Here is a 72,089-nt window from a genome sequence, read left to right on the forward strand (position 1 = left end):
GAGGGACGGGGATGGAAATAACAAAAGAATAAAAGAGCACTTACCCTTTCACTGCTGACTGCCGGACGCCATCACGTCTTCCTCCATCCTCCTGTCTGCACTCGGCAGGAAGCACACAGCCTCCCAGAATCCCCAGACCAATCCCAGTGTGCATGATGCTTTGGCCAGCCCAAGACGGCCGGCCAAAGCATAATGCGCACTTCCGGTGCTCCCACCACTCCTCCCCCTTTCCCCGCAGAAAGCCCATCGCCCACCTGGCTTCAGCTGCAAGCTGAATGCAAAAAAACAAATGATAATAACAAACATTATTAACATTTATTTTTGGCATTCAACTTGCAGTTGAAGTATTGGAATGACACTCTTCCACCTTAGCGGAGGAGTTACCACTGTAGAGAAACCTCACACTCATTGTGCCTGTGTTGTGAGTGTTCATGTCTGGAGGCAACTCCAGAGGTGCCTGCTATTAGAGGCATGACTCTACACAAAGGCTGCATCTGGAGAGAATCATCAGAACAACACTTGAACAGAGAAACATCCCAAACCTATTCTGAAGATTGAGACAGGGGAGCCACATCCCATGTCTAGAAGTATTCTTTAAATATGGGAACCAAACCACTCACTTTGTTCAAGTTCCAAGCCCTTCATGACCATGAAATGCAGTGCTCTGTAGAATATTTAAATAATTGATGGTCAACCATGGCTGGTGTCCACAGGACTAAGCTGGGCATCTGGGTATGCATGGAGATCGAGACGTGACCTGCACTTGGCCTATGTGGTGGCGTGGACGGATGTATGACGTTATAACGCATACTATTACTCCGCATACCATTACAACGCGACTTTTACTCCACATACTGTTACAACGCATAGCGCCTTGGGGCGCTGGATAGTGGTAAGTTTAATTTTCTATTCCAACACCAGTCCCCGTGGACACTAGGGAAGGTGTTGGATAGAAAATTAAACTTATTCCCTATCCTACAGCGCCCCCCAGCGCAATGCGTTGTAATGGTATGCGGAGTAAAAGTCGCGTTGTAATGGTAGTGCGGAGTAAAAAATGCGTTGTAACAGGTGTATACCGGCGTGGACTATATTTGCTCATGGCTCCCCTGTGTGTAGGGACCACACAAATCATTCTGAAGGAGCAAGGAAAAGACTATTGACTACCCTCTAATCCATCAATGGGATGTTAGAAATTGCGTTGTTGGTGGACTGTGGTGTGAGCTCTTTTCAAGCAGCAACTGAAATCATTGTCAGGCTAAGGCACAAGTAAACACCAAATTAACATGTGCTCAACAGTCTGGTAGCTTGGCACAGAGCAGTCAGACTTGACTTCGAACCAATGTGTAAAGTATTTGTGCATCACTTCAAACAATAATAAAGTGGAAACACCACAAAAAAACAAATTTCACACCAAGTTAGAACATTAGAACTTCCCTTAATAAGTAAAGCAAGGCCAAAATGAATACATTTCAAGTAGTAGGAATCAGAGATATTCAATGTTAAAGGTTTAGGTGAAAATAGTACCAAAAAGGCCTAAATCCCTGCCCCTTTACATACACGACCCCGACCCCCCGCCTCCCTGTTCTGTCCCTTAAACTACCCCAACCCCTTCCACTGCCAAAAAACATATCCCAAGCCAGCACCCAAAAAACTACCCCAGCTACCCATTTCCCTCCTACTGCCCTAAGGCCTAAAACCTTGCCTTTTATGTACACAACCCTGACCCCCCACGCTGTCCCTTAAACTACCCCAACCCCTTCCACCACCATCACACCTACACCTTCCCCGACCACCCCACCCACACTAAAATCTAACCTAAATACCCATTCCCCTCCCACTGCCCTATGGCCTAAAAAACCCTGCCCTTTTAGTTACACAACCCCATCCACTCTACATTGTCCCTTAAACTATCCCAACCCCTTCCACTGCCCTAAAACCCACCCTGACCCTCCAGCCCTAAAAACTACCCTTCAAGCCCTACTTAACTCGCAGCAGCATCTTCGTACTTCCATCTTCCTGCAGCTAGACTATGCAGTGCCTTAACCAAACATGTGCATGGTTATGTCATATGCGTGGTTATTTTAAGCAAAGTCAAAACAAGCGTGGTTCAGACCACGGTGTTCTGACTGTTTCCCTCATCAGATAGAGGTAATGATTTTCACCATGAACACCTCGCCATGGGAGTACCCCTGGTTGCTTGCTCACCCTGGACCCAGATGCACCTCTAGCACCCATGTAAGGAACCTCAGGATAATCAACATCAAAGTTCAAATGACCTCATAATTCAACGCTGTCACTGTAATCTGCTTCCACGCCCTGAAGATTCTAAGGAAATTTTTCAAATGGCTACCAAACAGCACCAGAAAAACCATCACCCCACCCTTCTCACTGACAAGCTCGATTACGGGAACATCCTCTAAGCCAGTGTTAGACCTGGCATCATTGGCATGAGTCTCTCCTCCATTTTTTCTGTTTGCCTCCTCTGTTTACGATGTTTTTGCTGGTATATTGCTTTGGGCTCTGGGCCACTGCTGATCAGTGCCACAGTGCAAGTGCTCCCTATGTGAAATTGCTATATTGATTGAATTCCATGTTTGGCTTATTTGGTTTACTGTCAGTCCCTAGTAGCGTGCACCAGGAGTGCCAGGGCTTGTAAATACAAATGCTGCTAGTGGGCTTGCAGCACCTGTTGTGCCACCCACAGAAGCGGCCTAGTAAAAGTATGTCTACAGGTCTGCCATTGCTAGACCACGTGCAGTCTGACTGTCAGGAGGACTGCGCAAGTACACCTACTTGCCAGTCCCTAAACCTTCCCTTAACTTCATGTTAGTCACCCCTATGGTAGGCCCAAGGGCAGGGTGCATTGTAAGCATAAGGTAGGACAAGCCTAACAAGGTTGGCATGTCCTAATAGTGAATTACAGCCATATTCGTTTTTCACTATTGTAGGGTTACCTGCTCTCCATCAGTTAGAATGGGCTGCCAGGATTATTAATGCTATAATCCTAGCGGGCTCGGGGAGCATGGTGCAATGTCGAGTTTGGTATCCCTGAACTCAGGGTTTAATAACGCATCCTTTTGTGTGGATGGTTTTTGGACTCTGTGTTTGAAAATAGCACTTTTAGAAAGTAGCTATTTTCTTGTCTAACTGTCTACCGGTCTCTGCTGGTTCTGGTGTGCGTGTGACAGGAGCTGGGTGGCTCCAGAGGTCTGAATGAGTCAGTGTGGGGTGAGTGGGGCATTTGCATTGAGAGTAGGGGAAGAGTAGCTCCTGATAGCCTGCCCTGCCTGATACAATGATGGCTCCGCCCCCCTGCCAGGCGACTGATGACTCTGTGCCTGCCTGGGACTTTCCTGGCCCACCTCCTGCCGGGCAACTGATGGCCCTGCCCCTGCCAGTGACAATGCTGGCTCCGCTCCTGCTGGGCGGCTGAAGACTCTGCCCTACACAGTGAATAGGCCAGGTGCTTCGGCCTGGCAACACCCACAACAAACCCAAGATGGGGGGAAATTCCCCTGCATGGACAAAGGGATCAAAGCCAAAAAGGGGTATAAGAGAAGGACCCCTGAACCAAGAATTTAGATCACTTCTGACAATGAAACCTGAACCAAGGACAAGAAGCCTGCTGATCTAAGGACTGCCTACCCCTTCTGCCAGAGTGCTGTTTGTTGGGGGAATCCTGCATTGCTTCTTTATTTTTGCCAAGGAACCAGGAGAGAGGAACTGTGTGTGTACTCTCAATCTTTGCTAAGAAAATCTCCAAGGGCTGGAAGAGTGCCCGTCTCCTGTTGAAGTCACAGGGCCAAAGGACTTCATCTGCTTAAAGTGCTGTTTGCTGGAACTTGTGAATCCAGCACCTCTGAAAGAATCCAGCAATCTCGACGCCGACGGACGCCGCCGAATCCAGCTCGACATCGTGAGTAACGGCTCCAGTGTCCCGCTTCCTCGACGCCGGCCGCCGGGCCCGATCGACGCCAGTAGCGTCGCCAGTGTGTAGCGAGTTCGGCTCCAGCTCCAAGTGACCCTGTGTCGACGCCGCTGCTGATCGCATCAACATCGAGCCCTCTCGACGCCGTGAGCGCTGCTCACTCTTGCAACATCGACATCGACGATGCCGTATCCTGCTTCACCTCGTGAGCGCTGCTCCTGCCTGACTTCGGTCGACGCCGCTGCAGATCGCCCCGACTCCGAGGCCCGATCGACGCCGAAGACGTGACGCCGGACATCTCGACGCCGCTGATTATCGAGTGCTTCACTTTTCCAAGGTACTGTGTTGTGGGGGTCTGTGCGACTCCGGGCTCGACGTAGCGCTCCTCGCGGTCGACGCCGAACCTTTGGATTAACTTTGCCTCGACGTCGTGTGACTCCCGTGTGGGTTATATTGTTGCGAAGAACTGTGTTTTAGAGAAGAAGAGTTGCTTTTGATACTAAAGACTTTGTGCTAAGAAGAAACTACGCTTGAACTATTATTTTTCCTTTCAAGAGTATTTATTAGGATTGTGGTATATTTTTGTCGTTATTTGGTCTTGTGCTAAGCCTTATATAAAAATCCTTATTTTTATAATACTACTGTGTTGTGTCCATTTGTAGTGTATTCACTTTATTACTGTATGTGGTCATCAATGCTTAACGCACTGCCTCTGAGATAAGCCTGTCTGCTTTGCCAAGCTACCAAGGGGGTGAGCAGGGGTTATCTAAGTGTGTGATCCCCTTGCCCTGACTAGAAAAGGTGTGTCCCTATTTGTCAGAAGTGTATACCTCTGCCAACTAGAGACAGCCGCTTCTAACAGCCAGAAAGACCAAGGAACTCACCAGAAGACCACAAACCACCCAGAACTCTGCAAACAAACTCCCCCTGAACCTCCTACACAGACCAAACATAAAACCACACCTCAGGGAACTTCACTGGCACCTCATACACAAACGTCCACAGTTCCAGCTCCTCACTCGAACATTTAATGCCCTACATAACATGGTTCCCACCTATCTGAACAATTGCATCTCTTTCCACTAATCCCTAGACATCTCCGCTCTGTGGGACTCCTATCGGTACACATCCCACGAATACCCAGAACCAGATCTGGAGGCAGGGCCTTTCCACACATCGCTCATAAAGTGTGGAACCACCACCCACCAACCAGAGCACTTCCACCATCCAAATGCAGGGAACTGCTTTGAATCTAATCAGGCCAACTTTGGGAGAAAAGGAAGCCGACAACCTGAAAATACCGTAGTAGAGAGGCAGCAGGTGGATGCATCCACTAGAGTTCAGTTTCAACCCAAAGTAACTTCTAACCTGCGTTCAGTCTTAAGTTTACAGCGAGCGCCAACTGAGTCGCTATCAGTGATCCACTACTGGATGACAACATTGAACCCCTCATTGTACACAGGTGCTGACATTAATCAGGAGAAGACCTTGTCATGCACAGGTTATTAATTCTTGTCTTTTCATCAACAGAGTTCTAACTTTAGTCACCCAGCCTGACTCAACTGTGTGAGCCTGGGCAAATCACTGTGAAGCAGACATCTTAACTGTCAAGGGCCAAAGGGTTTAGAATCAACACATCCACCTATTGAAGAGCTAAGTGGAAAACTGAACCCTTTAGAAGTTCCAATGTACAGATCTGTGCGTAACTTTTATTACACAAACATAATTTTTCATAGATCCCAATTTAGGGAATACTAAAGCCGGGCTTTTCTCAGACAGCGCCCCAGGAGAAATTAGATTTATCACCCCTCTTGATCTATCTCCCCCTCCCTTTCCCCATCTTCTTCCTCCCATTGGTGATCCGAGTGTGGGCCCAATTGTGCTCCTGCCATCAACCCATGGCTGAATACCTCAGACTAGTGACCAGCCTGTTAACACACATCTGCCACCTGATGCCTCACTTTAATCACCTATTCCTTTGATAAACTGGGAGTGAGAACCCATGGGAGGGGGGAAAATAATCCCTTTGTAATTAGTCACCAGGAATTTACAAACATTCTTGTATGATCCATTTGTAACTATTCAACTGGAATTTACAGTAGATACTTCTCCTATTCCCAATCCTGGCGCGCTGTTGGACACTGTGTAACGTATCTCCCATTCAGATGGCTCATTGGTGTTTCCAGATGCCTAGGGCTCCTCTTTGGTTACAAATCGACAATGCAATACAATACAATACTATACAATACCATGTAATACAATGCAATGCAATGCAATATCATGTAATGCAATACAATGCAATTAATACAATGCAATGCAATACTATGCATTACAATACAATATTATACAATGCACTGCAGTATATAATACAATGCAAATCAATACAATACAAAACAGCAATACCATGCAAAGCAATGCAATACAATACAATACAATGCAATAAGATGCAATACAATGCAAAGCAATATAAATCAATCGAATCCAATGCAATGTAATTTAATTTAGTGCAATGCAATTCAGTACAGTGCAGTCACAGTGCATTACAATACAAAGCAAGGCAATGCTATACAAGAAAATGCAATGCAACACAATCCACGAGCTCCACTGTGCAAGCAATGTCTACTCACTTTACAATCTCTGGCTGTTTAAAGGGAAACAAGCAACTGATTTTGGCCCTGAAAGGACTTTCCGATCGTGAAAAAGATGCAATCTGGGCTGCCTTGTCAGGCCTGATAACCAACGCTCCGTGATGTCTCTGATAACACAGAAAGCCTCCACCCAATCCTGTGAGCAGGAGCTGCTTGGCGGGGCCTTAAAAGGCGCTCTCAGTTGCAAATGTACAGTGAAGTCTGCAAAGAAGGCACGCAGGAGACTGGGCTTCCTACAGAGAAAGGTATGTACAGCATTATCCACGTCAGGCGGCTACATTATATTTCTGTGCACAATAACTTTCTTTGTTGCGCTGTCCTTTTGTCGTTATTTCCTTGAATATGTCGTTTTTTCCTTTCTTTTTTCTCTTCGTTTACTTTCTGTTTAATTTTCTCTATTACGTATCCATTGCCTCCATTCTATTACTTAACAGTTTTCTTTGTATTATTCACGTTTCCTTTCTGTAAGCCTTTAAATGCAAAGACACAAAATGTTGTAGGAGAAAGCTTGCAAACAGCCTAGATCACTGGACATTCAACCGGGAAGGAATCTGACCCATTAATGGTCATACATCTTTCTCTAGAATGGCACAGTGGATGAAAAATGATGGATTGGAATGATACCCTGAGAAATTGCTAGTGGTTTGCGCTGTTTGGAAACATTTATGCAATCGCCTTTTGTCAGATCTGCCCAGATGCATAATGTAAATTAACTCATATCAGACACGTCCACTGACGTGCTTTCTGCTCAGAATGGAGAACTGAAGGTGATGGCGACAATGCTCGAATTAGCTCTAGTCAGTTACTCAGGCCACCTTCAGCCTATCATATTCAGGAGCACATGGCCTGGCAGCTCAGGCTGGACTCTTCCCATTGGAGCAGGGTCAAGTCTGATCTGCATATGGCTGGGTCCAAACTGAGGTGGCCTAGTGGGCGAAAGAGCAATGGGTTGGGATGGAACCTCAAGCTATTGCCAGAAGTTAGACTTATTGAAAGTATTCCTCCCATCAACTTTTGTGTGTTTGATGCTCTTGATTCAAACATACACTATCCCGAGCAATGACGTCAGAATACAAATGAAAAGAAAAATCAAAGTGAAGCGAATGCTGATGAAACAGGGGTAAGATCAGTAAGACGGAGTTTGGGGCAGGGATAAAACAGCCTAGAATTGCAGAAACAAGCACTTCTCACGACAACCTTAAGCCACTTTTAAAAACTGCACGCCATCTTTGTTTTCTCCAGTAAAGACTTTGGGGCAGATTTATGAAGGCCTTGCGCCGCCGGTGCGTCATTTTTAACATGGGAAAAAGTGACGCACCGGCGGCGCAAGGCCTTCATAAATCTGCCCCTTTCTTTCCTCCAAAGCACAGCATTCCAGAGTTCTTTCTGAGCCTAAATCGGTAGCAGACAAATGGGGTGTAAAAGACATATTTAAAATGGTGAATTGTTTTAAATGTATTAGCACCAGCGAAGCACTATGCTGCCCGCCCTGCTCTTTATTCATGTTTCACTCTCTTGTGTTTCACAGGATGCACACACAGAGGCTTGTAGTGCTGCTGGCTTCACTGCTCTCCTGTGCTTTGGCTGCTGAATTCCTGGAAGCAGAATGGCAAAGCTGGAAGGCCCGACACGGTACAACTCTTATTTTACAATAATTGCGCGCTGTGCAGAAGCGTGGTACCTGGAACTGCCCCCCCTCACCTCCCACACACACATACACACAGACTAACGGGTGTTAACCCACCCCAAGTTATGAGTTGTTTTCTAAAAGGTGGTATGGTTGGAGCATGCATGTATCAAGTGTACACTGTATCAGGTGAGTATTGAATTGTTTTGTGACAGCAGATAGGCTGGGTCATACATGTTACATGTGAGTATTGAGGTTTTTTTAAGCAGATACGCTGGGTCATACATGTTACATGTGAGTATTGAGTTGTTATTTGGAAGCAGATGGGCTTGGTCATACATGTTACAGGTGAGTATTGAGTTGTTTTCCGAAAGCAGGTAGGCTAATTCCTGTATGTAGCAAGTGAGCATTGCGTTGTTTTCTGGAAGTAGGTAGGCTGGCTCATGTATGTAACTGGTGAGCATTGACGTGAGTATTTATTTATTTTCTGAACACAGGTAGTCTGGATCATACATGGTATAGGTGAGCACTGGGTTGATTCTGAATGCAGATAGGCTGGATCATACATGTTACAGATGAGCATTGAGTTTTTGTCCAGAAAAAAGATAGGCTGGGTCATACACGTTACATGTGAGTATTGACTTGTTTTGTGGAAGCAGATAGGCTTGGTCATACATGTTACAGGTGAGTATTGAGTTCTTTTTTTGGAAGCTGATTGGCATGGTCATACATGTTACAGGTGAGCATTGGCTTGTTTTCTTAATGCAGATAGGCTAGATCATACATGTTACTTATGTGCATTGAGTTTCTTCTGGAAGCAGATTTGCTGGGGCATACGTGTTACATGTGAGTATTGAGTTGTTGCTTGTCGTCAGGACAAGGTGTTATGTCCACAACGGATATTTCCAAGGGGTCTGTTACGCATTGTTATGACAAGGTGTTATATCCACCATGTATATTTGAATACTTTTCATGTTGGTTTTATTTCTGCTCTGTTGTGCTATAGTTTTGCCCTGAATGGCAGCATAATTACGCAACATGGCATGATGACATTATTTTGGGAATTTTGCATAAGTGTGACGTGAAATTACAGGAATTTCACCAAAGTTTTTCAAATTTCATCCAAGCCTATTCAGATCTTTTGGACTGTTAGAAATTGGATTTCTGGTTGGCTAGGACTTGCGCCTAAGCCAGACAGAAACCACCACTTTAGTCAGGGCAAGGGAGTTACACACTGAAGATAACCCCTGCTCACCCCCTTGGTAGCTTGGCACGAGCAGTCAGGCGTATCTCAGAGGCAATATGTAAAGGGTTTGCGCAACACACACAGCAGCAGCAACCAACTAGGCACACCTCAAAAGGAACTCCACACAAGGTTATATATGAAAATAGCCTTTGTATTATTCAAAACACATTAGAATAGTAATCACACAATATACACTGTGCCAACTGGCATTAGGCAATATTTACAGGGAATTATATACACATGACAGGGCCAATTGGGCCAATTGTCGGAACCATCACAAAGCACAAATAGTAAATGTAGAACACAACCAGTAATTACTGGTAAAACACGGTACTCCGCATTATCCTGCAACATAAATCATATTATGCAATCAGCATCACATTAGACGTAAAACTCATTCTGCGCCAACCTCATAAGCATAAACACATTATGAAATAAACCTCACCAGCATAAACACATTATGACATAACTTCGTAACCATAAGTATATTATGCAATAAACCTCATAAGCAGAAATCACATTAGGCAATAACCTCATATACCAAACCTCAGATTAGGGAATAACCTCCTAAACATAATCACATTAGGCACTAACCTCATGAGCATAAATCACATTAGAGGCATAAATCAGGATGCATAAATCACATTTCCTGGGCACCACATAAATCACATTGGAGCCTGGCACACTACCAACCTCACACTGACCCCCTGGCCAACTGGCCTTCTCAGAGGGATCAAATGCCTTATATCCAAAATGTCAGGGCGCGTTGCCAATGCAGCAGAATCCAAAAGTGCGCAATTGCACTGGCATAAACGTTGCAGCTGCCACTAATTGCTGTACAGCTGTGAAGATCGCTGTGGGCACAAATTGAAAAAGGAGGCACTGTCACCTCTGTGCCCTCTGGACCCCCACTGGGGCCCTGAAAACAGTGTGACCCTAAACGTTGCAGCTGCCTGCACTCTCGCAAGGCAGCTGGGACCAGCAGTAAAAACACAGGCCTCTGGACCCCCCCTGGGGCTAACTAAACAAATATGCCAATCGTTGCAGCTGCCCGCTCTGGTGTGGAGCAGCCAGGGAAAACCAAAGAGGCACGTGCACCACTGTGCCCTTTGGGCCCCCACTGGGGCCCTAGAAGCAAATATGGCAAAACTTTGCAGCTGCCCGCGCTTGGTGCAGTGCAGCTGTGAAGCAAATGGGCAGCGGCGCTCTGGGGCCCCTCTCTGGGGCTCTCTCACTAAAATTGCCCCCAACGTTGGAGCAGGCCGCTATCCTGCGGGACCGCTCAGGCACCAACAAGGTGCAACACCGAGCCCCCACTCACCGGGCTCTCTGGGGAAGCTTGCCTCTCTTCGCTCCCCCGGGCTCCGTTGGGTCTCGTTGGTGGGCGCAGTAACACCGGGGCTCTCTCTGCTCATGAGAGCCCCGCCTACCTTCAGCTTCGTCTTTGGCAGTGGGGCTCCCAACAGCTCATGAGAGCCCCACTCGGGCCGGCCACACTGCCGCCTTACTTCCGGCCATATGTGGCAGGCCCCGCCCACAGTCAGGCGGATGCGCCTGACTTCCAATTTGTAATCAGGGCTGCGGTGGTGATTCCTGTTCAGCACCATAGTGCGGGGTGGGCATCTGTCTTGAAGTAAACACATAAGCGGGGTAGGCACCCGCCAACATCAGAAGAAGTGCGGGGATCCCCACATCGGGATCCCCTCCCAATGCCATTGCAGCCCAGTGCTGTCAAGTTAAGCAAAAGAAAGAAATGCTGCTCTTCTCCTGGAATTTAAAAGTAAAGCGCTCCCATGGCCCATGAGTCCTTCAGGGTGGAAGGGGGCATAGCTGGGCCCAGGGAGGCCAGCACACAGGGCCCTCCAGCCGGGAGTCAAGACCCTGTGGTGGCTCCTCCTGGGCCCCCAGCAGCAGCAATCCCCCAGCAAGTCTAGAAACAGCACACATTATCGGGTCACAGCCCCTATATTTATATTGCTTTTTCCTTTGTCTGCATTACAGGGCTTGGGGAACCAGCAAAAACTGGTTCAGGGGGCAATTGGAGCACTCTGTTTACCAGACTCCTCTTCTCCTTTGTCAGGTGGGGGCTCGGTGATCAGACACAGAACAGGGGGCGGAGCCAGCATTGTACAGGGCAGGCACAATGCTATTCAGGGTCAGGGGACTACTCCTCCCACTACTCCAAATGTAGATGTCCTATTCAGCCTAGTGCTGACTCACCTTGCCCCTCCTGGAGCCACACAAACCTCCAAGCCCCTGTCACTCAATATCCAGACATGCAATTCACATCAGGCAGGCAGACACATAGCACACAGAAATGCCAACTTCTAAAAGTGGCATTTCTAAAATAGTTATAATAAATCTGTGCACACTATTGTGCTGCATTTATTATTACCATTCCAAATATACTAAACTTGACCACGCTGCTCCCCTCATATAAGGAATTACCACTGAAACACTTATCAGGGAATCCCCAATGCATTCCTATGGGAGGGCAGCCCCACAGTAGTGAGAACCCAAAATGGCTGTTTGTCACTACCAGGACATGTCACACACTTAAGGCACATGTCTTATCTTTTACCTACAATGCACCCTGCCCATAGGGCTAGCTAGGGCCTACCTTAGGGGTGACTGACATGCAGTAAAAGGGGGGTCACAGATATGGCAAACACTTTAGGTGTCACGTCACAGCGGAAGTAACACTGCGAGAACAGATCCAGCAAGGGCAAAGGCCTGAGATAGGTTTGCAAGGCTACTTTGGTGGGTGGCGCAATCAGCGCTGCAAGCCCACCAGTAGCATTTAATTCACAAGCCCTAGGTATATGAAATACCACTTTACAAGGGACTGACTGGTAAATTAAATAGGCCTAACAGGTTTAGACCAATCGTACCATATGTAACACAGAGAGCACACACACTTTACACTGCAGCAGTGCCAACGTGCCCAGAGGCCTAAAACCACCAATACCATGTCAGAGAAAAGGCTAGGAGAAAGGCAAAAAGTTTAGGGATGACCCTGCAAAAAGGGCCAAGTCTAAAATGGACCCTAAACTAAAGGCCGAATTGCTGAAAGAATGCATAATTGTATTTTAGGATTCTGCATAAATTTGCATATTGTGAGGAAAAACTGATGTTGCCCACCCTTGTTATCAACCATAGACCGCATCCTTCGACAAGGGATATTTCTATCGATTGTCCAGTTTGTCCACATAGGCAGCCACCTCTGGTGCCGCCAATGGAAATGCCATGCATAGCCCTTTGAACAGGAGCAAATAAAGCTACAAAAATGCCAAATGGGAATAAAGTGCAGAAAAAGCAGCACACCTAAATGCCCTTTCATAGCCCTATCTATAGAGGAGTTGGCCTAACGGCTAAGGTGCTGGACCTCGGACCTGGGGATCTGGGTTCGAGTCTCGGTAACGACGCCGAAACCTCCTGTGATCTGGGCAAATCACTTAATCTCCCCGTGCCTAAAAATGAAAGTGTGTGTCCTCATGTAAAAACGTAACTTGTGCTATGTGAAGCACTCTGATACCTGATTCGGTTCGGGTCTAGTTCGCGCTATATAAAACTCTACTACAAAAATATATATATATACACTATGCATTTAGCCTTCAGCGAAAGTTTACATATTCATTCTTCCCTGGTACCCACATTTGCCACTATCAATGACACTCGGATGTCCCTCAGCAGCTGGAAGAACCAGTTCTCAGCAGCATCAACTGGCCCAAACTCACTACTCTGGAATGAAATGAAGGAAGGAGCCCATCATTATGACTAGTGATCTTGGAGTGAAGGACCCATGGAATAATTTCCAGATAACCCAGAACTTATTAACTTCAATTCACTGCATTTGTGTCCTACCAGCTGAATGCCAACTTGCTGTTCCTTATTGCATGTTATGTGATAGTAATTCCCTTCTATCTACTGATTCTTTCTGTTCCCTACATTGTTCTTATATTTTTAATGTACTTTACACTCCTCTGCATCCTCAATGCTGTCTGCATTTTTCTCTGTATCTGTTGTACCTTCCATTCCTCCCTGTTTCCAATGTCCTCCCATCCTGCCCTTTTATCTCACATAGCTCTCCAGGGCCATCTGTACTGAGTGGTATCTTCAGCCCCATGCTGCCTTCTGTATATTCTCTTTACCTCTAGCCTTTGATGCTATGCCTGCTCCTGTGTTAAAGTACTCAGGTGCCACTGTGTCCTGAAATGTGTCCTCACATTCTCTGTGCTCCTGACATGCCAGCCGTGTCCCTCTATACTCTGAAGTACTCTCTGCATAAAACCTTCATTGCACCTGATACCATAATAGAGTTGCACCTAAGATCTTCCCAGCATTAGGTACTTATCCCTAGAAGGCCACCATACTTGGGAAATCTCTACCAGCTGATACTAAATCAACTTATAACTGCCTCTTCTTCAGAAGTTATTACACGACCAAGGGGCATATGTAGGAAGGCGTTTGCGATTTTCAAACGCCGGAATTCGCAGAGTTCCGGCGTTTGCAAATTGCAAATGGCCTTTTGGTATGTAGGTGCCACATATCAAAATAAGGAATTGCACAAATTGTGATTCCTTATTTTGCTCAAGCATTTAAAGAATCGCAATTTTGCGATTCCTTAAATGCTATGTAGGAGTGCCTTTGACATTGCGAATATGTCTTAAGGAATCGCAAAATACCACCTACTCCAAGTAGATGGTATTTTGCGATTTCCTTTCGAAATGATTTTTTTTTTAATTCAAAGTGCCATGTGGCGCACAGACATGCCCTTAGGGCATGTATGTGCGCCACATGTACTTACAGGCACATTCCAGGGGTGCAACAGGTGTCCTTTGGACACCCTGGCACCCTTGGAATTGCGATTCTCAAATTGCGATTTTCTCATAGAAAATCGCAATTTGAGAATGTATACCCATTCATTCCTATTCGCCTCTTGGCCCATAGGAATGAATGGGACACTCATTCCTTAATTGCGATTTGCAATTTGCTAATCGCAATTAAGGAATTCTAGAGATTCGCAAAATAATTGCGATTTTTTACCTACATTCCATTTTGCAATTCTCAAATAGCGATTCCTTAAAAATTGGTATTTGAGAATCGCAAATTATGAATTACCTACATATGCCCTCAAGGCTTTTTTGCTGCACTACCTGGTATCAAAGGAAGAGAGATAAAAGGTGCCATACCTACTATGATATTGCAATGTTTTCCCCTCCCCTATTGCTGGTGCACTTTTGTCTGCCATGCGCCAACACACACACCTATGCAATGCGTGCAAAAATATGGGAATTCTCCAAAGCATAGGTTTTGTACTGAAACTCAACCCTCCCAGCACAAAAATGATCCCTACAAACGTTTCCCACTGTGTACAGTTGTACAGTTGTACAATGCACCACACATGCAATGTTGGGGCAATAAGAAGAAATTAAAACATTTCTCTGCATTATGCCTACCTCAAGGAGGCGTAAGGTCTTATTGCAAATCTCTGTCCACAAATGTTAGAAGGGACTGATTTGCATTAAACCCATGGGTGGTTGCAGGTGATCGTCTACGTACCACCCATGAAACTATTCCTAGATGTAAAGTACTGCAAAGTACAAGTTTGCGTTACTCTGGGCAACTTTCCAAGGCAAATCCTGGTTTACATTGCATAGTAGCTACCACCAGCGTTAGTAAATGTGGGCTCTAGTCACTTGTGCTATATCTCCTCTTCCTGCAGCTATATATTTGATCAAATGCCCTCAAATGCCATCCGTTAGCATCGGTACAATGGAAATAAAATATATCCACAAAACATATAAGTGGTGACAATACATCAGAATACATTTTTAAGGCTGCAGCTGGGTTTCAAATAAGAAAGCAATTTGCTTTGATCTATAGTAAGCTCAGTTCAGCTGGCATGCTCAGAAGGCAACTACACCTGTAAGTGCTTTCTCATTGGCGATAGGGTTTTGAAGAACCAATATATAAATGGCTTCCTGTTTCACAGCAAGTGCTTAGTTGATTCCTTGTTGTAAAGCACTCTTTCACCATTTGTGGTTTAGAGATACTATATCATCAAATGTCTTTATTTCGATTCAATAAATCATAAAAGAATATTGATCATTAAATAAAAACATATTTTAGTTAAGTCAAGATGGAGTCACTTGTAACTGTGGAACACCGGATTCCTGGGCAAAACATCGCCTGCTTGAGCCTATCTGCCTTTATCACCACCAGGAGAGAATGAGAAAGCTCAATCACACTTGAAAGTGAGTAGAAGGACCATGCAGAGCTATCAGACAGAGGTTTAAAGAGACCACATTTGGAATTAACATAAGAATATTGGTGACTACAAGGGAATGGCAAATGTGAGTGATGATGGACGAATGTCCAGAGGGTGAAAATGGTCGGCTTATGCCATATAGATGTTTTATGTGACTGTTAGAACTGGGGGTCTCTAGTTGGCAATCGTATTCACCTTTGTCCAAATAGGGTCCATTGCTTCTAAGTGAGGATAAGGGGATTACCCTCCTAGATAACCCCTGCCCATCCCCTTGGTAGCTTGGCACGAGCAGACAGGTTTATCTCAGAGGCAGTGTGTTAAGCATTTGGGAATATACACAGTGAAACACTACAGATGGACACAACACAGGTTTTAAAAAAATAAGTATGTTTTATATAGACTTAACACAAGACCACAAACGACAAAAATCCACACTACGGTATTTAAGATTGACTTAAAGATGGTAAAAGTTACTTAGTTCAAGTTGGTGATAAATGCGACAAAGTTCTCAACAAAGTACCTAGATGCGTAACGTAAAATGAACAAAAGGCTCGTAAAAGGGGAGATGCGACGGTTCCGTGATCCGGGGGAGACGATGCGTCGCACCTCAATGCTTGCGCGGAGTAGGGGATGCGTCGTGATCCTTACCAGTCCGGGGTTGATGCATAGATTCTCGGCTTGCGGTCCGGTTGCGATGCGCAGGATGGCGCCTTGATGCGATGCAACAATCCTGATGCGATGCAAGAAGATGGCGCCCTTGAAGCGACGATGCGATGACGATGCGAAGACGCCCTGGCACCCTTGCGACGACTCTGCTCTTTGAAGCCGCCTCAGGCCTTGCGACATGCTTCTCCGGTGATGCGATGGCGACTCTCTCGATGGCGTCACGCTTCTCGGGTGATGCAACAGCAGACAGCTTCAACAAAGACACGCTTTCTGGGAGATGCGATGGCGGCACGCTTCTCCGGCGATGCGACGATTTCAGCTGCGGCGGAAACACACTTCTTCTTGTTGCGTTGCGCTTCCAGCTCCCAGCGACACGCAGGCTTCTGCAGTTAGAATTCCCAACAAGGAAATTCAGGGGCTAGCTGGAGATGAAGTCTTTTGTCCCTAAGACTTCAGCAGGAGGCAAGCACAAATTCAAGAATTTTCGGTAAATGATGAAAGGTCTTAAAAACTTCCTTCTCCTTTCCCTTGGCAGTGAAGAAACCACTGCAGGCCAACCCAGAAAACAGCACACTGGCAGAGGGGCAGTCCAAACTCCTGCAGCTTCCTTGGTTCCTTTCCTTGGCAAAGGGTGTCTTGTTCCCAGAAGTCCAGAAGTGATCTAAAGTTCTCGGGTCTGAGTCCCAATATTTATACTGCTTTTCTCTTTGTTCTCTGAAGGCAGAGAGGCCTCTGCCTAGTCCAAACCAGTTCTTGAGCACTTTGTTTACAGGACTCCTTCTTTCCTTTCACTGTGCAGGGCAGAAACATCAGATGCCCCACAGGAGGTGGAGCCAGCATTGTGGAGGGAAGTTCCAGCCCTATTCAGGTCCCAGGTGCAACTCCTCCCTCCCATCTAGATGCAGATCTCCCTATTCACCACTAGGCTGACTCATTCTGTCTCTTGAAATCACCCAGCCCTGTCACTCAAACTCCAGATAAGGAATACACAACCTAGCAGAGCAGGCCTGGACAGTTAGGCAAGAAAATACGTACTTCCTAAAAGTGGCATTTTCAAACACAGAATGTAAAAAAACAACTTTACTAAAATATGTATTTTATCATTCTGAGTTCAGGCATATTAAATTCGAATTTCTACCAAGTTCCCTGAGTCAGTTAGGATTATAAAATGTAATAAAATAACTGCCTATTCTGGCCTACAAAGAACAGATAGCTTTGCAATAGTGAAAAACAAAAATGGCTCTAATTCACAATTAGGACATGCTACACACACCAGGGCATGTCCTTCCTTATACTTACAATGCACCCTGCCCTTGGGCCTACCATAGGGGTGTCTGATATGAAGAAAAGGGAAGGTTTAGGTACTGGCAAGTGGGTGCACTTGTCAAGTTGACATGGCAGTCACAGACTGCACACAGGCCTTGCAATGGCAAGCCTGAGACGCACTTTACAAGCTGCTTCTGTGGGTGGCAAAACAAGTGCTGCAAGCCCACTAGCAGCATTTGATTTACAAGCCCTGGGCACACATGGTGCACTGTACTAGGGTCTGACAAGTAAATCAAATAACCCAATCGTGGAATCACTAATTAGTACATCAATTTAACATAGGGAGCACTTGCACTGAGGTACTAAATAGTAGTGGCACATTGCCCAAAGCATATAACCAGCAAAACATATCAAAAACAGAGGAGGCAATCCGTAAGTATTAAAGGGAGACTCACGCCATAGATGCCAGGTCTAACAGTGACTTTTAATTATTTCTGTCTTTTGTGATAATATTTTATATATTTAAAATGTTAACTGATAATCCAACATCTTCATGTGTATGTATCCATTATAAATGTTATTAATACAAAATGTCGACACAAAATGGTCGACTGTGAAAACAATGGGAAAAATTCAAAGCAATTTACTGTTCTTGCATTTGTATAAATAGATTGTTTTCTCCGCAATCTGCATCAATTCTTTAAATGGGCAGAACTTTGGAAATTAGATGAAAAACCTGAAAAAACCCTTTTGACTCTAAAAAATATTCCTGATCTTTGTCATCACTGAGAACATACTTTTTTTTTTATTTTCAGTTATTTTGTTACATCAAGACCTTATTACTCTTGATGACTCTAGTACCTGTGAAATGGATAGCTTTTAGGGAAACCCCTTGGTAAACATGCCTGTCCGGAGAATTAGACAGCAGCCATTGCAGCCAATGGTGGCTAACGAGTGTCTGTTGAAGCTGAGAGTTGGCTTGTTGTTCGGGAGGCGTTGACTGTGTGTGGTGATGGCCGGTGTCTATCACAAATCCATGCATGTTTATGGCTGTGTATGGCTGTCTGTGGCTCCATATTTGATATAATACAGTCTCATCTTACCCAACAATCTGCAGTCCTAGTGCTCTGGAAAGGGCGCATATGAGTGGTGTGAGGCTGGCAGTGGCGGCAATAGGGGGGTGCGGGGGGGGTGTGGACCGCACCGGGTGACACCCTCACATGGGGTGACACCATCTGGTTACGCTGCGTATGTAACACAGCTCTGCAGCCTCGCCTCTGCTCTGATTTGCTTTATCATTAGGAGGAACTATGAGCCTAATGAAACGTTGTGCCTCTCTGACAAGCGCAGAGGCTGCTCCCCCAGGCTCCCTGACGTCATCAGTGAGTATCACCGACGCCCCTCTGCTGGTTAGATTAGCGCAGCCGCAGTCAGTTCCTGCAGCCACCAGCACGCAGTCCGCACTGTCACAGGTCAGGGTCAAAGGAAGTTGCCCGACTGGGCCTCAGCTCAGAAGAACGCTTTGCTTATGTTACATTTCACAAGTGAGTGGATTGCATCATGTGAGCCCCGTGCTGCGGCCTCTGGTTGAACTGTGAAATGTAACAATAATCGGGGTTCAGTGGGCCCCTCGGGCCTCTGGGCGCCCTCTGTTGTCTTACTCTTAACTTTACCCCGGGACTTGCCAAAGACTCGTGTGCCGGTGGCTTTCAGCGGGTAAGAGTCAGTTAACTCCCCTGTCTCCATGCCTGCCCCGCTCCAGGCCTCAGATTGGGCCAGTCATGCCAGCTGTCATCATCGAAAATGGCCTGTATGGGCAGCAGCTGTCACATGATAGTGTACAAAGACCTGGCCGTGACGTGGCACACTGCTGGGCAAAACATCTCCCCCTGAATATGTTTACCATCCCAGGTCTGCACATTCGGTGTCCGGTACCCACGGCACTCCGAGCCGGAGGACAGAGAGGTCTGTACCCGGCATGGAGCTTCTCACGAGGCAGGTAAGGGCAGCTGGGTGGGGTCTGATTCTCAATGCTCGGACCCAGCTCTCGGTTGGACTCTTTGAAGTTTCACTTTCATTTTCTGCATCGTCCATTGGAATGCAAGTTTTCGGATGTTATTCGAAATTTACAATAACCAACCATATTTCTTATGATCAAAGCGACTGGAAAATGTATTTGTTTATTAAGAAATTAGAAACATCTGTCTGTAGTTTGGGTCTGCTGAGATCAGCCAAAATCGGTGGATTCTGAATTCTGGAAACGGCAGATCTGAGCTCGGTCTGTAGTGTATAGGTTGGGTCGGGCTGGTTCAGAGGCCAGTCTGACAAGGCCAGAGGGCTGGTGTGACAGGTCAGTGTTTGGGACGATGTATGGGCTGTTTGTTGTGCTGTGTTGTGGTATGGCGGGCTGGTGTACGCTAATGATATCCCAGATATTGCTACAAACTGTCTGCAGGAAGTGCTGACGCATACAGCCCCCCATGCCGTACAAAACACCTGTACAACTTGTGTTTGCAATTCCCATACTGCCCGGATTTGCTATGAGATGTGCAGACGAGGGCCACTTGATTTACCTATCTGGGTCGGTAATGCGGGCCACTTTTATTGTCGGTGTCCGGGCAGGCCTATTGTCAGTCGCAGACCGAACCTGGTTGGGGTGGTGCCGTTTAGAGTGCCCCCTGGAGACACGGGTGATAGAGACCCCCCCCTGTTGAAGATGTGCAAAGGTCACTGTTAGGTACCCTTAGGAGCATCAGTAAAGTTGCGCTTCTGGTCACTTTTCTGGCCAGATGGTCCTCAAAAATATAATAATCGTTGTTCTTCTGGGGAAGTCGAGACTTGTTGGGGTTTCCACTGTTCCATGATTAAGCCGCATGTTGTACTCGGCGTGTGCTGATGTTTGTTGACAGTGCTGAATCCAACATGCATTTTAGTAATGCTCTGTAGTGCCTAATACGCCCTCAAGAGTATCTAGACACTTTACAAAGTTTGTAAATAAACTGTTTTCCACACCAGATTTGGCATTGGTTCCATCGATCTCTACATCACGAAAGGAGCCTCTTGTGTTACAATTTAAATGTATGGCCTGCCAAAAATGTCTGGCACCCCCAGTTACCGTAATTGTATTTTTGTGTTCAAGGCTGCACGCCTCGTCATGAGCTGCTGGTGCTTTTAAGCACGGATCCGAATCCGTTGTGTAACACTGTAGATTTACGGTCCTGGGGCTCGTGCCACGCGCCTCTCTATGATATGCAGAACATGAGATAGGTTTAAGACATGGTCTGTCTCCCTTCCTCCTCGTACTCCCCACAGTGGGCAGTAAAGGTAGCGCGCGCTTGACTTTCGACCGGGCTTTTGTTACATTTCACGAGTGGATTTCTTCATGTGAGCCCCGTGCTGATTGCCCACCCTGGACTCGGAGCCCCTCTAGCATGCTTGACAGACAACTAATGTCGCCGCAGAACAAGCTTGTCGTTCCTGATGTGAGAGCCGAGTGAGCAGCAATGCAAACACCTTACTCGGAATTATAATGCAAACTAAGTTTGACTTTTGGTTATTTAATAGGCTTCTCCTGTGTTTATATCCACTGCAAGGCGCACTATGTTTTTTGGTCACATTTTCTCTGTAAAAGCCTCATTTTAGATGTTTTCTGCAACCCCATCCTGCTGGCCAGCCCCCAACCCCCCTACCCCCCATCCCTGCTGCGCTCGAAGGTGAGGGCGAGTGTGTCTTCTGTGTCTATTTAAACTTATCCTCAGTGTCGCGCCCACAAATTCAAAGCACATTTCATGAGTTTATTTCAGTCACTTTGAGAAAAGCCGAGAACTGTGAGGGAGAAACCATGAGGAGGGGGGAGAAGGCAATGAGGAAAGGCTGAAAAGAGCAGCAGACGGGGAGGGGGTGCAGGCGGAGGGGGCGAAATGGTGCAGGCAGAGAGGGAGATGGTACAGGCAGAGGGGGAGATGGTGCAGGCAGAGGGAGAGATGGTGCAGGCAGAGGGAGAGATGGTGCAGGCGGAGGGGAGATGGTGCAGGCAGAGGGAGAGATGGTGCAGGCAGAGGGAGAGATGGTGCAGGCGGAGGGGAGATGGTGTGGACAAAGGGAGAGATGGTGCAGGCAGAGGGGAGATGGTGCAGGCAGAGGGGAGATGGTGCAGGCAGAGGGTGAGATGATGCAGGCTGAGGGAGAAATGATGCAGGCAGGGAGTGAGATGGTGCAGGCAGGGGGTGAGATGGTGTGGACAAAGGGAGAGATGGTGCAGGCAAAGGGGAGATGGTGTAGTCAGAGGGGAGATGGTGCAGGCAGGGGGTGAGATGGTGCAGGCAGATGGGAAATGATGCAGACAGAGGGAGAGATGGTGCAGGCAGAAGGGACATGGGGGTGGAGAAGGTGACGAGGAAAGGATTAAAAGACCAGCAGGCGGGGGAGGGGTGCAGGCGGAGGGGGAGGAATGGTGCAGGCAGGGAGTGAGATGGTGCAGGCAGGGGGTGAGATGGTGTGGACAAAGGGAGAGATGGTGCAGGCGGAGAGAGAGATGGTGCAGGCAGAGGGAAAGATGGTGCAGGCAGAGGGAGAGATGGTGCAGGCGGATGGGAGATGGTGCAGACAGAGGGAGAGATGGTGCAGGCGGAGGGGACATGGGGGTGGAGAAGGCGACGAGGAAAGGATTAAAAGACCAGCAGGCGGGGAGGGGTGCAGGCGGAGGGGGAGGAATGGTGCAGGCAGAGGGAGAGATGGTGCAGGCAGAGGGAGAGATGGTGCAGGCAGAGGGAGAGATGGTGCAGGCGGAGGGGAGATGGTGCAGGCAGAGGGAGAGATGGTGCAGGCAGAGGGGAGATGGTGCAGGCAGAGGGTGAGATGATGCAGGCTGAGGGAGAAATGATGCAGGCAGGGGGTGATATGGTGCAGGCAGGGGGTGAGATGGTGCGGACAAAGGGAGAGATGGTGCAGGCAGAGAGGAGATGGTGTAGTCAGAGGGGAGATGGTGCAGGCAGGGGGTGAGATGGTGCAGGCAGAGAGGAGATGGTGTAGTCAGAGGGGAGATGGTGCAGACAGAGGGAGAGATGGTGCAGGCGGAAGGGACATGGGGGTGGAGAAGGTGACGAGGAAAGGATTAAAAGACCAGCAGGCGGGGAGGGGTGCAGGCGGAGGGGGAGGAATGGTGGAGGCGGAGAGAGAGATTGTGCAAGCAGAGGGAAATATGGTGCAGGCAGAGGGAGAGATGGTGCAGGCGGAGGGGAGATGGTGCAGGCAGAGGGAGAGATGATGCAGGCAGAGGGGAGATGGTGCAGGCAGAGGGAGAGATGGTGCAGGCAGAGGGAGAGATGGTGCAGGCGGAGAGGAGGGGAGATGGTGCAGGCTAAGGGAGAGATGGTGCAGGCTGAGGGAGAGATGGTGCAGGCTGAGGGAGAGATGGTGCAGGCTGAGGGAGAGATGGTGCAGGCTGAGGGAGAGATGGTGCAGGCTGAGGGAGAGATGGTGCAGGCAGAGGGAGAGATGGTGCAGGCGGAGAGGAGGGGAGATGGTGTGGACAAAGGGAGAGATGTGCAGGCAGAGGGGAGATGGTGCAGGCAGAGGGGAGATGGTGCAGGCTAAGGGAGAGATGGTGCAGGCTGAGGGAGAGAGGGTGCAGGCGGAGGGGAGATGGTGCAGGCTGAGGGAGAGATGGTGCAGGCTGAGGGAGAGATGGTGCAGGCTGAGGGAGAGATGGTGCAGGCAGAGGGAGAGATGGTGCAGCAGGCAGAGGGAGAGATGGTGCAGGCGGAGGGGAGGGGTGATGGTGTGGACAAAGGGAGAGATGTGCAGGCAGAGGGGAGATGGTGCAGGCAGAGGGGAGATGGTGCAGGCTGAGGGAGAGATGGTGCTGGCTGAGGGAGAGATGGTGCGGGCAGGGGGTGAGATGGTGCAGGCAGAGGGGAGATGGTGCGGACAGAGGGAGAGATGATGCAGGCAGAGGGGGCATGGTGCAGGCAGAGGGTGAGTTGGTCCGTCCGGTAAGTTGTGAAGGGGTGACACCATGAGTTACCCGCAACGGGTGACACCAACCCTAGTGACGCCACTGGAGGCTGGTTCACCACATAAATGTACATAGACTTCACTACTGAGGCTTTCACTGCTAAATTGATTGCACATTGATTACATTTTACAGAGAGGAAGTATGAGAGCAAAGAAGAAGAGGTAATTCGCCGAGAAAGGTGGGAGGAGACCTGGAAGAAGGTCAAGGAGCACAACAAGCTGGCGAACAAAGGCAAGAAGAGCTACCGGATGGCCTTGAACCACTTTGCGGACCGGGTGAGATCAGCTTGCTTGAAGTATTCACTACAAAATGTAGAGCCTTCAAAGGAGTGTAAACAAACATCGGGAAAGATAAAGTGGCAATACTGACCCTTGATATAAAAAGTCCTACAGAGTGAAGTGTCTCTTGGGGGACTAGTGCAGAACAAAATGCCTGGTGCAAAGCTGAATAAGGTGCTTATGGTGATGGAGAGGCATTTCATTTCATTCATGTGCTTAGTACTGGATGGTCTTCCTGAAACCCATCACATTTGACTTTAACTGTCTACATGCCTTGTTCATGTGGCCAGCTCATGAACACATCTGATATTTAAGAGTGAGGATTTGAAAAGGGAAGATCCGTCTAGAATGATCTAGTCATTTTTTTGAACTTGTACCACTGAAATGTCTACCTTCAATGCAAAGTCTGACCAGGGAAAAATAAGAATCTATTTCTATTGAAGCCCTAGAAGACAGAAATGCTCCTGGGTGGGCTAATGGCCACTGAATCAGGAGCAGGGTGGTGGGATGGACAGTAAAGCCATCCAATCATGAGCAATGGGTGACCCAAAGCCCATTCTAAGGCACTCAGTATGAGTTGGCCAAGAAATACAGATATGCACAGTAACTGCAATGCGTGCGTTGTAAACATTTTGCAGTCCGAAGGAAAGGGTGTGACGACTCCTCATGTGACTGTAGACAATCGAATGGTCTGTGCCTGCCCTGAGCAGGCACTAACCATCTCAAAAGCATAACAGTCCATTTTGAAAAGCTTCCCTTTGTCCCTGCCTACACCACATTGCCCATCAATGCCCATGTGTGAAACCCAGCTTATGAAAATGAACATGTCCCTGTACACTAATTTGATTTGATTTGATTTTAAGATTTATAAAGCGCGCGATTGCCCATGGGCGTCTTGGCGCTATGTGCCATAGTAAACCAGTTAGCTTCTATTTGGGGTTAAAAACTTGCAGACAGAGAACAACCAAGTGTTTATCTCTTTTCTAAAAGAGAGCAAGGAGGGGTTGTTTTTAATTGACATTGGGAGCAAGTTCCAAATCCTAGCTGCATGCAGTCTGAAACCTCTCCCACCCCACCGAACCTGATTAAATCTAGGCACCTGAATCATTTTTTGATGTCTGGATCTGAAGGATCTGAGGGCTAGTACCATTTCAAATGACTTTTCAGGAACTGACAACTAGTTCCATGAAGGACTTTATATGTCAGACACAGGGATTTGAATTGAACTCTTTTACCAATTGGCAGCCAGTGAAGACCTCTCAATCTGTGCGCTACTGGTTCAAACTTTGGAATCTCTAGCACCAGCCTTGCTGCTGCATTTTGTAGACGTTGTCATGTTGCTAGCTGCTTGGCCTGAATCCCCGCATAAAGCGCGTTTCCAAAGTCCAACCTAGACAGCGCCAGTGCTGTAACCACTGTCTTGTGCGAATCTTGGGGAATGAATGGTAAGAGTTTTCTGATTGTTTTAAGAATGTACCAGATGCTCTGCACTGGTTTAGTACATCCTGAGCTAGGAAAAAAAGGCATGGCCCAGTCATCTGCCTTCCTATCTGCATTTCCGTCTAGTCAACTGTCTGTCCATCCTTCAGTCCATCCATCGAACCATTCATCCATCTGTGTATTCCATCCATCCATCCTTTAGTCCTACTATCCATTCACCCAACCACCCATCCGTCCACCAATACACCATTCACACATTTATCTGTTTCTGTCTGTTCATCTATCCATCCACCCTTCCGCTTCTCTCCTTTTCTGTAGATCATCATGTCCTTTCTTTCACATTTTCTCTCACTAATTCCTTCCCTTCTATTCGGTTCATTTCTCATTTCATTTCTTTCTGTCATTGTCTCTTTTATCCCCTACACTCTGCCTCCTTCGCTTCTTTCCCTTTCTCCCTCTCTCACTTACTCTCTCTTATATTTGTTTTTGATCCTTGCAGACTTCAAACGAGCTGAAATCCATGTCTTGCCTGAGAATTCCAGCAGTGATGCAGGGCGGTACATCGAAGTACAGCGGCGTGAGCCTGTCGTCACTGCCGCCGAACGTGGACTGGCGGGACCAGAAATGCGTCACCGCCGTCAAGGACCAAGGACGCTGCGGCTCCTGCTGGGCGTTTGCAGCGGTATGAATGAATTAATGAATGAATGAATGAATAATTTATATAGCGCGAACAAATGACCGGCACGTTTCTGGCCGGGGCCTGCTTTACGTCTGTGTGACAGGGGAGGCCGCTTTAAAACAAATGAAATGTGTGTGCGACAGGGGTAATGGAGGGATGAGGGGCACTTCTGCTGGGTGACAGTGAGGAAATCTGAGGAGGAGGTCATGGGGAGTCACCAATATGTTTGTCACACCAGGTGCCACCAGCACTAAAGCCGGCCCTGTTTGTGGCATATCCGAAATCCTTTGTTTTGGAAATGCAACTGAGTAACAAGTGTCCAGCTGCTTTCTTGCCGGTTGGTCTTTCTATTGGCACCTGGCGTGCTTGAGGGCAAAGGAGGGTTGACATCCTTCTCACCGAGCCTTCATTTCTGTGGTGTCTGCTCCCACCTTCAGATTGTTTGTAAAATCCCAGCATTCCCAATTAATTCCACAGACCTGCCTTCAATTATTCCTTATTCCTTAGAAAAATGTTCCTAACCATTCACCTCAATGGGATTACCCTCTCCAAACACCTGAAGTCATTCTGGTGGATGGGAGGTTGTGAGGCAGGAATTGACTTTATCATGACCACCGTGTGACGGTGGGCATCACACTGGGGCTAAAACCTTAAATGCCACAATCCAGAGGCTTTCCCAAATCAGACGCGCGGCTCCTTGCCTGTCCCCAGAAGGTACCTAGGGGTCATTATTGACCAGGCCTAAGCTTTTGGAGGGCCCCACACCTCTACTCCAACATTTATTAATAGTTCTAAAGCAAGGCTGCCTTATTAATGACAAATTCAGCTAACATGGCTAATACCACTAGATACTACGAGAACCCATCCTATGTAGTGCCCCAGTATAGATTTCTGACCTCGGCCCAGTAAAACCTTTTGATAGGTCTTTATAGCTTGGAGCCTGTGCAGGTGCACTTAGGTAACAGGGTTACACCACTCCACAGCTCTTGTGGGTTTCTAGTGTGGGGTGTCATTTTTGACAGACCCCACCACCACGAGACAGGTTTTTTGTCTGGTGAAGGCCACTCCCACAGACTGTGACTGGATTAGAACAATGCTTCCTGCTGTTACTCTGTTTTCTTCAGGAAGTACCATTACCCAACTGAAGAACACTTAGCTGAAAACACACACGAACAGACTCAAATTCAACACATAACTTGTGGTGCAATGTTGACTGCACAGTTTTGTTTTTTGAGATCTATAACAAGTTGCAGAATACATCTTTTGGTAAGATACAAAATACTATCAATAATACACAGAGGCAAAGAGAATAAGAGAGCAATAAAAAAGCACTAGGAGAGAGGGTGCATTGTCCAATTCAGAATACAAATCCTAGTTACCTAGTGTTGGCCTCCCACCTCCTGCAGATCATTTAATAATTTAGGGGCTGATTACGATGTGTTAGGAGACCACTGCGAGCATCAGTTGGAGCCATTCCTACCGCATCATAATCAACCCGTCGGATTCCTTTCGAACCAACCCATTAGGATGGAGTCGGTTGGTAAGGAATCCAACCGGTCATTTTGACTGGCTTCCGACAGGCTAGGAGAAACCCAAGGGTTCCAGTGAGATTACAATGTCAGATTCCGACAGCCTTTCTGTGCCGCCCTTTCCGACACAGGAAGTCTGTCAGAAGTCAACTTTGGGGGACCCTTTGGGCCCCCATGGGTGTAAGGCCTCCAGTCGAAGGCCAAGGAGGCACCTACAGTGCCCCCCTGTTGATCACTGCACCCCATGGCAGGCACCTTCAGGTGCCAGCCACGATGTGCAGGGATGAACTGCACCTCTTCTCTTTACAATGAGAGCATGTATTCCGGTCAAGATGGATGCTCCCATTGTAATGAATATGAGTGTGACCGAACAGTGTGTTTTGAGAGCTGGAGTCTTTGGTTGCTTTCATCAATTTAAATTGGGCCATCCCAGCAGTGATGATGGGCTACGGTCTAGAAAAAGAATTTAAGTTCATCCATCAGGCAACAGCAGTCAGATATGCATAAAAATGTGCAGTTCTGGAAGTAGGAATGTGCAAAATTCATATGAAATTTCAAGAAAAATTAAGCGAAATTAAGTGAAACACAAATTTGCCATTTTGTGCTATATTTTGGCACTGTATGTATCCTTGTGTCTAAGTTGAACTCGATTCTGCACTTTGCGTTAAAAGCATAGCACAAAAAACACATCTGGATAAAACGTTCTGCCTAATCACATTGATCTGGTGCTCCTTCAATAGGAATTTTAACTGCAATTACGGCAAGTTGCATAATTGCATAATCTCGAAGTATTTCATTTGAAAAGCGTAATGAAAAATGCTGGAAATTTTGTGAATTTCAATGCAAATTGAATTTTTTTCCGCTTAGTTGGCAGAAACAATATTCGATAAAGAGACTGCAATTTGTTTATCGTTGGCAATGGACAACAGGGTGAAGCCGAAACTACAAATAAACTCTGCCACAGTTATAACATAGATACTGAAGAGAGTGGGGCTGAGTGAAGATCCCTGTGGTACCCACAGAGCAAAGATCTGGATTGTTAACAGATAGATGACAAGACTATGGATTGGGTCAATCAATCAATCAATCATGCCATTTGTATAGCGCACTACTCACCCGGGAGGGTTTCAAGGCACTTGGGGGGAGGGGTATGCTACTGCTCGAACAGCCAGGTCTTGAGTTGTTTCCTGAAGGCAAGATGGTCCTGGGTCAGCCGAAGGTGGATGGGGAGAGAGTTCCAAGTCTTGGCAGCCAGGTAAGAGAAGGATCTTCCTCCGGCGGTGGCTCTTCGGGTGCGATCTTTCAGCTAAGAATATAGTCAGTCCAGAGCTTTATCCTCCATGCCTCAATCGAGAAGCCTCTGACGGAGGATGTTTTAAGAGACAGTGTCATAGGCAGCATGCAGGTCAAGAAGAACCAACGTTGCACTGGCGCCTTTCTCCAGAAGCTTCCAGATGATGTTGTCAATGAAAGTGAGGCAACGTCAGTGCTGTAGAGCAAGCTGAAGCCAGCCTGGTGGTTGGCCAGAAGGTGACTGGATTCAGTAAAACCTGAAAGCTGAGCATTTACCTCTTCTTCCAGAAACTTTGGTGGAAGAGGACCAAACCAGGGTGAGGATTAGCCCACACTGCAGGTTATCAATAGGCTTCTTCAGGGGTGGAATGATTAATGCCTCTTTCCAGGCTCAAGGAGAAGTAGCAGGAGACAGAGAATTATAACACAAGGAAAAATGTTGTGGAGTTAAGAGCCAGACTGAAGGCCAAACATGGGTGGCCACTGGATTTTTTTCAGGGGGCCCATAATTTTAACTTCAATAGCGGCACTGACGTTTCGGCATGCAGTGAGGTCATCTCAATACTGACAGCACGATCTTTAATTTTTGTTTTAAAGGGCAAGTGAAAAATCCAGGGGGAGGGGGCCCCATTTCCCCCTCTTTGGATACCCATGCAGACCAAGGAGGACAGAGGTCATCTGGAGAACGAAATCTTGTAGTGGGAATGGGAGTTTGTAAAGAATACAAACTCATCCAGCATAACTGAGAACAGAGGAGGCCCTGGAAAGGATAGAGGTCATTGAATTGACAAAGGCTGATGGTAGACTCCAGCTTTTCATTTAAGCAGGTTTCTTGATGGGGTCTACAGCCATCCTCCAGTACAAAGAAAATGTTTGTTTACAGAGAGGAATGTGATCAAAGGCATCGATAAACCTGTTATTAAAATGATGCTCCATCTCATCAATAGTGTTGGGCCAGTGGTGGGATTTATATGAACAGTAGTCAGGTGGAGGATCAGTAATGCAGGGATTGGCTCAAAATCAGTGGAAACCTGTGAAGTTTCACACTGGAGGTCCACATGCCGGGCCTGCAACTTGTGAAGGCTAGAAAATAGCGAAGTGACAGCGGCCAGAATCAATCATTAGAGTACCAACCACTGTGTTTCCAGGAGATAGATGAGGTCCCTCCCTCCACTAAGCTTGGGAGGTTCTACTGTTGAACTAATGTACAGAGCCATCCCAGACTGCTCTACTGAAGAAGTCACCTGTGCATCAAGGGATTGATGAAGCAAGTGCAGAGGTTGAAGAGTGAAATGTGCTGCAGCAGATCCTGAAAATTCTACAGAAGATATAATGCTAAGGCTTTCTTTACAAGTACCCTATTGTCTTACAACTAATGGGCAAACATCTGCTCGCCTGGTGTTGCAAAAGCAAAAGGCATGGAGATTACTGCTCTAGGGCAGTTGCCGTGAGCAATAACTTCTGCACTCAAGAAATTCCCCATTAAATGTTGGCAGGACAAACCTATTGAAACTTAAAGGCATTAAAAAGTCTGGTAATTACTGGCACATGCAACTTTTGGTGGAGGAAGCACAAAATGTGTTTCTTTGACCCTCCGGGTCCTAATTGTGTGTTTTCTGCACCCATAGGTTGGAGCCCTTGAATCTCGCCATTGCATAAAGACCGGGGAACTGTTCGAGATGAGCGAACAAGAGCTTGTCGACTGCGATGACTCCGATGGCGGCTGCTGCGGCGGGTTTCCATACTCCGCCTTTATGTACATTTCCCAGCATGGCATAATGCCCTCAAATAAATACAAATACAAAGGACATGTAAGTACTTTGTGGTTTATATCAATTCGACCATATAATTGCATTAAAATCATCTGTCATCAAAGTTCACATCTGTAAAATGATTTGTGCATTGTATTCACTCTGTCACTTGATGAAGTTAGAAAAGATGTCTCCTTTTGTGACAAGAATACCCTTGGTGTTTTTATGTTGCTTCTAATGCTGTTCTTTCCCTTAAATGTATTCATTTGTAGATTTTATTGGAAGATTTCTGCTCAATATTTCCCCTTCAGAGTCCATTGAAAACCCCATAAACAGAATATGAAATCATCTGCTGCGATAAAAGAAATTAAAAAAACAGCCAATAAACACATTTGCAAAAAAAAGTAATCCAAAAGATACACAGGATATTGAGCAAAAAAGAATTTTTTTATCCCCAAAATGACCCAAGCTACCTATGATTTTGCATTTCACATTGATCTGATAGTCTGATAGTTGCCAAAATGACTGCCAGTAAAATACATTGTTTAATTACCTTTTCTGGCCCATATCCTTGAGACCATTTCTGATTAACATGTAATGTTAAAGCCTCGGTAGACCTGTGTAGATTTTTTTTAACTCTGTTTTAACTCTGTTTCATGGTATTACATGGGAAAGAAAGAGCGAGAGCACGTGACCAAAGACTCACTAAAGAAGTATTGTATGTTGTTCTACAATAAGTTTGATTAGTATAAAATGTATTTGGACCTTATATACCCTGTACGCACACTGTCTAAACACATGCACTATCAGTGCAGAAAGCATACAAAAATGAAAGCAAAACATTTCATAAACACCCGGAAAACACTGTGTCTGTTTGTTTTAATGGTGCGAAAATGCGTAACCACTGATAACCACTGTTTTGTAAACGTATTGAAAGCACTGAGAAAACCCTACCAGAATTTACCAAAAATAGAAACTGAAAACAGGAAAGCCTACATATAAGCAATATCTGAAAGAGACTGTAGTTATACATTCCCTACCATTAGAATTACCCCCAGGCCTCAGGCTGAATCCGGAGAATTTTTTCGTAGCAGTACCCCTGCATGTCGGTAGGTGGTGTCAGTCAACTCTGCGTCCGTCATTGGGTCACCGGGATGACATAGCAGTGTCTACTTAGATGCCGCCCCTGCACGCTGACGTCAGTTCTTTCTTTGCAACGCCAGGTAGCTCAGATCTGGAGAGAGCGTGCCCCTTAGTCACTTTTTGACTTTTGTCGACATAATTTTTGAGTCTTTGACTCCTGGTTGCACGAAGGGTGTCCCATCGTTGGACTGGCTTCAAGCCTTGTGACTCCTGTCCCAAATTTATGTACATCAAGGATCCTCACCTTGTGTGCCTGTGGTGCCTGGAGCGCAACCACTACCTAAAGTTGTGCTCTGACTGCCGGGACATGAATCCAAAGTCTTGGTGGGAGCGGTCCTGAAAGCTCTTGGAGGACCAGCAGTCCGCTACATGCCAGTTGAGGTCCCGGTCGAGCGGAAGGTTGCACGACAGTTAGCGGAGCCACCATCATTCGTCATCGAACTCTTTGTACTCATCGGGTAAGTTGAAGCACAAGAAGAAGGCGAAGAAGCATCGTCGCTCATCGCCTTCTTCCTGTTCATCGGCTGACGCGATGCGGGACCCGGAGTATCATCACTCTCTAGCTCCGTCTTCGGAGCCTGCTTCTGGGACGGCTCCGCGCTTCCCTTGCTTTCCTGGAGCTGCAGCGTCCCCTACCCAGCTTTGAGCCTTTTACGAAGCCCTACATAGCATTTTTGGGGTATCCAAACTCTGCAGGTGTGCCTATGGGCCCCACAAACTTTGCTTGGGGCCCTGGGACTTCGATGGCAGTAGCTTTGGCTCCAGCACCAGAGGGTCCCCGGGGATCCAGGCCTGGATCCAGATTGGCACCGCTCAACCTGACAGTACCTTCCCCGGCGCCAATCCCAGTGATGACGCCCCCAATGCTGGTTGCGTCCCCAACCGGCGTCAAACCCAGCCTCATCCCCAACTTGGACATGGTACTGGAGGGTACTTTTGTACCCCTGTTCATCCCTGGCGTTCCCTCTTTAGCTGACCAGCTTGAGGAGTAGGACTGGCAAGAGGAACTGGGTGATGCCAGTGGTTTGGATACCTCCCCAGACCATGGCACGCTCTCCCCCCCACCGAGGCTAAGCAGTAGGGAGCTTCTTACTCAGTGGTGTTGCATGGGGCGGCTGAGTCCTTGGGCCTCGAGCTTCCTTTGGTGGCAGTGAGGACTAACCTCCTGACAGAGGTGCTTCAGCCGGCAGCGGCCTCTTCAGAACCCCTGTTGCCTTTCAATGAAGCCCTCACAGACATCCTTCTGGGCATTTTATCCAAGCCCAGCACAGGGGCTCCTGTGGACAGGATGATTGCCCGATGCCACCAACCGGCCATGGGCGACCTACTTTTCCTCTACCAAAACCTAACCCCGAGAGCTTTGTGGTCCAATCCTCGTCCTCAAGGGTGCATTCCCTACTGCTCCCCCAGATATGGAATCCAAGCAGCTGGACCACTTTGGGAAGAAGTTGTATTCTCCTACCTGCTTAGGATTGTGGTCAGTGAACACAGCATGCCTCATAGGCTGTTCTACCTATACGGTGTGGAATGCTGTTGCGCAAGTGCTGCCACAGTGCCCAGAGGAGGCCTGGGCTGTGCTCACCCGCGCAGTTGATGTGGGTCAAGACGCAGCAGATCACCAACAAGTGTGGGCAGAACGATTTCCACATGGGTAGCCCTGAGGCACTACACCTGGTTGAGGATGTTTGGTTTTCCGGGGATGTCCAATCCACCCTTTTGAAGACGCCCTTTGATGGCCTTTGCCTATTTGTTGACAAGGCAGACTCAGTGCTCAAGCGCTTCAAGGATTCTAGAGCTACGGCCTCAGAGCAACCTCTCACCCCATGCAGTCTGCCTTTTGCCCCTTTTGTGGCTATGGAAGGGGTACCCAAACACATTCCACCCAATCGAGCCACAGGGCCACACAAGCTACCCAGTCTATGCGTGGCCGAGGACATGTGACCCAAAGACGCGGGTCTGGGGGCTAGGAAGCAGGCCAGTACACCCATACCCCCCCCTGCAGCCCCTCCAAACCTTTCTAGTACAACATTTCAGGGACACCAGATGGCAGTGGGGGGCAGGATTCACCATGGAAAAACATTATGTCGCACAGGTGGGATTTGCAGATAGTCTGGAGGCTCTGCTCGATCCCCTTCGAGACTAACCCTCTATGTCACCAGCACTCCATCGAAAGTCAGCAGATCACTTGGCTCTTCTCCGCCTGGAAGTATTGGCTCTCTTGGACAAGGGAGCTAGCAAACAGGTTCACGTGCTAGAAGTAAGTCGTAGTTGCTATTCCCACTACTTTCTGGTACCCAAGAAGGACAAAAGCCTGCGTCCTATCTTAGACGTCAGGGCCCTCAACCGCTTCCTCTGCAAGGAGAAGTTCAAGTGCTCACATTGGCTCATTTCGTCTCTGCCCTCGTCCTGGACACTGGATGGTAGCACTGGGCCACAGGTGTTACCTACGTTTCACAGTGGGCCACAAGCATTTTCAATTTACCATGTTCCCCTTTGGCCTTACCAGTGCCCCTCAGGTGTTTACAAAAGAGGTGGCTGTGGCTGCAGCTCATCTGTACAGATCATGAGATCCAGTGTTCCCCTATCTCGATGACCGGCGGTTGTAGGCCTTCACTGGGGTTTACTATCAACGTGCCTGATTCCCTCTCAGAAGCCCCTTATCATCAGAGCAGTTCTGGATACAGCGCAGTTTCAGGCTTATCCTTCCAGGCAGCAAGTCCCGGATATTCGGGCTATGATACCGGTATTTCAGCCTCTATCCCAGATTTTGGTGAGAATGACCCTGTGGCTGTAGGGCCTCATGGCCTCCTGCATCCTGCTGGTGGATCATGTCAGTTGACACATGCAGGCTCTGCAGTGGGACCTGAACTTCCAATTGGTGCAGCATCAGGGGAATATTTGCGATGGCATCCGTATCTCAGAGAGAACTGCATGTCAGTTGCAGTGGTGGCTCACGAACCAGGATTGGGTCAACAGCAGATCCCTCTCTCGTCCCCAACCAGAGTTCGCAGTGGTGACAGATGTGTCACTCCTGGGATGGGGTGGCCACATGGGAGAGGCAGAGATCAGGGGTCTCTGGTCTCTGGTCTCTGGTGGAGTCCAGGCTCCACATCAACCTTCTGGCAGTTGACAGCTTTCGACCTTCCTCCCGAAGTCTGTAATGGTATATGGGCAGCCAGGCATCCCAACCCTAAAATGGTATATGCCTGTTGATGGAACACATTTGTGGCATAGTGCACAGCTGAGGCTGAGGATCCCCTTTCTGCCCCTTTTTCAGAGATTATCCTCTTCATTCTATCTTTGGTCCAGCAGGGTTCTGCTCTGGGCACCCTTAAAGGCTTTCTTTCGGCCAATTTGGCCTTTCTTCGCCTTCCTGATCAGCCTTTTCTTTTCCAGTCCCATAGGGAAAATATATTTCTTAAGGTCAATACTCATCTCTTTCCTCCTTCTCCTTTCAGAAATTCCCAATGGGACTTGAATATTGTCCTTACTTATCTTATGTGTGCTCCCTTTGAGCCATTACATAATTGTCCTCTTTGTGTTCTTGCTTTAAAGACTGCTTTCCTGCCTGAAGCAGAGTGAGTGAGTTTCAGGCTCTGTCCTCCAAGCCTCCTTTTCTTGCTATTCATCCGGACAAAGTGTTATTTCGCACCAGGCCCTTTTTTCTGTCCAAAGTGGTTACCTCTTTCCATATAGGTCAGACCATCACATTGCCCACCTTCTTCGGGCTGCAACACCCTTCCAAAGAGGAGAAGAGACTCCACCATCTGGACCCAAATATGCAGTGTCCTTCTACCTTGACCACACTAAAGATTTCTGGATGGACAATCAACTCTTCGTGGGTTATGCGGGCACCAAGAAAAGTCGGGCTGTGCACAAATGTACCATCTCTCATTGAGTTGTCCTATGCATCAAAATATGCTATTATTTGGCAAAAAAAGAACCTCCAGTAGGACTGCGTGCTCACTCTACCAGGGCAACTGGCACCACTACTGCTTTGGGACGTGGAGTTTGCTGATTGACACCTGCCAGGCAGCCACGTGGGCATCTCTGCACACGTTCACAAAACATTACTGCCTGGACAGCCAAGTCCGGAGAGAAAGGCCGTTCTGCTCTCCAGGACTTCCTGGTGGCAGACCCACCTCCGGGGTTGGCATTGCTAGGGTATCTATTCTAAATGTAAGGAATCTATAACTACCATCTCTTTTAGATGAACAAGTTACTTACCTTCGGTAACGATGTATCTGTAAGAGACAAATGTAGGTATAGATTCCTTTCCGCCCCATCCATCCTGCAAAATAACTTCTAGGGATAGGGACTCCCTTCTAGGGCCTTAGTTATGTGCACCAGTAGTCAGTGTCTTGCATGGCTCTGAGCTTCTGGCTTGGAAAGTCATGTCAGAACTCACGTCAGCATGCTGCGGCTGTCCAGGTAGTCACTGTTTCATAAAAGGGGGTGGTGATGGACAGAGCATCTGAATTAAGCAGAACACTCCTACCCAGTCAAAAGGTCAGGGCTTGATCCATCACCGTTTTTTAGCTCACTGCACCATCCCAGTTCAGAACCTGGCTACATGCAAAATAGTCTGTCCCTGGCCCGGTGCATCATGGGAACAGGGCAGACCAAACTACCAAGCCAATTCTTTACTGGAAAGGAAACAAGCTTCCGGGGACCGGTTTCTGGCATTACAGCCATCTTCGGCCCGGCTTGCTTGAATCCTGATGGTGCAGTGAGCAAGGGACTCATGTCTGAGCATACCCTTCCACTCCTATAGTGGCCAAAACGATTCATAAAAGGGGGTGGTGATGGAAAGAGCATCTGAATTAAGCAGAACACTCCTACCCAGTCAAAAGATCAGGGCTTGATCCATCACCGTTTTTTAGCTCACTGCACCATCCCAGTTCAGAACCTGGCTACATGCAAAATAGTCTGTCCCTGGCCCAGTGCATCATGGGAACAGGGCAGACCAAACTACCAAGCCAATTCTTTACTGGAAAGGAAACAAGCTTCCGGGGACCGGTTTCTGGCATTACAGCCGAATTCAGCCCGGCTTGCTTGAATCCTGATGGTGCAGTGAGCAAGGGACTCATGTCTGAGCATACCCTTCCACTCCTATAGTGGCCAAAACGATTCATAAAAGGGGGTGGTGATGGACAGAGCATCTGAATTAAGCAGAACACTCCTACCCAGTCAAAAGATCAGGGCTTGATCCATCACCGTTTTTTAGCTCACTGCACCATCCCAGTTCAGAACCTGGCTACATGCAAAATAGTCTGTCCCTGGCCCAGTGCATCATGGGAACAGGGCAGACCAAACTACCAAGCCAATTCTTTACTGGAAAGGAAACAAGCTTCCGGGGACCGGTTTCTGGCATTACAGCCGTCTTCGGCCCGGCTTGCTTGAATCCTGATGGTGCAGTGGCCTCCTACCAACACACAGTGGTACTGCTACAAAAAAATTCCACGGATCCAGTCTGATGCATGGGGTACTTCTAAATGTAAAGATAAGGAAAGGTAAAGGTAAGGAATCTATAACTATATATGTCTCTTACCGTTACATCGTCACCCAAGGTAAGTAACTTGTTCTTTGCAGGGTGTCCAGCTGATAACAAACTTGCTTAATTTGTAAACAATTAGGTCATTTCCAAAATGCTTGCAGGAATAATAAGAAATTTAAGAGAAAGAGATTAACCCTTGAACCCACAGGAACTGCGTAAAATACAATGAAAAAATGAAGGCGTTCCTTGTTTTTTTTGTATATTATCTAATAGGACAATCTACTCAATTGTGCAACTCTCATCCAACTTCACCACTCACTTTTGTTAAAAAAACACATCTATTAAACTTCTTTCTTCCCCCGTACAGAAGAGTAGAACTACAAAGGCACAAAGTCAAAATAAATCAATAATTCCAAGTGTACATACTATTAAATTTATTAAAAGGTTAAAAGTTTTTCTATAGAATTTGTTGCTTCAAGAGTGATCTTATAAATTTCACCAACAATAGCTGAATCCACCGAAATGCGTCAACAACACCCCTTGGTTTTTTACAAATATTTCTTTGTAATTACTAGTATCATTGTTTTTAATTTTGTTCATTGGCACTAGGCACTGTATTAAAAATGAAATGTTAATGCCAAAGAATTTGCAAGAGGATGAGATGTTGGTGAAATGTATAAGATCACTCTTGAAGCAACAAATTCTATAGAAAAACTTTTAACCTTTTAATAAATGAAATAGTATGTACTCTTGGAATTATTGATTTATTTTGACTTTATGCCTTTGTAGGTCTACTCTTCCATACGGGGGTAGAAAGAAGTTTAATAGATGTGTTTTTTTTTAACAAAAGTGAGTGGTGAAGTTGGATGATAGTTGCACAATTGAGTAGACTGTCCTAACATATAATATAAAAAAAACAAGGAACGCCTTCATTTTTTCACAGGAATAATAAGAAATCAGTAAGGGTTGGCAGTGTTGATGTGGAGGCTGATACAAGTTCAGGTTCTCTTAATATGGTGGTTCTATTACTGGACTGTGATGATGGTTCCAAGGTGGTCAAAGGTTTATTATGTTCGGCCATCATTGATAACATTTCCTTGCAGGTCAAAGCTGATTTGGGATTGCCTATAACCATCCTAAGAGACACTACCTTTTAAGAAAATAAGAGAGGGATATTCCTTTGTCTTAGTCGGATGTAAAACCCAAGGCATTTGCAGAAAAAGACATTGAGATGATTGGGTAATTTTTAACCAATGTACAATGTTTAGGCTATATGTAGCTGTGAAGGTAAAAAATCTGTATCTGGTACCTGGGCACAAGAACCAGTTAAGGGTGCAAGATGTGTCTGCTTGCCAGGTGGATTGTGTGGATGGTTCCATTAAGGATATTTTAGCTAAATGTTTAAGGACCAGGTTGGACTTCTAAGGGTGTGGGACACCATGTTATGTTGATGCCACATGCATAGCCAGTAGCACACAAGGTACAACCCATGCCTATGAATGTCAGGAAAGAATTGAAGGTCAGTTTACAAAATGTAGGCTTATAAGTGATCATTCAACCTAATGATTTGTCGCAGTGGGTGGAACCCATAGCCGTTGCATGGAAAAAGTCAGGAGATATCAGACTTTGTGCTGATTTATGCGTTCTGAACAAAAATATTATCATAGACTGGCGCCCACTGCCCAGAATTCATGAGTTGTTGGCAAACCTTGGGGGAGGGGAAAGCAAGTATTTTTTCCTGATCGATTTGAAGTCAGCATATCACGAAGTGTCATTGACGGCTGAATCTCAGAGTTTGACGATGTTTGCGACCCCCTTTGGTGCCTATAATTTTCTGAGGCTCCCATTTGGTTTGGCCTCAGCAGCCAGTGTGTTCCCTAAACTTATGGACACATTGTTTCAGGGCACCAGGGGGTACAAGCATATTTGGATAACATCCAGATATATGCAGAGACCTTGAAGGAGCATAATGTGATATATATTGAGAGAAGTACTACCTATATTAAAGGCACAGGAAATGACCGTCAGGGCAGACAGATGCAAGTTTGCAGTGAAAGAGTTGGTATACTTAGGACACACAGTGTTGGATGCTGGCATAAAACCCAAGTTTTCTGTTAAAGCAATTAGCAATGCTAAGGCCCCCATGGATAAGGATACCTTCATTCTTTTCATGGGTTGGAAGAGTACTATGCCAGGTATGTGCCTAATGATGCTCAAATGGTGGAACCATTACGTACCTTACTCAGGAAGAGTCAGGTTAAAATGCTGTTTGATAAATGTTCTGAATGTTTACTATCAGATTAACATTGGAGAACATTACAGACTCCATTGAACCCAGCCCAGTTTCCAAACACAAAATGGGAAAAGGTTGATTTGGACTTGCTCAGTATTGCTGTCAGATATGATATATTTAACTCTGGATGTTGGTTATTTCTCGAAGTGGATGTATTATAAGTCTGTGGAAACACCAGATAGGGATGCAAACATTGAATTCCTGAGTAAGATATTTTTAACTGAAGAAGCGCCCAAACTCATAGTCACAGACAATGACACACATTTCATGTTAGAAAAGATGTGTAAATTCATGAGCTCACAGGATATAAAACTCTTTAAAGTTGCATTATACTCACCCACTCTGAATGGTCTAGTGAGGCGTGGTAATAACGTAATGAATGAGGGTATACAGACTGCCATTGCTTCTCGATTGGATGTAAGGGAGTTCATTGAACAGAAGATGTGGAATTATAATACATCACCACACTCCACCTCAGGGGTTAATCCATTGGAGCTATTAAGGGAAGGGGATGTGCACACGTCTTTATTTCCATATTTGGTGAGTGAGTTGAAACTGTGCCCAGAATTGGGAAGCCTAGTACTGAAAATATATCTTCTAAGATTGCCCTATAGCAAATTGCTACGAAAGATAATTTCCACAAGAAGTGTTGCCTTGGCGGCAGGGACGTGTCAGTCAGTGAGTGGGTTTTAATTAAGAAACCCCTCAAGGTAAGGAAAGTGGAATCAACATTTTCCATGCCAGTGCAAGTCAGGAAAGTCAGCACAGGGGCAGCGTTTGTGGTGGATAAAGATTGGTGGAACAAAAGACAACTTGTGAAGGATAGGACATAGCAGGCTAACATCATGCAACGGAAGAAGTGTTGCTTGCATGTACAAGATTGGGCGCACTGATTGCAGTCTGATGTGGAGGGTAAGATGGTGTCAGGTGGTGTGGATGGGCATGTCAGTTAGGTGGTTATTTCATGTTCAGGTGCTAAAGGGGTTGACCCCAGTCTTGATAATATTGCAAATGCAAATGGTTTGCGGGTCAGAAAAGTTCCTAGAAAAATAGATAATTTCATTAGATATTAAATATTACATCTGTATGGTTTATGTGGTTTGATTTAAGTTTAATACTTTTAATATCCCTGTCTTATTTCCAAGGGGGGAAGGTGATGTAATGTGATGTTGTATTGAACATGCTTCTCGCGCACATCTTGTGTGCTGTTCTGTGTAATTGTTATGCTTTAACTTAGGCTACGGGGTTCGAATAGCAAGTGTCCGCGGGACGCTTCATGTCGTGGGTGATGGAGATCAGTAATTAAACTTATCAAGAAAAGCGATATTCTTTGTATGTTCCTTACCTCACTCACTGCCTCGCTCCCTGTAAACTTTGCCCTTTGGAATTTTACATTCAAATCTCTTCATTCAGTGAATATTTGTTTAGCAGTGTTTTTTAGAATAATTTTAAGCACAATGCAAAAGTTGTCGGAAAGTAGCAGTCTAGTATTAAATGTAGGTTCTACATGATAATGTCATCGAGATCATGTTGTCAGAGTCAGTCTGTGTGATCCTCTATATCTCCTTTCAGGGTGGAGACTGTCGCTTGAAACCCTCGAAGATTGTCCCAATGAACATGTCCAAGTTCTATATGCTGACCGGTGAAGACAACATGGCCGCCGCTGTGGGTTATGATGGACCTATCACCGTGGGCTTCGGTGTGACGGACACCTTCTTCTTCTACAGTGAAGGTAATGGCAAGTTCGTTCCACACCGCAGCAATCTTTGAATGTCCCCTTCACTCACAGAGGATACATGCCAATAGGAAGGTACCACCAAGAGTTAAAAAAAAACCCTACCCATCATCGCCAAAAAGGTACAGTGCAAGCTATTATGCAAAGGGTGCTTAAAGTAAATTTGCACTCATAAATCCTTTTATTCTAGTCGAATATTAATGACCCCATGCTTGAATATTCTTGGTAAGCCGTAAAGGTTTGTGAATGCCCACAATCATGTATTTTGGTGGTCATGCATAAACGTCCCTTTCACAGTACGCAGGAGTGCCACAGAAGGCTGGTTTCACCCTGATTAGTCGTGTGTAGTTGGGACCCAGTGGCACACCTTTGCCTTAGCACCTGCCGGTGGTTAGACCATTGTCAAGCATTCCACCCATCACCTTTCATGTGTTTGATGCACAGAATTACTGATCACTGTAAGTGGCAAGGGCATGCCCAGACTTGCAAAACAATGAGCATGGTACACTCCTTTTTTGTAGATTCATATGTAACGCTGATGTCAAGCCACTTTCCCATTGCATTCACTTAGGGCCATATGTATCAAGTCATTTTTGAATCGCAAAGGCCGAAATTCGCAGAATTTCGGCCTTTGCGAATCGCAAAGGGCCTTTTTGCATGTTTTGGTATGTATGTAATATCCGCAAAATGAGGAATAGCAAATATTTGCGATTCTTCATTTTGCCATAGCATTTAAGGAATCACAATTTTGCGATTCCTTAAATGCTATGTATGTACCATTTTTGGGTTGCGAATTATGGTTAAGAATTCGCAAATTAACACCAACTTGTAGTTGATGGTAACTTGCGAATTCTTCAAAAAATGCACAATGTGACATTTTTGAATGTGGCATGTGATGCACACACATGCTCATAGGGCATGTTTGTGCGCCATATGCACACACATGTACATTTCAGGGGTGCAGCAGGGTGTCTTTGAGACACCCCTGCACCCTTGAAATAATTCTCAAAATGCCCATAGGAATGCATTGGAAATTATTGGAAATTCGCAAATGAGGAAGATTAAGGAATCGCTAAAATATAGCGATTTTCTTCATACATACCATTTTGCAATTCCTAAATAGCGATTCCTTAAAAATCACTGTTTAGGAATCGCAAAATAGTTTGTTGATACATATGGCCCTTAACCGCATGCGTGCGGCATGATTTCCGCCCGTACGCTGGGTTTTGCGGATTTGCATGTTACGTGACGAGCTGGGCTCGTCATGAGCGTGCGAGGAGGCTACCTCATGACGAGCCCAGCTCGTCATGAGCGTCGAAGGGGTTAATGTGCTGCAACCTCAACATCTATGTGGCCCAAGATGCGTCAGACCTACATGTTTGATCTCAATCTTGCATTTCTTGCTTCTAGGAAAGTTAGGACTGAATGAAGAACATTTGGTTACTGTTTTAATGTAATGTAATTTGTACTTGTAAAGCGCACTAATACCCCAACTGGGGTGTCCTGGTGCTGTAACGCATACCGCTGTGGAACTCTTCCTGGTTTTTCCCTGTGAAATGTCCACCCCTGGGCATCCCCAAGGTGAAGCCAGGCATCCCAGCGCTGTTGGGGCCGTTGTGGAGATTAAGCAAGCTATTACCCAGAGTTGCAGAGTGGAACCCATGATTAGAATAGGCACCAAGGCGAGAATTATCAGGTCCGAGGAAATTGAGCCCAAGACCCGCCGAGGCGGCAATTGAACCCTGCTCCCAGGACAGACCTCTGCATCAGGGTCTGCCGTTCTAACCATTGAGCCACACTTCTCCACAATCCGAGAGGATGGATGTTACTAGTGGTGGTGGGTGTAGCCTTGAGCAGCAACGTCCTAATGCTTTTGTTTGATAAGCATTTCTTCTCTTCCAGTATCATCTATTTGCACTCTTGAGTTGTTTATTGACGAAAAACTCTCTTTGGATGCCCACATCTTGGAAGTGTTTCCATCCTAATGGATTTTTCTGGTAGAACTCTGGTCATTGCAACCCGGATTCGCTCACAAATTAATTATGAAAATGTTCTTTTAGTTGGCTTTTCAAACACTTGGTGTCTTTCAAGCACCCTAAAATGCTGAGGTTTGCCTTCTTGGTGGAGCCCACACATTTGATCCCATTACTCCTCTGTCATGGTCCTTGCATTCGCTCCCAGTGAATGCAGCGTGCATTGTTTCGAATGACATGCGCATTTAGCACCACTCTTTCTGTGGTAAGGGCCCCTTGTCCTCAGCCAAGTGACTTCCTCACAGCACTCAGAACTTGACAATAGCCACTCGGCGGATCAGCAGACCCCGAACTTTGAAGTCAATGAGGAGGGGCTTATCTGTCGGGACTTTTTGTCATCTCCCTGCTTCTCTCCAAATGAGGATGAACCTATTTACTTTCATGACTTCTTTGAAAACCCTTCTCTTCTCATCTTGCAAATACTTGAGGAGGCCTTCTCGCCCATCCTCCTCCCATTGTGTAGTGGAGTTGGGCTAAAAGACCCTTTGGGAAGGTTGTGCCCGCTGTAAGAATTTCTGTAACATAAAAGCAGTGTTTCCCGTGTTTTTTCACAAGCATGAAATTCACCACTGCGAATCCAAGTGTGGCATGCACAATATCTAAATATTTTAAACATATGTCCTGTTTCACATATGGTGGTTCAATATTCAGTATGCGGAATCCTCCTCCTGGGGTTGGAAGTAGGCATCCTAGGAAAGGGATGTTTTTAAATATCAGAAACACTCCAAAGGTTTCCAGTTTTAGAGTTTTCACAAATTTATTTCCAACCCACTGCCTCTCTGGAAACGGTTGAGAACTTACTTCTGTCAGGGGCAGATGTAAATGCATTTCCAGGAATGTAATGGAATGCGTTTATTAGACTCAACGTTCCACAAATTTAGATTTAAAAAGAAGAATCAGCAAGTCAATTAACAACCCAGAATATTTCCAGAACTATTCCGAGGCACAGATGAGATGGAATAGAGACTCAGAAGTCCATTCCAAAGTTGAGGACCAAGTGGGAAAATATGCTGCCCACCAAACCTTGAGATTTGAACATCTGGAATAGAAATCATTAGCCGAGAGTTAGAACAGAGCATCAGACTGAACTGAGTGTCATTGACGACAGCGAGCAGACACACACGGGATCTTGAAGACGGTTCTCTGCTTTGCCAGAGACCAGTGCAGACAGATCCATGCCTGTGCATCATGGTCCAGTTCCCTTTGCCTACACACTGTCTGAACAGAAAAGTTGTACATTCTTAGCTATTGAATCAAGAATAATCCCATTAGATTTGTGACTTTATTTGTTGACCCTGTGAGTTTATGGATCTATATAATGCTATTTAAAAGAAAGGTGTGCCTTTAGCTCTTGCTAGTTCTGCTTGTTGACCTTGGTTGTGCCTAGCTAACATGGATGCTCATCTAAAAGCTCACTTTCCTGACTTATATCACCATACAGGAATTTATGATGAAGAAGATTGTCCAGATGCCAATCACGCCATCATAATTGTGGGATACGGAGAAGAAGATCATGAAGGCTACTGGATCATTAAGAACAGGTGGGTGTATTTCCCACTTTTCCTCCTGCCTTTGTATGGCATGCTGGTGATTGAGTGTGTGTATGTTGTGTTGGTGGTGTCTCGGACAACCTCTTGGCTACATGAGATCATAGTATGTACCCGCTCTTGGTTCTCATAGGTTGATGTTGGCAGAGGGACGTCGGCTGAGCATCAACAATCATCTAGCTCCTGTTTGTGTCCTTTATTATCCACTATCAAGACTAAGCATTAATTATACCTGTAATAATGACTATATGTTGAAGGTAATTTCAACTGTACAGGGATGTGAAACCACAACGCTACACTTTCTTTAGCTAGTGTTTTTTTCTAAACATGAAGATCTATGTTCTATTTTTTACCTCAGGGCAAGTTTTTTCAATCAAAAATTAATCTATTTACAGGTTTCTGTGGCCAGTTCTCTTTTCAGTCCCTCCTACTCTAACCAGTTATTTCCTTTGCACACTTCAAATCAATATTTTCTTTAATTCTATATTTTGCTTTGTGTTTATTCTCTTTCTTCACATGGACTCTTTCCATTCGCAGCTCGTTTCTTCACTCCCTAATTCTTGATTTTTTGTAAACAAAAACAATTATCAGCTTAGCCACTGGCATCCAATCTTACTGTGTTAGCATGTTCATCAAAATGCTGGGCTTCCTTTGAGTTTCTATATGGTCACTCCGCACATAGGGGCCCATTATGATCGCGGACGGACTTGAGTCCATCCGCGACCATAGAGGAGGAGGGAACCTCCGCATGGCCTGCGGAGTTCCCTCCTGAACCTATTAGGATGTGACCGCCACCCTGGCGGTCACATCCTCTATTTTTACCATTGCGGCGGGTGCGGCTTCAAGCTGCACCCGCCGCGATGGTAAAAATGCATACTTTGCATTTGTATGCAGAAAGCAGCAGGCACCGTGCGGTGCCTGTCGATTTCTTCATACAAATGCAGGGGGGTACCATAGGTACCCCCCTTGTGCACTCCCCACCCTCCCTTCACACAGGGGTACCGCAACGGGCCCCCACAGTGAAGTTCCACATGCTTTTCCCGCCACGGAAAAGCATGTTTTAAAGCACATCCTAATATGGCTGGTGGTGTCTGAGAGACACCGCCACCATATTAGAGCTTTTCTGCCGCGGTTGTAAGCCAACCGCGGCAGAAAAGCTGCGGATGGAAACCAGGACCCACCAGCCATCCTAATGTGGCGGTGGGTCTTTGGTGGGTTCGTTGCCGTTTTCCTGCATCCTCCGGGCCAGCGGTGGCCTCCCCCGGCCCGGAGGATGCGGGAAAACCGCGATCCTAATCTACCCCATAGTCTGTGAGAACCATGTTTACAGGTTATTTATATAATTTTATTTGTATTTGGCGTGCATTTCATCCATATTTTTAAATTCAAGCCATGTTGCATAGCAGTTCGTGCTTGTTTTTTGATGCATTTCCCTATCGCTAGAGCAGGGTGCCGAGGAAAGCAAAGGAGGCAGCTAAGTGAAATGAAGTGATTACTGCAGGATATCATTTTAAGGTTGTCCACTCATGATTGGTTGAGGGTGCTAATGTGTGGGCCTATTTGCATATGTCCCTGTGTGTTTGTCAGTGACTGTGTGCATGTGTGTGTGTTTCAGTGTCTATTTGCAGTTACAAGACTTCTGTGTGTATTGGCAGTATGTTGTGTGTGTGTTCATGAGAAACAGAGAGAGTGACAGACAGAGACAAACAGTGTGGGGATGATGATTTGTGTGATCCGCTGACCATGCAGTGGCCTCCTCTAGAAGTCATCTGATCTCTGATGGCCAATGGCATCTAAATAATCCATTGTGGAAACCATCTATTACATGTAGGTGCCAATCACCTAAGAAGTGCTTGGCATCCTTGGCCTAGTGTGGCATTCTTAGAATGATGATACCCATGCCGGCATAGTGCTGGCTGTTCTCTTACATGAAGGTGCCAATCACCTAAGAAGTGCTTGGCATTCTTGGCCTATTGTGGCATTCTTAGAATGATGATAACCATTACATTTCTGGAGCCGATGTCTCACAATATGACTGACGCTGGCCAATGGCCATTTTTAGACTATGGATTGTAAAAGGACATTTGATTGCCTTTTTGAATTTGTGCGTTCCATTCCCTTAGTGTAACTACATTTTGTTTTGGCTTTCATCTTTTGTACTTTTTCTTATTAAATTATGTTTTTTGGTTTGGTCTTTCTCCTTTCTGACATAAAGTAAGTAGATATGGCATTGCTTCACACCCTTTCTCTGCCATGCATTTCCTTTGTTCCTTTTTTTCAATGTTGTCTTTCTCTATTACTTTTACGTTTTCACCCTCAGTTCCACCTAGTTTGGCATACACTCAGTCAATCAATCAATCAATCAGGGTTTGTAAAGCATGGGTACTTACCAGTGAGGGCTCAAGACGCTGAGAGGAGAGGGAAGGGAGGCTGCTGATCTGTCTGGACGCTAGGGTTCACTCAAAGAGCCAGGCCTTGAGGTCCTTCCTGAATTGGGATGTATGACATTACAACGCATGCTTTTACCACGCATGCCTTTACAACGCGGTTTTTACAATGCATGCCTTTTGCAACGCATAGTGCTTAGGGGTGCTGGATAGTGAATGTTTAATTTACTATTCCAACTCCAGTCCCCATGGATAGTAGGGAAGGTGTTGGATAGTAAATTAAGTCTATTCCCTATCCTAGAGCGCCCCCCAGTACAATGCGTTGTAATGGTTTGCGTTGTAAAAGTTGCGTCGTAAAGGCACTGCATGGTAAAAGTTGCGTTGTAAAGGATGTTTCCCCCTGAATTAGGTCAGCTATGGGAATTACCTGAAGTGGAGATGCAGAGTGTTCTAGGTCTTGGTGGCGAGGTAGGAGAAGGATCTTTCTCCAGTTCTGGTCTTGCGGACCTGTGGGATGGTGAACAGAGCCAGTTGGGCGGAGCAGCAGTATCTGGTGGATATGTGGAATGAGAGGCGGTGTTTCAGATATGCTGGTCCTGCATTGTGGAGGGCTTTGTAGATATGTGGGGAAAGCTTGAAAGTTTTTGTTGAGTGGAAGCCGGTGGAGTTATTGAAGGTGTTTAGTGATGTGGCTGCGGCGGGGGATGTTGAGGACCAGTCTGGCTGCAGCGTTTTGAATGTTCTTTCGTTTCTGGGTGACATGTGTTACTGTTGTACAGTCTGCTGCTGATGAGTGCTTGGATGACCGTATTGCTGGATTCTGTGGGGATCCATCTGAAGGTCTTGAGAAACAAGTGAAACAAGTAGAAGCATGATGAGAAGACAGCACTGATCTGGTGGTTCATTGTGATTGAGGAATCTAGTATGATGCTGAGTTATTGTGCGTGGTCTGTGGGGGGATCCTAGTCAGCGGGCCACCAGGAGTCATCCCACGCTGAGGGGGTAGGTCCCAGGATGAGGACTAACGTCTTTGAGGTAACTGTCCAGGTGGCAATAGCCTTTATCTCGCTGTGGAAGTTCATTCTGGTGACTGTGGGTTGGTTGGTGAGGTGTGGTGGGGCATTCTGCAGCTGTTCTGTGTGGGTTCTGAGAGGAACTGTGGTAGTCTGATTCACTGTACTCTACTATTGAGGAAGGAGTGGATCCAGTCCAGGGCCTTGTTGCGGATGCCGGCGCTGTGGAGACTTGTGATAAGGGTGCGGTGGGAGACGGTGTCAAAGGAGGCCGAGGGGTCCAGAAGGGTCGGGGCTGCTGTTTCTCCCTGGTCGAGTAGGGAGATGATGTCGTCGGTGACAGCCAGTAGAGTGCTAGATTGGGAGATGTACAGGACATAGTTGGCTTTGATAAACTCAGAGAGTTGGCCGTTGATGACCTTCTTGATGAACTTGTCTGGAAGGGGAGCAAGGAGATGGGTCTGTAGTTCTTGCGGCTTGTCGCATCAGGAGAAGGCATCATCAGCAAGGGGTTGATCTTGTTGTGCTTCCAGTTATCGGGGAAGGTGTCAGTCTCAATGGAGCAGTTGATGGTATAGCGTAGCTCGGGCGATGGAGGTGGTGGCTCTATGGAAGATGTGGTACGGGCATGGGTCTGAGTCACTTCCAGAGTGGATGCTCTCCATGGTATTGAGTGTGCTGTGCAATCTGTAGTGAGTGGGGTCCAGTTGGGTAGTATCTATTGGCGTGAATAGTCGTTGGTTCATGCAGGGAGTGGTGGGAGCGTCTTGGGTGTCGAAGCCGTCGTGATCTGCCTGATTTTATGGTGGAAGAAAGTACAGAGTTGTTGCAGAGGTCTTGGGAGGGGGGACAACTGTGGTCTTGCTGTTGGGCCTGGCAATCTCCTTGACAATTATGAAGAATGCTGATGTGTGCACTGGCATGAATTCTGTGTTGGAGGGAAGTTTTCTTGTGGGTTTTGAGGAGGAGGTGGTGTGTGGTGACGGCAGCTTTGAAGGTTGGATTAAATTCTGGGGTTTCGTTGTTCCTCTATCTCTTCTCAAGTCATCTAAAGGTGCTTCAGGACTCGTGGAGACCGGGAGTGAAACAACTGGCTTTCTTGTAGTGTTACTTGCCAGGTTCCTTCTCGAGGGGTGCCATAGTGTTGGAACAGTTTGAGATCCATCGGTGCAGGTTCCATGTTGAGGTATTAACATCTGTGGATGTTGGCAGTGTGTTTATACTGAAAGAGGCGGTGAGGTCCTCTGTGGTGACTTTGTTCCTGCTACCGCAGGGGTGCGTTGAGTGGGGTGGTGTATGGTGACTTTGGTGAAGGCAAAGTACACGCAGTGGTGGTCGGTCCGGAGAAGTTCTGAGATGCGGCTGTAGATGACGTTTTTGCTGGTTGCGAGGATGGGGTCAAGCTTGTGTCCTGCTGCATTTGTAGGAGAGGTGACTAGCTGCTTTAGTAATACATTGGCGAGGTTCTCAAGCAGGGATGTTATCTTCTGGTCATTGGGGTTGTTCAGGTGAAAGTTGACGTCGCCAAGTATATTGTAATCAGTGGATGCGAGAGCCTGGGGTGAGATGAAGCTGATGATGGCTTCGGTGAAGGGCGGGCAGGGACCAGGAGTTATGTAGATGAGGGTGCTGCAGAGGATGGTGTTGGTCTTGATCTGGAAGTGGAGGTGTTCCATGGTTGTTGTTGGGTCATCTGAGTGGGTGGTCAGACGGAGGGTGTTTTTGTGGACGATGGCGATATCTCCTCGTGGTCAGTTGGTGCGGTCCTTGCAGGTGATCTTGTGGCTGTCGGGGATGGGGGTGGCCATGTCCAGGCCCGAGCTGGGGTTTGTCCAGGTTTCAATGAGGAAGGCGATGTCGGCAGGGACAGAGTCAAGGAGGCCCCAGATTTCTGTAGCATGTTTGTGGAGGTAGGGTGTGTTGAGAAGGATGCAGCTGAACTGGTCAGATACACTGTGGATCAGCTGGGCGGTGGGAGGAACTGAAGTGTGGTGGGCAAGGGTGTAGCTACAGTTTTGGCAGGAGAAAAGTCCTTGGGTGTCCTTTTATTACACAAGTTGGCAGATGGCATGGCATCTGGTGTTGAGGACAAGGGTGATGCTGGTGGTGTATCAGTGAAAGGTCCAAGATCCAGGGTCTGTGTGATGGGTGTGGTCCAGGATCAGTCGGGTGCAAACAGGGTTACCTTTGGTGCGTCTTCTTAGTGCCCGCGATGCAGCCAATATTAGGTTGTATGCTGGGGCCTGGACAGTTGCGAGGCAGGAGACAGGGAGCAGGAAAGTGGCACTGAGGGGGCCAGGGCTTCGGGCATCACAGAGGCAAAGCAGCAAAAAAGTTCGAAAAAGGTGCAAAAGGAAAGAAAAAAGAAAAAGTGCCAAAAAGGGTGACAAGACAGAAAAGAATCTGAGGATTGCGGAAAAGAGGGAAGCCCAGCAGCAGAGAAGAGACGCTCTACCACAGATCACTATGGATGAGGCGTAGGCGTGTGCCTATGGGTGGAAGAGAGCCTTGAACGATTGACCCATCGGTCAGATGGTCAGCAGCAGGGAGCTCTGGCTGCACCGCAGTGGGAGATCGGCGAAACCACTGTTGGCTGCTCTCCACTGGTTACCCATAGCCCAATGGGTAATATTTAAAGTAGGATACCTGGCTTTTAAGGCTCTTCACGGGAAAAGCCCCATGTTTATCAACAACTTAATTGTCAAGCATAAGCCTACCCGTAATCTTCGTTCAGCCCATCTGTCCCTCCTCACCCTACCCTCTTTAAAACGGAAGCGTCAGGGTGGGTGCCGATTTGCTGTTCGTGCCCCAAAGGTGTGGAACACTTTTCCTCTGACGCTCAGGAGATGTACTAATCTTATGGAGTTTCGGAGAACCATGAAGACCTGGCTATTAAAGCAAGCTTCTGAATAGGTTAACTGCTTTTCAATTTTCCTCACTGTCAGCGCCATGAAACCCCTGGGTGCCAGTGCGCTTAAAAAGTTTAGAATAACATAACATAACATAACATCAGGCAGAGGAAGCTATTTTTCATTTAGCACTCCAGGGGAGTGCAAGTGTTTCCTTGTATCTCCATCTTTTCCCTGTGCCTCCTCCCTTTGTCCTCCCATTTTGCTCCTTACCCCACTTCCGGATACTCCCTGCCTCACTTCCCATCCCACGTTTACATTTTCACAAAGGCCCAGCACTTGCAAAGTGTCTCTGGAGCCCTTGCTTCCTTTTTATGCACGAATTTGTTTTTCTCTTTTTTTTTACATTCAACATTACTGTCCTAACCAGCCAATTAAAAATGCATCATGGCGCCACCTAAAATGGCTGCCATGAACCATGATGCAAGCAAATTCATGCTTCGCAATGTGCATGCCATGACGCCTGGGTGCATGCAGCACAACACATGTGTGCGCATGCATGCATATGCATTATGACCATTATGGAATGGATTTTCTGTAATAGAAAGTAAATTACAAAATTCCAGCCAGTGTTCACAAGACTCATGGTTTTCATGCAACTGGCAAAAAACATTAGTAAGGTCAAAAGCTCAGACTTTTACAGCCGAAACCTACTGAAATTGCCAATGCTCTCTTAATTTTGTTATTTTTTGCCTTCAATATTCTCAATTTTTTGTTTATCTTCACATAACAACTTTCCTAATTATTTGTTTTTTTAATTTGCTCACTCCTTCCAATTCATTTCTTGATTATTTCACCCTCTTTCTCCCTCTGTAACTCACACACATTTACTCAAATCACATAGAACCTCAATACACGGCCCAATGAATTAACTCCTGTTGTCAGACATATGACAATTAGGAGTTTTTGTGATAAATATCAGTAGGTCAAACCTCAGAGAAAAATCCATGATATTGACCGGAACATACAGATTTTGATGCGGTGAGCACCAAAATCCTTGTCTAATTCCCCCAGAAATCGTAACTGGGTGCTATTAATTACACCCAATAAATCCAGACTCGATAAAAATCACACGAATTACCCAGGGAACTTGTATTCAAGCCATAAAGCACAATTTAAAAAAATATATTACATTTAGGTCCTCATTACGATGTTGGTCGGAAAGCAATACGACCGACTCCTTGTCGGAATTTGTTCCGACCAATTCACGTTCAGCAAGTCCGACCGATGAATTACGATGTTTCCTAACACCGATCACAAAGTCTCCTATTGACTTTAATGGGATCCTGTGTTCCTACCGACAACAAAGACTTCCATTGAAAACAGGGGTGGTTGCGGAAAAACTTGCACCCTGTCGCAAGCACTCTACCGTGCCTTCCACACTGTACATGGTTTTAAAGGGGAGTCAATTGGGTACCCCAGGATGAAGTGGGTCCTGCTACGGGCCCTCAAAGTCATGACATTGTTTAGGATAATCCGACTGCCGTTCGGAGCCTTTCCGAGCGACATCGTAATAGGGGCCTTAATCTTTTCCATTAATTTGTTCATTCATTCTTCTTTGCTTCTCTCACTTGTTGTTTAACTCCTTAACAATTATTCAGGCTCAAAAGATACTTTGTGAAGTGCCGAATTGTATGGATAATCTGCTGCACATTAATGTTGATTCCTTTGCTACCCTTTTGTTACTGAGGACTCGCATTTCTCTTTTCTCTTGATGTGTTATGTACTTTCTGTTGTGTCCGTTTAGTTTGTTTTGCAACCTCACTCCTTATTTAAATGTTTTCTCTCTTTCTTATTTTCAGCTGGGGACATTACTGGGGCGACCGGGGATATGCAAAGATCAGACGCAACTCAAACATTTGCACCATTGGTGATATGGGATCTGTCATGGATCTTTTGTGAGACTTGCAGTTCTACCTGGATGATGAAATAGTTTTCAAGTTGATGCCTCTCAATAAGTCTTGCACGCTGTTAATGTTCACAAATATATTAACATATCTATGAATGAGCACAGTGTATACATTACATCGGCCGGTTAACTCTGAAAACTGAGACCTTGCAAAGAGTTTCTGAATTTAAACTGCTCCTAAAAATTGGACACGTTTTCTCATAAAATTAGGATGGTGTCTTGTTGCAATTTTTATCATATATAATCTTACAAAAAATCAAAATGTTGTTTGATTTAAAATCCTCTAAGACAGGAATATGTGTTGGCAAAGTGCTTATTTACCATTTACTGGACGACCCATGTTCCACAGATATTCTATAGTAGAGCCTTTCACTTGTTAATATTACTTCCCATTATCCACCCCATGCCTGGCTGTTCTCTTTATATTTACAACAAGGGGTGGTGAGGGACAGAGTCTCTGAATTAAGCAGAATACTCTCACCCAGTCAAGAGATCAGGGCTAGATCCAACACCGTTTTTTAGCTCACTGCACCATCCTAGTTTCAGAACCTGGCTGTATGCAAATTAGTCTGTGCCTGTCCCAGTGCATGATGGGAACAGGGCAAACCAAACTACAAAAGCCAATTCTTACACTGGGAAGGAAACAAGCTTCCGGGGACCGGTTTCTGGCATTACAGCCGTCTTCGGCCCGGCTTGCTTGAATCCTGATGGTGCAATGAGCAAGGGACTCATGTCTGAGTATACCCTTCCACGCTTAGGGTGGACAAAAATATTTACAACAAGGGGTGGTGAGGGACAGAGTCTCTGAATTAAGCAGAATACTCTCACCCAGTCAAGAGATCAGGGCTAGATCCAACACCGTTTTTTTAGCTCACTGCACCATCCCAGTTTCAGAACCTGGCTGTATGCAAATTAGTCTGTGCCTGTCCCAGTCCCCTTACAAAAAATCAAACTGTTGTTTGATTTAAAATCCTCTAAGACAGGAATATGTGTTGGCAAAGTGTTGATTCACCATTTACTGGACGACCCATGTTCCAAAGATATTTTATAGTAGAGCTTTTCACTTGTTAATATTACTTCCCATTATCCACCCCATGCCTGGCTGTTCTCTTTGCCCTGCCATTCTCTGTTCATGAACTGTAGTGCATGTGTTAAGGCCAAGAAATTGACACTAAAGGCTGTGCTCACACCTGTTGGAATTACTTAACTGACACTCTCCTCCCCTTTGAACCTTGCTGATGGTTGATTTGTTTCATCATAATATCCACACTCTAGGTCATTATGGACACTGTCACCAATCCTGAACTTTTCATCTACAAGTCATTCATTCGAGGTGTGTTAGCTAAAATAGCTCATCAGAAGCAAAGCAAAGACTACAACTCCCAGAATACATCAGCATATCACAGAAAGTCTGGGACTGGAAACAGTGTCTGTGATGATCTTGATGGAGGTGGTCAAGCTCGTTTTTAATTCCAAACAGTGTGTTCACTTTTGTTTTGTTTACAACTGGTCCCAGCATTTGAATTGTTGAAGTGTTTTGCCAAAGGTGCTCATTATTAAAAATAAAGCATATTTCAAGCAATTTCTTCTGTATTGTCTTTGTTCACTAACATACCTGGGAGGTGTAATCCTGCAGTAAAGAATCCTTTATTTGATTCCACTGCGGGTGAGAGGAAAGAGCTCCTTTAAGTTAGAACATCAGCTTTGTGTTGTAACCAAGCCCGTCCTCACTGCAGGCCACAATATTGGCTTTTCCCACAATTAAAGTTTTTGCAAAGGACAACACCTTTAAGAAGTATCTAAGTCTGAGAAAAGCTTTCATGTTAATGCCCCAAACAATGTCACTTTCTGTCTTAAGAAAACATCTTTCTCAGCAGTAAGAGCAATCACCTTCTGAAAAGCCAAAGCTTCCAAATATTTTCCTGAGCAGAAACACTGCTGTGGAACAACCATCCAGCTTAACCCTGGAGTAATCCTCTCCTCCTGGAATTCGACAACACCTAAATACCCCCATCTTCAGACTACTCTTTCACAAATGCCCTGACTGCTCCTGCCTTTCTTCTTCCTGTTATCTTCTTCACCCATGTATACCTCTTCATCTTCCTCTTTGCAAACCCACCCCTTTTGATTCATTATCGTTGACAAGCCCAGATTGGTTTCCACGTTTCTCCTACTTTAAAGTAATACCTGTGTGCTCCTTGTATTGCTCTACTGTGAAGAATCCCTATTCAGTGCTTAAAGGTACATAAAATAAAATAAATACACATGTTTGGCAATTTTACTCTCAACACTACAGGACAGTTGCCTCTGTGCACCCAGCAGTTTCCCTGACTCTACTCGAAGATGGGAAAATGCTGCTTTGGTGGGCCTGGTGGACCGTCAGTTCATGGCTTTACACCTGCTTCACCAGACACTAAATAAGGGGTTAAATAGCAAAATAAGGACACAGAAAACCTTGGCAGATAATAATAGTGTTCTCCAGTGGAAGTCACTGTGCCTCTCTGTAGGCCTGGATTCAGACAGTAAAGCTGTCATGCAGACCCATTGTTTATAAATATTTACTGTGAGCATTGGGGCCACCCCTTCAGCTCCTGGCCTGCTTTGGACCAGCCTCTTTTAGCCATTGGCTTGATACAATCAAGCCTTGCCTTGGCACAGTGGAGTATTTGTCTCTCAGCTCATGTGCATGCATGCACTCTATTGCCTCCAATGGAGTGCCTTCATTGCAAAGCTTGAGGGACTAGTTTATTACTTTCATCCCTACACCAGTCAGTTCCTTGCCCTCCATTGTACTTCCTATTCAGGTATCCATTCCTCTCAGGCTGTCGATATTGAAGGCCCCCTTATCCTGTACATACATCTTAACCTATTGGCTGGTAAATGTGGGTGAAGTCTGATATTTAAGGAGTTAACCCCATTACAGTCAATGAACAATAAGCCCTTTAAGGAGATTGATGCAGGTTTTCAAAGACAATGTTTCCACTGAAGCCTCTGTAGTCATTTTTAGATCGAGCCTTCGCAGCGCGCATGCGCTGCAAAGGAAAACAACCTTTTCCGAGCGCTTAGGCTTTTCAGCCAAGTACGTGCACGCATTCCATTGCCTTCAATGGCAACGCGTGCACGTCAGGAGATTCACTTGCGGGAGCGCGTGGCCCATCTGGTCGCAATTATCGTTCCCACGAGTGAATACCTCCCCCCTGCTGCCACGCCAATTTAATTACTAAATCGCCGGCAGACCTTGTTAAGCATCTTCTCCTTGTTTCATGTTTTTACCTTGTATAGGAAATCCTTGTCAGCAGCTTACTTAGAAATCTTGCTTGATGTAGCGTAAGTAAACTGAAACTGTCTTTACCAAAATAAAATCCCCTATCACTGACGGGAGTGGGGCTGCTTAATGAATATCCCACTCCTTTGAACATACCCCAATGTGGCCTCTGCTCCAGCAGTACCGAACAAATGCAAGGTTTGCTAAAAGACATATGTCATGCGTGTCACTCTCGAAGGTCTGTGAGGTTAAGCGGCCACGTTGTCTGGATGCTGAGAGCCATAGTGGAAGTAAGGTAAATGGCCTCTTGGATTGTTGTAAGTCAGTCACATGTCCTGCGTGGGTTAGCCCAGTAGAACTTTGCTAGAATTGCCAACGTGAGGCTTGATGATGTGACAGTATGTGCCTCAGAGCCTCGGCCTTTCAGTGGCACCAATACTGATGGGCAGCTGAGTGCCCTGTTCTGCAGTCTGTTTAATTAACATATAAGTAATAATAATTACTATGAGTCATTTCTTCCTCGTGCAAGTTTCCTATTGATGAGACGAGTAACCGCGATCACCCTTAAACTGTCTTTACCAAAATAAAATCCCCTATCACTGACGGGCGAGGCGCTGCTTAATGAATATCCCACTCCTGTTGAGCATACCCCCATGTGGCCTCTGCTCCAGCAGTACCGAACAAAGGCAAGGTTTGCTAAATGGACAGATGGGGAGTATGGACAAAGAACAGAGCTCTCTGTGCAATGAAGATTCCTGCTCAGTAACTAGGACATTATGGCATCACTGACATAATATTGAATACACAAATATTGAATGGACAAAATATCGAAGAAAAAATATTGAATGCAAAAAAAAAATATATATATATATATATATGTATATATATATATATATATATATATATTTTCCCAAGGAAGTCTGCCCCAAAAGAAGAAGACTTGAGGCGGCACTCGAGGTTCGTGGTGACTTCAATTCTTTATTGGTTAACCATGGGCATTGACGCGTTTCGGGGGTTTGCTTTCCTTTATCAAAATGCCCCCCTGGTTAGTAGTTCGCCACTGTTGCTTACAGTCCCATTTTTAAAAGATTATGTCCTTCCCGCCGTCTGAAGTAGTGTGGGTTGCCTCAAATACACGGCCTGGAATCGCCTCTGTTTCGTGCGTTCTTGTTGCTGAGGGGCACGAGGAGCTTTCACTTTACACGGCGGTCCCTGCCGTGAAGAGCGCACCATCCCTCGATCACTGGGGGCCATGCGACTGGATATTCATAGAGTCGCGATTATGGGACATCCGCTTGTGGGATCATGGGCGGGCAGACTCAGCGAGGCCCATCCAGGGTTTGATTATCTTTAAACTTTGCAGAAGCCTAACGCACTACATAACCCAAGAATCAATGCGGCCCTAAACAGGGCGGGCTTTCGAGTGGAATATAAGTGTGTGGCAATATGGACATTCAACTTTGTCGAGCCTCTGAGGAAAGCGCATCTAGCGCTGAAACGCGTCAGGCTATATCGACTTGGTGAAACTGCAAATAACATTGCTTTGCCTGTTCTCGCCCTTACTCATTAAAGACCTGGTTGTCAGCTGGTGCGGAGTGCGTTCTTGTTGCTGAGGGGCACGAGGAGCTTTCATATATATATATATATATATATATTTTCCCAAGGAAGTCTGCCCCAAAAGAAGAAGACTTGAGGCGGCACTCGAGGTTCGTGGTGACTTCAATTCTTTATTGGTTAACCATGGGCATTGACGCGTTTCGGGGGTTTGCTTTCCTTTATCAAAATGCCCCCCTGGTTAGTAGTTCGCCACTGTTGCTTACAGTCCCATTTTTAAAAGATTATGTCCTTCCCGCCGTCTGAAGTAGTGTGGGTTGCCTCAAATACACGGCCTGGAATCGCCTCTGTTTCCACAGGTGAACAACATTTCCCAGCATGCAATGTCCAATGCAAGCTGGCGGCGACCTCATTCATAGGTGCATTTTGTCAAGTGAGTGACCGATAGGCTGTGTAGTCAGGCAGGGATTGCGGCAATTGTTCTGGGCATTTCCTGAAGTCATTCACGGTCCTCTCCCCCTGCCTTGCATTTCCATCCATCGCTGAGCAAAGAACACCAGTGAAGTAAAGGTGTAGTCCCATTCAAGTATGGACTGCGCATCCGCAGTTACACCCGGTTCAGATTTTGTGCAGGGCAGTCAGAGGGTCTTCCAGTTGCGACCCCCTTAACACTTGCAGGGGGTGCCACCCCTGCGCGCTGCCACACCACGCTATGTTTTCCCAAGGAAGTCTGCCCCAAAAGAAGAAGACTTGAGGCAGCACTCGAGGTTCGTGGTGACTCAATTCTTTATTGGTTAACCATGGGCATTGACGCGTTTCGGGGGTTTGCTTTCCTTTATCAAAATGCCCCCCTGGTTAGTAGTTCGCCACTGTTGCTTACAGTCCCATTTTTAAAAGATGATGTCCTTCCCACCGTCTGAAGTAGTGTGGGCTGCCTCAAATACACGGCCTGGAATCGCCTCTGTTTCCACAGGTGAACAACATTTCCCAGCATGCAATGTCCATCGCAAGCTGGCGGCGACCTCATTCATCGGTACATTTTGTTAAGTGAGTGACCGATAGGCTGTGTAGTCAGGCAGGGATTGCGGCAATTGTTCTGGGCATTTCCTGAAGTCATTCACGGTCCTCTCCCCCTGCCTTGCATTTCCATCCGTCGCGGAGCAAAGAACACCAGTGAAGTAAAGGTGTAGTCCCATTCAAGTATGGACTGCGCATCCGCAGTTACACCCGGTTCAGATTTCATGCAGGGCAGTCAGAGGGTCTTCCAGTTGCGACCCCCTTAACACTTGCGGGGGGTGCCACCCCAGCGCGCTGCCACACCACGCTATGTTTTCCCAAGGAAGCCTGCCCCAAAAGAAGAAGACTTGAGGCGGCACTCGAGGTTCGTGGTGACTTCAATTCTTTATTGGCTAACCATGGGCATTGACGCGTTTCGGGGGTTTGCTTTCCTTTATCAAAATGCCTCCCTGGTTAGTAGTTCGCCACTGTTGCTTACAGTCCCATTTTTAAAAGATTATGTCCTTCCCACCGTCTGAAGTAGTGTGGGCTGCCTCAAATACACGGCCTGGAATCGCCTCTGTTTCCACAGGTGAACAACATTTCCCAGCATGCAATGTCCATCGCAAGCTGGCGGCGGCCTCATTCATCGGTGCATTTTGTCAAGTGAGTGACCGATAGGCTGTGTAGTCAGGCAGGGATTGCGGCATTTGTTCTGGGCATTTCCTGAAGTCATTCACGGTCCTCTCCCCCTGCCTTGCATTTCCATCCGTCGCGGAGCAAAGAACACCAGTGAAGTAAAGGTGTAGTCCCATTCAAATATGGACTGCGCATCCGCAGTTACACCCGGTTCAGATTTCGTGCAGGGCAGTCAGAGGGTCTTCCAGTTGCGACCCTCTTAACACTTGCGGGGGGTGCCACCCCTGCGCACTGCCACACCACGCTATGTTTTCCCAAGGAAGTCTGCCCCAAAAGAAGAAGACTTTAGGCGGCACTCGAGGTTCGTGGTGACTTCAATTCTTTATTGGTTAACCATGGGCATTGACACGTTTCGGGGGTTTGCTTTCCTTTATCAAAATGCCCCCCTGGTTAGTAGTTCGCCACTGTTGCTTACAGTCCCATTTTTAAAAGATTATGTCCTTCCCACCGTCTGAAGTAGTGTGGGCTGCCTCAAATACACGGCATGGAATCGCCTCTGTTTCCACAGGTGAACAACATTTCCCAGCATGCAATGTCCATCGCAAGCTGGCGGCGACCTCATTCATCGGTGCATTTTGTCAAGTGAGTGACCGATAGGCTGTGTAGTCAGGCAGGGATTGCGGCAATTGTTCTGGGCATTTCCTGAAGTCATTCACGGTCCTCTCCCCCTGCCTTGCATTTCCATCCGTCGCGGAGCAAAGAACACCAGTGAAGTAAAGGTGTAGTCCCATTCAAGTATGGACTGCGCATCCGCAGTTACACCCGGTTCAGATTTCATGCAGGGCAGTCAGAGGGTCTTCCAGTTGCGACCCCCTTAACACTTGCGGGGGGTGCCACCCCAGCGCGCTGCCACACCACGCTATGTTTTCCCAAGGAAGCCTGCCCCAAAAGAAGAAGACTTGAGGCGGCACTCGAGGTTCGTGGTGACTTCAATTCTTTATTGGCTAACCATGGGCATTGACGCGTTTCGGGGGTTTGCTTTCCTTTATCAAAATGCCTCCCTGGTTAGTAGTTCGCCACTGTTGCTTACAGTCCCATTTTTAAAAGATTATGTCCTTCCCACCGTCTGAAGTAGTGTGGGCTGCCTCAAATACACGGCCTGGAATCGCCTCTGTTTCCACAGGTGAACAACATTTCCCAGCATGCAATGTCCATCGCAAGCTGGCGGCGGCCTCATTCATCGGTGCATTTTGTCAAGTGAGTGACCGATAGGCTGTGTAGTCAGGCAGGGATTGCGGCATTTGTTCTGGGCATTTCCTGAAGTCATTCACGGTCCTCTCCCCCTGCCTTGCATTTCCATCCGTCGCGGAGCAAAGAACACCAGTGAAGTAAAGGTGTAGTCCCATTCAAATATGGACTGCGCATCCGCAGTTACACCCGGTTCAGATTTCGTGCAGGGCAGTCAGAGGGTCTTCCAGTTGCGACCCTCTTAACACTTGCGGGGGGTGCCACCCCTGCGCACTGCCACACCACGCTATGTTTTCCCAAGGAAGTCTGCCCCAAAAGAAGAAGACTTTAGGCGGCACTCGAGGTTCGTGGTGACTTCAATTCTTTATTGGTTAACCATGGGCATTGACACGTTTCGGGGGTTTGCTTTCCTTTATCAAAATGCCCCCCTGGTTAGTAGTTCGCCACTGTTGCTTACAGTCCCATTTTTAAAAGATTATGTCCTTCCCACCGTCTGAAGTAGTGTGGGCTGCCTCAAATACACGGCATGGAATCGCCTCTGTTTCCACAGGTGAACAACATTTCCCAGCATGCAATGTCCATCGCAAGCTGGCGGCGACCTCATTCATCGGTGCATTTTGTCAAGTGAGTGACCGATAGGCTGTGTAGTCAGGCAGGGATTGCGGCAATTGTTCTGGGCATTTCCTGAAGTCATTCACGGTCCTCTCCCCCTGCCTTGCATTTCCATCCGTCGCGGAGCAAAGAACACCAGTGAAGTAAAAGTTTGGTCCCATTCAAGTATGGACTGCGCATCCGCAGTTACACCCGGTTCAGATTTCGTGCAGGGCAGTCAGAGGGTCTTCCAGTTGCGACCCCCTTAACACTTGCGGGGGGTGCCACCCCTGCGCGCTGCCACACCACGCTATGTTTTCCCAAGGAAGTCTGCCCCAAAAGAAGAAGACTTGAGGCGGCACTCGAGGTTCGTGGTGACTTCAATTCTTTATTGGTTAACCATGGGCATTGACGCATTTCGGGGGTTTGCTTTCCTTTATCAAAATGCCCCCCTGGTTAGTAGTTCGCCACTGTTGCTTAGAGTCCCATTTTTAATATATATCGAAGTCCTATCTACAAACAGGTAAGTACAAAAATATCGAATCAAAAATGTCATTAAAAAAATAAATAGTTAGTCAAAATATCGAATGTTTTTAAATGTCTTAAAAGTAATTTAAAAGTAATTAAATAATACATATAATTAACTTAAACATACTTAAAAATACTTAAATAACCTTAAAATTAGTAAATAATTAATTTAAGTTAAAAAAAACCATACAATTTATTTTAATACATATATATATTAACGTAATATTAATAAAAAATATACAATATTTTTACTGTAGGATAGCGGGAGGGTAACATTTACTATTACCACTCCAGTGAGTGCAACAGTAGGGAAAGTGTTGGATAGCGTAGGTGTACAAATTGCTATTCTCACTCCAGTGAGTGCAACAGTAGGGAAAGCATTGGATAGCGGGAGGGTAAAAATTACTATTCACACTCCAGAGAGTGCAACAGTAGGGAAAGCGTTGGATAGCGTAGGGGTAAAAATTACTATTCCCACTCCAGAGAGTGCAACAGTAGGGAAAGCATTGGATAACGAGAGGGTAAAAATTACTATTCCCACTCCAGAGAGTGCAACAGTAAGGAAAGCGTTGGATAGCATAGGGGTAAATTTTACTGTTCCCACTCCAGAGAGTGCAACAGTAGAGAAAGCGTTGGATAGCGTAAGGGTAAAAATTACTATTCCCACTCCAGAGAGTGCAACAGTAGGGAAAGCGTTGGATAGCGTAAGGGTAAAAATTACTATTCCCTCTCCAGAGAGTGCAACAGTAGGTAAAGCGCTGGATAGCGTAGGGGTAAAAATTACTATTCCCACTCCAGAGAGTGCAACTGTAGGGAAAGCGTTGGATAGCGGGGGGGTAAAAATTACTATTCCCACTCCAGAGAGTGCAACAGTACGGAAAGCATTGGATAGCGTAGGGGTAAAAATTACTATTCCCACTCCAGAGAGTGCAACAGTAGGGAAAGCGTTGGATAGCGTAGGGGTAAAAATATCTATTCCCACTCCAGAGAGTGCAACAGTAGGGAAAATGGTGGATAGCGTAGGGGTAAACATTACTATTCCCACTCCAGTGAGTGCAACAGTAGTGAAAGCGTTGGATAGCGTAGGGGTAAAAATTACTATTCACACTCCAGCGAGTTTAACAGTAGGGAAAGTAATGATTGTATATATTAATATAAATAAATTAAATATCAATACCAATAAAACATTAATGTTTATCAATTTAATATTATGTAATAATTAATTAAACATAGAAATAAATATTAGTTAATGAAATGAATTACCTATTCGTAATTAATTAACAACTAATTAATTTTCAATAACAACTAATTAATAAAAATGAATACCAATTGCTAATTAATTAACAGTAAAATAATTATCAATACACAAAAAATATTTTTAATATGGAATTAATTACAATTAAATTACTTCCCACCCTATTTCCCTATAAACCTTGGCTTGATAAAGCATGTCATAGGTTAGTTCCACCCAAAATCTGTCGACCTACCAGGTCGGTACCCTCGGCCCCATGGTACTCAGCAGAGCTCAGAGATAGCAAAACAAATTGTAAAAAGCTAGAAAGGATTTGGCGAGTGAGCTATCACGAACCAGACAAAGAGAGACTAAAAACTAGCCTCAGGTCATATAAAGAACTCATCAGGAAAGCCAAGAGCGATTTTTACACAGAGAAAATCGAGAAGGCTAAAAACTCAGCTAAGGAACTTTTTGATACGGTGGTCAGTTTAACCTCCCCGAAATTGGTGACTGGCCCTCCTAAGATTGAATTCGTTCAATCACTCGCTGACTTCTTTTTAAATAAAGTTCAAGTTATATTTAACACACTGGAAAGGCAAGTAACTCTGAGTAGGGCAGAGGATCTACAAGGTGCTCTCCCGACCGGGACATTGGAGGAAATCTTTGAGGCCTTCAACCCAGTAAACACAGATGAGGTCTTAAAACTATTGATGGAAACCAGGTCAGGCTCACCTCATGATCCTTGTCCGACGTCAATTGAAAAATTGGCACCTGTCACTATTGCAGACTCTCTAACCGGCATTTTCAATTTAATGTTTGAAAAAGGTGACTTCCCCTCAGTATGGAAGCGGGCATCCATCAGTCCACTACTTAAAAAACCTTCATTGGACTCTATGGACCCAAACAGTTACAGACCTATTGCCAGACTACCTCTACCTGCAAAACTGGTTGAGAAAATCATGAACTCCCAGCTCTGTTCCTTTCTTCGTCACGCTAAGGGTTTAGACCCGGCTCAACACGGGTTTAGAGAAGGTCACAGCACCGAGACCGCCCTGATTAAATCAACAGAGGAGATCCGGAAGGTGCTCGATGATGGGGGCCAAGCAGTGCTGATCCTCCTGGATTTGACGGCGGCCTTAGACACGGTTCACCATGCTTTGTTGGTGGACCGGCTGGAGGGCTGCGGGATCCAGGGGCGAGCACTTAACATCTTGAAGGCCTTCCTGAAAGACCGGGTACAAGTGGTGGCTATGGGGGACATCGAATCAAGACCTTTCGAACTCCCCGGGGTGTCCCCCAAGGATCCTCCCTTAGCCCCACTTTGTTTAATATCTATGTATCCTCTCTTGCTCCGGTGATTAGAGCCTTCGGGTTTGAATTAACCTCGTATGCAGACGATACCCAGATTGTGGTCTCAGTGCATCCGGAGAAAGAGCTGAGGGTGGCAGCCAGGTTTCAGGAATGTATGTCTGCTATCAGTTCTTGGATGGCAAAAAGTTGTCTAAAACTAAACTCCTCCAAGACTGAGGTGATTGTTTTTGGGTCCAACTCAAATCTCTGGAGTCCAAGATGGTGGCCAATAGGTATGGGGGACCCGCCGGCTCCAGCTCAGAAAGTAAAAAATCTGGGACTCATCATAGATAGCCAACTCTCTTTCAAACCCCAAGTTATGGCGTTGACCTTGTCCATATTTTGGCTCTTGAAAACCATCAGGAAAGTGCTCCCCTTTTTACCGGAGGGAAGCAAAAAGACGGTAGTGACGGCACTTGTTCTATCGCGCCTCGACTATTGTAATAGTCTTTTTCTAGAGGCCCAACAGGGAGGGCTGAACAAACTGCAAGTCCTTCAAAACGCGGCAGCCCGCCTTATTGGAGGTCTGCCTAAATTTGCCTCAGCTACCAAGGAACTGGAGAAATTGCACTGGCTCCAATGCGAAAGAGGATTATGTTTAAAGCCCTCTGCATTGTCTTTAAGGCTCTGCACGGATTGGGCCCAGTGTCTCTTCAAGATCAATTTCAATGGTATAGACCTGAGAGACAGCTGAGGTCTGCCAGTATGGGACTGGTAAAAACAGCTCGGATCAGGAAGGCACGCTGGGGGGGCAGGAGTTTTGTCCAAGGAGCAGCAAAGGCTTGGAACTCCCTCCCCTTGTCCCTTAAATCAATCACCAATCTGTTAGCGTTTAGAAAACACCTTAAAACATGGCTTTTCACCCTTTAGCCGGGGATTCTTAACCTCAGGGAGTTACCACTTCAGCGCCAGGACACCGGCTGGTATTAGCGCGCTTTATAAGTGTTAAAATAAATAAATAAATAAACCCACAACCCGCTACAGAAAATAAATTAATGAAGCTAACATAATTCTCAACTAATCAATTAATACAATTTAATTACCAATTACCAATTAAAAATGAATTAACAATTAAATTCAAAATAAATATCAATAAATAGATAAAAATATTTTATTAATTACAATTAAATTACTTTCCAACCTATTCCCCTATAAACCCACAACCCGCTACAGAAAATAAATTAATAAAATTAACATAATTATCAATTAATCAACTAATAACAATTATTTGTCAATTAAAAATTAATTAGCAATAAATTCAAAATGAATACCAATAAAAATATTTAATTAATTACAATTAAATTACTTCCCACCCTATTCCCCCATAAACCCACAACCCGCTACAGAACTAAAATGCAAAATTAAACTAAAAATAATTTGTCATTTCTAAAAATTATTATTTAATTTAATATAATTAAATTACTTCCCACCCTATTCCCCTATAAACTCACACCTCGCTACAGAATTAAATAACGCAAAAATTTAGTAACATAAAATTCATTACTTAAAATAAATTACTAAAATAATATACACTTTTCACACATATACTAACATAAAAAACACTTTACAAATTCGATATTATGAAAAATTCGATATATTTTAATACCTATATTATATACTTCGATATTTTGACTTTCTATATTTTGAAAATCGATATTAAACTACTTACCTTCAATTCGATATTTTTCACCACTATATTCTGTCCATTCGATATTTTGTCCATTTTATATTTTTACTTCAGTATTATGGTAATTCTATATTTTGAATTCGATTTTTTGTGTAGTTACCATATTTACAGCTATGGCATAGCCAATAGGTCTAACTTTTTGGACCGTATAAGTATTCTTTATTATTGTTTTGTTTCTGAATGTTTTTTTGAGAAATGTGACATTGGCGTGCAATGTGGTGATAAAGCAGCAAGGCAAAACCCATTAAGCAGCAAACATTGGACCACACGCCTTTGGCCAAAAGTATTTTATTCGTGAAAGTTTGTGGTGCAACTATCTCTATGAAATCGATCAGGGTTTCCCTTGGACCATAGGGCGAGCCTCTTGTGTAAAGAGCTGCCGACTTTGGAACTGGGTAACCAAATTCGAGTCTCGGCGTCTGCTCAACATCATGTGATTCTAGGCAAATCACTTAATCTCCCCATGCCTACCAAAAATGAATGTGTTCTTGTGAAATTCATCTGGTGCTCCTGTAAAGCACTCCAATACCTTCCGCTTGAGTTCGCCGCTATCTAAAATGGACCAACAACAACAACAAAAAGTCACACCTTCCTAAAGGCCGAGTTTTCTGTGCTCTCTGTGAGGCGACAGCAAACGCTTCTTGTTTACTATTGAAAAATAGAGGTTTTCGTGGCCCTGTAATAGCACTTGCTTACGTCCAGTGAGACTGTTGGTAATTTCTGAGCGGCACATGCCTACCTGCTTGTGTGTCTGGAATCTGAAGGCGCCCTTTCATAGTTTCCACCTTCCTTCCCGGAGTGCACACCTCTGTCCCACAGATGTCGCCGCTCAGTGCACAGCTGTTTTTAACATCACCGGCCTGTTTGCGGTTGCTTTCTTCAGCAGTAATGTTCAGGCCTGCTAGAGACAACGCCCTAAAATTGTGTTAAACGCGTTTTATTACCCCAAGGCCCTCACACTTGCACCTCCTATCCGATCTCTTGGTGCAGTATTCACTGCTCAAATGCTTTGCTCAGAAGCTCCTCTCAAAGCTCGGTATTTACATACCTGCCCCCTCGCCCTCTTTTACGGGTGACAGATTCTTTTACCCCCTTAGGGGACTATATATACACTGGGGCAGATTTACAAGCCCCTTGCGCCCCTTTTACGCCGCTGTTTCGCCACTTTTGTGACGCAGCGGCGTCGCAAAAGATGCGCCATGGTGCGGGGTACTTACAACGTGACGCATCTTCCAGATGTGTCACATTGTAAAGCCCTGCGCCAGAAGGAGGCGTTCGTGCACAGGGGGGGCGGGGTGTTCCGGCGCAGGAACGCCTCCTAAAAGTGGCTGAATTAAATCTACAAGATTACACTCAGTCACTTTGGGGCCCATGCTGCGTCAAAACCCTGCGCCTGCTTGAAGCAGGCATAAGGATTGACGCAGCATTAACAAGATAGGACACCCCCGAGCTTTGCTGGAGCTGCGTCGCGCTTGCAACGCAACTCCAGCAATGCGCCGCCTTTACGGCACAGAGGCATCACGCATCTGTCCATTTTTGCCCATTGGTGCGCTGCATTAACAATGCGGCGCATCAATGGTGGTGGAGGCATGACACACAATAAGTGGCGCATCCCTGCTGATATGCAGGGATGCACCACTTATAGTAAATCTGCCCCAAAGTGTTTAAAAGCTCTTCCTATTAGACCCTCAGATCATGCGCTTTGTAGTTAGACTGCCTATAAGCTATGCTGTTCTCACTGTTTAGGTGGATTACCCACAATGATAAGCTGGTTTTAGGTCTGAGTTGCCAGTGGAGCCGTCTAGGCCTTACCGTTTTCAGATATTTAAAATACAAGGTCGGCTTTGGCTCGAGGACCACTCTTTCACCTCAAGCTATTGGCTAGTTGGTGCATCATACCGCCTTCTAGGTAGTGCTTCCTTTGGAAAGCACGAGGGACTACTTTTCATCAGAAAAGTACACTCCATCATCACACTGTTTGTCACGTTCACTAGTTTATCTCCTGTAGGCATTCTAGCCAGATAGTAATCATTTTTTGTTACTTTTTACCCCAGCACTGGCAAAGCCTGTAAGGCAGTCTTTAATGTGATGAACATGTGTACCTGTATTTACCTACGTCGGCACATTCAAGCCAGACTTATTGGCTTTGCCATTACTTTTACTATTGCTCCATGTACTTTGTCAATGTAAGGCTATCCAATCTACCGACCTTCCTAAAGATTGAAGGCCTAACTCGGGACCTTGATGTAACCCTTGGTTAAACACTGTGCACTGTTTTGCTTTGAAACCCAAGAGGTGGGAGTGAGGCTGTCTCACTAGCAGACAGTGCCCCTGGCATGAGTGACTGGTGTGTTCACTCCAAACAAGAAGGGTTATGAGAAAGGGGAGTGTAAAGATTCTCACACACGGTTGGTGGAACATTCACCGCTTCGCGAGGGATTGCTTTGCGGCTCTTTGTCATTGTCAAGGATAAGGTGTGCGACTAGCATTGGCATAGGAGCACTGAGTGAGGGAGTGACCTGTAGGTTTGTATTTGGGAAGTGGAGAGAGGGGCAGACTCGCAGGGCACTTCATGCAGAACTCTTAAAGCAGTCACTACCAGTGGGCATGTTTCTTGGCTGCTGTATCTTCCATACCCTCCTATCAATTCCATGTCTCTTTACCATTCATTCCTTGATTCCATCTCATTAGTGCACAATCTCCCTTTAATTTGTGCTTCTCAAATACCTAAGCAATTTGTGTTGAGTAAACGTTCTCTCCACGCACAACTTGATTGACTCTTTCCAGTCTAGATTATGCTGTCTCCGTTCCACAGGATGTTTCTAACTTGAGTCTAAAACTACATCTCCTTTGCTCTCCATGCCCTTTTATTCTTTATCCTCCTACGCCTCATCCCCCTGTTTTCATATGACACCCAAACCTTTTTCTCCATTCCCAACTTCACCCTTCCTTGCCACCTCCAGTCCAAAATCAGGCTACTTCACACCCATCGTAACTGGATGTCCCTTCACTCTCTGAAATCCGAACTAATCGTATCCTTATAGACAGCCCTCGTCTCTACCTATCTTCTACCAGTCTCTGTGTTCCTTCCCTACGACTCCCGCGTCTTGAAACCTGGGGATGTACTGTAGAACTAAGGTACCCTCTAGTTATTCGAGGTCCAAGAGGAGGGGGAAGAAGTAAAAGCAAACTAGAACAACCTCTTGTCAGACCTATCTAATTTAACTATTGGTCATAACTCTACTTATAATATAGTAGTATACAGCAAAGATACATGAATAGACAAACAAAATTGACTTTCATTTATATTGTGTTTTATTTATCAAAAAAACATTATTTCTTTCTTTTTTTAGTTATTATTTCAAACAGTACAGAAGCAAGACATTTATTTACACTGCCTTTCAAACATATGAGAAGGAATTTACATAAAATGTGCATCAATTATTAACTCCCACAAAAGAAAAGCAAAAGTGAAATCAAGCTCATGCCCTCATTCAGTCTAGCTCACCATTCATACATCACAAACATACTAACTCTCATACTGTGCAAATATATTCACAAGGCAAACACATCTCTGAGACAGTAATCTAATGGTCTTAATAGATATACATTCAAATTAGCATAAATCCATCAATTTAGTTGGAAAAAATCATTTCTTTGGCATGGATCTTTTGGATGGAGTTCTCTGATGTGTGTAGCTGGCCTACGTACGTTTCGGTGAAAGCAATATGTTATCACCTTCATCAGGGCCGAATAAGGTATAATTTCCATGAAAAAATGGGGGTTCTCAATATCTGTAATCATACAATACAATTGTAAGAATCTATACTGTATGCTAATTAAAGAACAATATTTATTATTTTGACAATTGCCATTTGGAGCTTAAGAATAGGATGTGACCAATGTGAAGACCCCATTCAGATCTATTGCAGCTCATCAAGGAAAAAGTACCAAGTGGTTGCAGTGAGCAGGATGAGGTAAAGTAAAGAGCCCTAGAAATGGGCATGAGCCAAAAGTATGATCTGAAAAATATGTGGTATTTATTGAAAACCAGCACCAAGAGAAAGTTGATTTAAAAGGCTGAGCCAAATCTACTTAAAATAAAGAGATTTCTGTAGGCAGGTTGTGTCTCTGGATCAATGGGTAGCCGACGTGTATACAATCAATCACTATGAGGGGGGACAAAATTGACCGTAAATTCTTTTAGTAATCCTCAAAACTACCGCTATGGAAAATATGATACATAAAAGAGCCTACTTACAACTATGGCAGAAATTGAGATACTCCAATATATTTGAAATTATTCTGTCTTGAGACTTGACGTCATAATTCTAACTGTTGTATCCTGATGGACACTGGGTCATGGTATCCAAAGATGCCTGCAAAATAGGGCCATGCTGAATCATATATCTATAAAGAAGGTATCTTAATTCTAGTGTATCCCACATATATGTATAGGATCTTGCCTATTTATACGCTCGAAATTATATGTAGTATAAAGAATCCTATGTCAGTGCTCGTCTTAGCTTTTTGCACGGCGCCACAACCATTGATTATAAGCAGCCAATCTACAAAAATAAGAGTAGAAAATAAAGGAATACATTAAAAAATTACTGGGACGTGGATGGACTTACATTATATAAGACAGAAGGTCATGTGTAGTGAGGGCCCTCACTCCACACACTAGGAGTTAATATTACTATATAAGTGATTGGTCCAAGCGCCTGGAATATAGTATGTCCATTTGTTTGATTTCGATATCTGTGAGGATCTTAACTTACCGAGATTATCAGGTTTGTGCGGTTAGTACATGCCAAAATATGCATGCTGAAATTATCCGCAATCCTATATGATAGTCACCTAGGAAGACAAAAATAGGCGGTACCTAATATTCTCAATCGTGGATTCGAATGGTGTGTATATGCCCTTGTTTCTGAGTGCAAGAAGTTGAGGCTGAGTTTATAGCGTCTAAGAGGGATTGTGCATTTTCCACTCGTTTCTATAATTTGAAGATTATATGTACGGTAGCCATTCAGCACGCCAGTGATGAACTACCTTAAAAACCACAGTAAAGACGCTAAGTAGAGTTATGAACAATAGTTAAATTAGATAGGTCTGACAAGAGGTTGTTCTAGTTTGAAACCTGGGAATGTACATCAACTCACCAATTACATTGTTTACTTCCAACTTGTAATTATATAAAGCATAAGGCAACACAGCAACTTTCAGCAAACCAAAACCCTTATAAACTCCAAGGCCCTATAGAAGCTGGACTCTTTCGCTAGCCTTCGCTTTGTTTTCCCAACTTAAGCCCCCTCAGCAAGCCCATGACTTTCATTCATTCTCACGCATGCTAGTCTTACTCCAGAGGTCAGCCATCTTTCCTACTGAAAGGAAGGCTGGTTCTTTGCTGAAAACTGTTTTGCTGTTCACAGCAAATGTTTTTTCTAGCACCTCCTTAACAGTGTCTGTATTCACATCTTTTTCCCAACCTGCACCCTTGGCTGCACCACCCATCACTTCTTTGCCACCCACAAACTTTCAGGTGCAGTGTGGTTGGCTCATCCTTCTCCATTAAAGTCCTCCACATTGAAGTCCCCCTTTTTTGATCTGTGAGAGCACCTCTCTCCTCCTTCATCTGAAAAGGCCTACAGGATCACTTATTGGCGATGGAAATCCATACACAAGGCCTGTTCAGATCCTCTGGGGAAACTTGGAATATCTTGAGGTCAGATCCGATACTACTGAAGTTTGAAACCAGAATTGGTCAGAAAATCTTATGACTGTAACACAAGATCCCCAGTGAGGATGCAATGCGGAACGGCAGCCAGCGGGCTACAGCCACATTCTGATGGATGCAGGAACCTTGAGTAATACCGTAGCATCAATGCTC

At 45.7% G+C, this 72,089-nt stretch overlaps 1 protein-coding gene across 1 annotated transcript; it reads left to right on the forward strand.

The window, feature by feature from the left end:
* The first annotated feature begins 6,777 nt into the window (after positions 1–6,777).
* On the forward strand, positions 6,778–53,463 carry LOC144805681 (cathepsin K-like). The gene is made up of 8 exons (XM_078672193.1): positions 6,778–6,821; positions 8,105–8,208; positions 23,801–23,943; positions 25,886–26,068; positions 30,516–30,698; positions 41,144–41,303; positions 44,781–44,880; positions 52,998–53,463. Exons 2-8 carry the CDS (start codon positions 8,106–8,108, stop codon positions 53,095–53,097), a joined length of 972 nt encoding a protein of 323 aa, XP_078528319.1. The 5' UTR covers positions 6,778–6,821; position 8,105; the 3' UTR covers positions 53,098–53,463.
* Positions 53,464–72,089: the final 18,626 nt, after the last annotated feature.

This window comes from Lissotriton helveticus, chromosome 1_2 (assembly GCF_964261635.1).
Source record: "Lissotriton helveticus chromosome 1_2, aLisHel1.1, whole genome shotgun sequence".
Classification (NCBI taxonomy): Eukaryota; Metazoa; Chordata; class Amphibia; order Caudata; family Salamandridae; genus Lissotriton; species Lissotriton helveticus.

Excerpts from the sequence above, each read along its gene's own strand:
- LOC144805681 (XM_078672193.1), top strand. The coding sequence starts at position 8,106 with ATGCACACACAGAGGCTTGTAGTGCTGCTGGCTTCACTGCTCTCCTGT. Across the intron at positions 8,209-23,800 it reads AAGCTGGAAGGCCCGACACG|AGAGGAAGTATGAGAGCAAA; the intron begins GTACAACTCTTA and ends TACATTTTACAG. Across the intron at positions 23,944-25,885 it reads TGAACCACTTTGCGGACCGG|ACTTCAAACGAGCTGAAATC; the intron begins GTGAGATCAGCT and ends TGATCCTTGCAG.